The sequence below is a fragment of the Schistosoma haematobium genome, chromosome ZW (genome assembly GCF_000699445.3).
Source record: "Schistosoma haematobium chromosome ZW, whole genome shotgun sequence".
NCBI classification, from domain to species: domain Eukaryota; kingdom Metazoa; phylum Platyhelminthes; class Trematoda; order Strigeidida; family Schistosomatidae; genus Schistosoma; species Schistosoma haematobium.
In genome coordinates this window covers 35196271-35257218 of record NC_067195.1, presented here as the reverse complement: position 1 = coordinate 35257218, position 60948 = coordinate 35196271, and the positions used below count along the sequence as shown (strand labels likewise).

General features: G+C 35.3%; 2 protein-coding genes across 6 annotated transcripts; both read right to left on the bottom strand.

Moving 5' to 3' along the window:
* Positions 1 to 278: 278 nt before the first annotated feature.
* MS3_00003396 (uncharacterized protein) lies at positions 279 to 32653 on the bottom strand. 5 transcript variants are annotated; one of them, XM_051211178.1, is made up of 8 exons: positions 17120 to 17741; positions 16886 to 16958; positions 12631 to 12781; positions 11752 to 11900; positions 10596 to 10684; positions 6473 to 6621; positions 4685 to 5060; positions 279 to 1691 (listed from the first exon to the last, which is right to left on the bottom strand). In XM_051211178.1, the coding sequence occupies exons 3-8, from the start codon at positions 12732 to 12734 to the stop codon at positions 1548 to 1550; spliced, it is 1011 nt and encodes a 336-aa protein (XP_051071216.1). In that variant the 5' UTR covers positions 12735 to 12781; positions 16886 to 16958; positions 17120 to 17741; the 3' UTR covers positions 279 to 1547. The 5 variants fall into 5 exon arrangements, with proteins under 5 accessions (XP_051071216.1, XP_051071215.1, XP_051071214.1 ...); XM_051211177.1 differs by having other exon boundaries at positions 279 to 5060; positions 13947 to 18458; XM_051211176.1 differs by having other exon boundaries at positions 279 to 5060; positions 6473 to 10684; positions 17120 to 18458.
* Positions 32654 to 33342: 689 nt separating this feature from the next.
* Positions 33343 to 39328, bottom strand: MS3_00010368 (uncharacterized protein; the record flags this gene model as incomplete). The annotated part of the gene is made up of 4 exons (XM_051218730.1): positions 33343 to 33686; positions 37764 to 37895; positions 38730 to 38805; positions 39308 to 39328. The coding sequence occupies 4 exons, from the start codon at positions 39326 to 39328 to the stop codon at positions 33343 to 33345; spliced, it is 573 nt and encodes a 190-aa protein (XP_051071211.1).
* Positions 39329 to 60948: the final 21620 nt, after the last annotated feature.

The window sequence follows — 60948 nt, the reverse complement described above, 5'->3', positions numbered from 1 at the left end:
GAATCTAGAATTCTCGATCTCGCGCGCGAACGCTTAGCCTCTAGATCACTGAGCCGGCATCCAACAGTGTTAGTATCTAACTTCAATCGATCCATGATCTTACGCAACCCTTCATCCATTGTCTGTGCTTCCAGGTTTTCAATGGTGTTCTAGTTTAGATCATCTCATGAGTTCAACTATTAAAATTACTACAATCTACACAAATCCCTATTCTGATAAGAAACAAATTTCGTAATAGATCTAAACATTCTACGATTTATCACAAAATACATAAAACAGCTTACAATTAGAACAAAACGGACAGTAACTTACCTTGCAATGGGTGATTAAGATTATCTTTACCATCATTCAGATAAAAGAAACTGATTAACAAGTGTATTACTATTATGTCTATCGATGTTTAAGAGTGTGTTATTCATCTGCAGTCAAGTCAACCCATGAACATCTTTATTTGGAGATAGATGTACAAGAAACTTGACAATACTCACAGTTAATTATGCACTTCAAAAGGGAATAAATGAGTAAAAATACATGCAACAACTACGAAACCTAGTAGTACGGACAACATTATATGCACCAACTAAGAAAGTTTATTGAACAATGGGTACCAATAACACTATAGAAAGTAGGATTATAGTATCCAACGCAGAGTCAGTTATCATATCTATAAAATCATATTCTTTCACAAATGCATAAATTTTTTGCAGATTATTTCAAATTGATCATCGATGACATAGAACCTTAACAAACGGAAATTCCGCATTTCTGACTAATTCAAAATAGATATAAATGTTTACATGCATATATTATTTCAGTATCCACTTACCATTACGTTATTTCAGAACAAAGAAATAAGCTTCCATGTTGCACAGAATATTTGACAATGAAAGCTAATTACTTTAGTTTAGACGAGTTAAAAGAAACAAAAATGTGCTACACTTCTAATAAGCTGGCAAACCAGCAAGTTGTAACTGTATTGTGCCAAAATATTATCAATGAGTGAATAATCTATTGGAATAAGTTGTCATAAAAACACAAATAAACTGTTCACCTTTAAAGAACATTTCTTATGAAATTCTACAAAATATTCGTTGTAATACAATTAGCAATTTAGGTCAAGCTAACATTTTTAGATAGCAATGAAATACATTGTTTTTTTGGAAATAGTAAACATCGTTATTAATTTACCAAATATCATTTGCAAAATACGTTTTATGCTAACACTATCTGGGATTCTCGAAAAAAATACAGTATCGAAGTAAACATTTTGGCATTTAAAGAGAGCAAATAAATCAAAATATGTGCAGGTGACAAGGGGTAAAGTCATTCAGTATATTAAAAATCCAATATTACAACGAACATTGTATAAAAAGTACACAATCTTGGCATTTAAATATATCATAAGCAATTATGTTAACCTTGTAGAAAAATAAAAGGTTAATGACAGTGCAAATATAACTTGACTTTGGAAAAAGTGAAGCGAATTGTTACAGGAAAACACTTCAACTTCTATAATTAAAAAACCATATAATTCACCGACAGTTTTCTTATTCACGATTTTCTTCACCCTCATTTCTCAAATGTGAACTCATGCTTTCGATAACAGGAACCTGTAAAGCTGAAGGTGTACTTGACACTGAAGAATGATCAAATACATCTGGATCATAAACAGTGTGATGCTGTAGTGAGTCCTAATACAAGTCGAAAGTAGATGAATCAGGATTTTAATTTTGATACTATGTTAATTAAAAAGTCAAAATTATGAATTTTGAACAGCCGATAATATAAAAATTTCAAAAGTAAGATATTATTTTTCGTTTTTATATTGAACAACATTATAGAAAAGAAAAACAAACAATAGAAACGAAGATAATGATTGGAACAAAAACTTAAACGTGAGCCAAAGCTAATATAATGCGTGGAACAACTAAGGGTAGAATAACAATTACCACTGAACAAGATCAGACAGATGCTTACTAATAGATTCCATATGACCTCATGACTCGAACTACACTCTTGCTTGAAATAACTGGTAAAACTAGCCACTACCACTAACTGCTTTTGGTTATAAACTATACTTTCAATAACTTCAGTAGAGTAGTAAATGAACCTGTCATTCTGTTAAATAAACAACTTGGTTTTTGAATTATTATTAGCTCGTTCTTGGTGATTGTAAAGCAAAGTAATATTTTTATCAATAAAATGAAACTATAAAGTATCGGCTTTTGAAAACTATGGTGGCTTATTTAATTCAGATTGTAGATATGGGTAGTGTCTGGCTCTCCTGCAAGTGGGATTGAGCTGTACTGCTCGGGTTAAGCCTGGGCGGTGTTTGGCTCTCCTGTTAAACGGGATTGAGCCGTACTATTTAGGTTGTCACGTGAAGGTCTGGATGGTGTCTGGTTCTCCTGAAAACCAATGTAAAATTACCCTGACCCACAAGGGTATATTATATAATTGTATATATGGTACTGACAATATTGGTTGATATAAACGGTTTTCAGTACACGGGATTACATAAATATACATACATCCATTTACATCTATTTACTTCAAAAATCTTCCAAAATAATGACACATTGTAAAAATATTTATTCCGTTTTTGAGCAATTCAGTTTATTTGAATATGATGGCATTTTGGTTCATTAAAAACTCGACCTGTTCAAATAAATTATCCATATCTTGCCAATTAAAATTTGGGAACTTCATAACATTTTCTTTCCTAGAAGCACTCACAGGTTTGAATCATTTATTATTTACACGAACTGGTTGCTAGATGGAATCGATCAACGTACTTAATTCTAAAGCAGTAAAGGAAATTTCCTAAACAACAATAAAAATATGAGCACTAGGTTATGTGAGACAAAAACTCCTGGGAATGTTGTTTCGCTTTTAGGCGTTTGTTAAGAGGACCACTGATCATAATGAATATTGTTTTATGCTAATACACGTTTCGCTTCCTAACATTTTAATAAAAAATTGACTCAAATGAAAGAATACTATGCTTTTCGAAATTTCTGTACCAATCGAAGTGAATTAGCGTATACGCTTAGTTTGCCTTAGAATGTTAGACTGATTCTAACATATAAGAACGAAAATAAGTATTCAAAAAATACTTTGAGAAACCACTCATATGTTGAAGATATGATGAAGACGCAGTATTAACTTGGATCACTAATTCAAACAAATATACAGCAAAGTAATTAACTGTCAGTGTTCAATATTCATGTGAATCCCATTGAAGCGATATAGCAACTAAGAGATACACACTTGCGCCAGCTTATTCGGTGTCCAAAGCTGATCAAATCACAAGAAGTACAGATACAGAATTTCCATGAAGTCACTTTTAAAAAACATTTAATTTGGGAAAAATACATGGCAAAATATTGACTGGAACTATCACAGAGAATGATTTGATTATATAATTCTTCTGAGATATGTGATGTTAGGCTTCGTCATCACCCAGTTTGAAAATAATCTCATTTTGTGATTAATCGAAAGACTCATAAAACGACTGGACAACAAGCTTGAAGATTAAAGCAGTTTATTCTTCTCAAATAACCGAACACAAATGAAAAAGTGCCAGTCAATACTTTACCAATTAAATACAGAAATATAAACAGGTAGTGATCTCTGTGAGAATTACTTGAACCCTGATCAGATAAAAATGCGATTGTTTACCTATACTAAACTGAAAATAACCTTAACTACTTTCATGGATATTTTTGATAAAAACGACTACTTTTACACGGATTGACCAATCAGTAGTAACCAATTCATGTTTATCGAGTCCTTAGTACTGATCGAGTTCTATCCATCAATAAGAAACGTAGAAATAGTATAAATGAATTGAAATCAGTCACACTGTTTTGATGTTAATTAGTTGTAAGTAGTTGGCAGGAAACCCTTTGATGTGCAATAAATTTACACCATGAAAGAACAATATTCATGTAAAAAGTATGTAAAATAAGGATAATAAGATATTGACAAATCTCAAAAAGTAAAGTTTGTAAACACTATCATCTAGTGTCGAAGATGTTTTTCATGCTGTCGTCATATTAAGAGCTCACAAAATAAAAATTAAATAATCCAAATATTTGATAAAATATATTCAAAGTTTTTGGCATAAACCAGTCAATGGGAAAAAAAACATTTGAAGAGTTTTATGAAACGAACGACCAGAAATACAAAATATGATATACACCTTTCAAGACATTTTGTATCTTAAACTAAAATTAGATATTATCAAGACCTACATCCTGAACAAACGCTTTGATGAAGGTGAAGCAACAAGTGTTTAATACATATTCACTTTTTTTATCTCCAAAAGTTCCTATTTATATACAAAATATGTTTGTTATCAGGTTAAGACAAAACATTCTTTAAACTAATCAATACAACTTTCTTCAACAAGTACATTTTTGCTTTAAGGAAATGAACAATCCAGTCTTAACGCAATTTATCAAGGTAGTTGACTGTCCTACCTATAACCATTGATAAATCTTCCTGAAGGAATTTTATAGGAATTAAGTCCAGTAGTTAAATTATGCCCTTTTTCTTAGAAAATCAAGAATTTTCAATATGGTATATAAACTACTCAAATAATAGTATCTACACCAGGTTGTATACCATGTATAGTAAATATCACAATAGTTATGAAGTAATTACCAAATAAATTCCTTACCACTGAAAGATTGCGCTTCTTTAAAGAACCACCAAGAGTAAAAGTTTGATTTGGATTTTCATTTACACTCATTTGATTAGAAGAGGGTTTACTGACAACTTTATGCAGACCGATATCACCGTCTGTGCTGCTAAAGGGAAGCTGTCGTCTGTCAGTTATTTCACTTTGAATAGAAGCAACATCTACATCTGTGTCATTCGATACTGCAGAAGAGAGCCGTCCACCTCCAGGACAATCAGGCAAATCTACTTCATCATCTCCAAACAAACGCCGTGGTAATGCTTGTAGACTGGCATATCTTAATAGGGGAGGCCAAACACCGGCTGACCTGTCAATTTCTTCTCGAATTCGTTCATAAGCTTTGCGTTCCATACGTCTTGATTAGATCATAAAACAATACCGTGGTAAATATTTTGGACATTTTAAAAACACTCTACACGACAAGTGAACATTATAGAAAGTATTCAAAGCTTTACACGTTTTCAAAATTAAATGAAAATTGAGAGAAAAAATTACTTTACAGTTAGTATTTTATCATTGCTGTGCATTATTATATATATAGACTAACTGCAAACGGAATTCCCAGTTTCCAGAAGAAGAAAGTCAATGAATACAGACATTAAATCTAGTAATATCATGAAGTTATTTTGATCAACAAATTTCTTAGATGATCGACGAACTCCAGGGAATCCTTTACACTGTACCTAAAAATTTCTCTGTTTAACGCCTTGAGAATTTATACTAGCCAATTCGCTGTTGTAAAATAGTCTAAGTTATTCATATCTCTGACGGGTCGAAGGAAGGTTCATTTTTCTCAGACCATGTAGCTTCAGTGTTATTATTCCTACAGGTTTCGACATTTGGAATATGTTTCCGAAATAAAAACTTTGCAAGGAGTCTATTAGTTGTTTCCAGTCATTGAACAAGACGGCTAACCTGTAACTGTAAAATTGAAACTAGTCAATGTCACAGTATATTCATCTTATCGAAAATTAATTGGATTTAGAGGTTTATTACTTGTTTAAAATGAAGTATGAAACACTTTAATGAAGAGTATTTTAATAGATCTAAGCGACTTTTTAACCGAAATAAAATGACGGATACAAATGTTGAAGTCTTATCGACAAAATGACAACTGATTCAAAGATTCAAAACATTTTACATTCATTTGAGCCCGAGAAATTAGCATTTATAGTAGCATTTTATTTAATTTGAATTCAGTAGTTTGAGAGTTCTTTGATTCAGTTCGTTCAAATAGACTGTTATAAAAAATTATCTACGCCTTTTTGCAGTACATTAATTTTTCGCCAAAATGCTGAATTTATAAACTAGATTCTGATCTGTCAGTCAGCTTGTGTAGTGTTGATCGTATGAACGATAAATCTGTACAATATGCGTCAAGTTACTTTGAAGTATTTTCGATTCCAAATAAAAATTTCTCCTGTTATTCACGATGAACAAAAGTGTTTCACCTCGGTAAACCCTCGGCAACAATAGGAACAACAGGAACTATTAGAAGATTCTCAGATTCGTGAAATCAAAATTACGCTATTTCGCTGTTTATTGGTTTTTCAGAGAAAATAACACGCTTCATCGAAGACAGCCATAAATTCCGTAATGATAACTCATGTACATCATATAAATACTGTCCAGACATTTTGATTTCACACTAAGCATCTTTTAAAAAGTAAAAATAAATTAACGAATATGAAATACCCCTACTTCTTCTTGATGCATTTATCACATGAATCGAAGTCGTACAAAGCTACTATGTATGGTGTGACTAACCTTGGAAATAGCGCTCGACGAATGCGACGTATACGACGTCGAAAAGAGACTCCATCAACAATTGATTCAACAATATAACTAGCCATAAAATTCGCCAAAACCATGGAGTGTAAAATGAGTATGAACCAAATAGAAGGAATTCGGACTAACTATAATCGATAAAAACAATTTCAATATATGCGACTCTGAAAATATCCTCATATTTTATAAACGATTTTCATTGTAACTGAAAACATAGTGACTGAATATCTTAGTCTTCTTGTTTAATAGTTCTAATCTAACTTTGCAAATAATAAATCATTTCAGAGAATAGAATAAATACAGAAATACCATTGACTATGTGGCTATCAGTATAATGTCGATTGCCCTATAACAAAATCTGAATTGAATGAAAAGAGGACAAACTAAACTCTTCAAAACTGATTTATTAACGAAACTCACTAGAAAACACATTTCATTACCATTGATTTGAATAACAAATGGTTATACAACTATGATAACACTTGAACAGCATTCCATTATATCAGAAATACACTAGTGGATCACAAAACGGTTTATTACACATGGTTTGGAAAAAGCCTGTTCGGTCGAAAATCGAATAAAAATTACGTATTAATGATGACGTCTTACTGTCATGTTGTTACAGTGAAGTTTGAACCTTTGGTCACGCGAAGAAGAAAGTTTTTGTACAACGTGATAAATAATCAGAATGCCTATCTATTACGTTTCAGGAATTCACTCATAAAGAAATGTATATATATATAATTAAATTGACAAAGGCTTATGCACGTTACAAAGTGGAACTTTAATTAACATTCAAACTTCTTTGTTGGTAAAACAAAATTACATGTTTAACTGCTTTAGAATCATTTCAAAGGGTTACTTTAAGCAGCTAACATTACTATTTTCGAACACGAACAAAGGTATTGGGTGAGTTTTATCGGCATAAAAATACTTTCTTCTGAAAAACAGATGAAGCCACGTAAAAGGGAATTCTTCATGACAATTTAAATATTCACTGGTTCAAGATAAAAATTTTCACAAACAGAATTCACCAACATTTTGTTCGCTATCTAGTGATTAAATACATAAATTTATGCAACTTTCACTCATTATGTCAATTCAATGTAACCACAACAACAGTTTTCATTTTGAAGAAATGTAGTAAATCATTTTATAAGTAACATAAACGTCTTAATATATATTTAAAACAAAAAACAAACAAACAATAAAGTCCTTTAAACTAAGGTGTTTAAGTAACTTAAATGAGGTAATTTTGTCAAAAAGACGTTACATCAACTAGTGATGATTGTGCTAGATCACATTCTCTATGAATTAATTATTACGAAATTATACTTTCATTGTCAATAATGAATTGTAAGATTATTAGCAAAACGAAAATATAGAAGATACCAGGTTTAGACACGATTTGAGAATTCACAAAGTATACCATTAACGGTAATGACCTTTTTCGAATCGGTAATATTTAACAAACATTTCAATAAGGAAGCAGAACTGTAGATAACAAAATTTTTCGAGAACTAAACGCGATATTTTAAAATGGAGACTGGTATAACAATTCCTTTTTTTAGGTAGAAAGAATTGGTTGGAAGGATCAAAAATGTATACAACATAGGAAATCGTAGTCATATGACGTATGTGTTAACACATGCTGAATAGTATGGATTTAAGAAACAGAATGAATAATAATGTATGCTGAACATGACGTAATTACTGTAACTCATCATCCTAGAGATTAATGATCGAGTGCTCAGAGCTATGATTGTTGAGTACAAATACCAGCTGGAACAGTGACTATCCATCAAATATACCAACACTTAAAACATAACAGTTTAGCAAGAGGAAAAGAGATTGTTTTATTTTTTACTGCTAAATACAATTTAGTAATGACCGAAAGGCAAAGCTCACTCAAACAATGTTTGAGATTTCAGAGTGATATTCTTTATCGAAATTAAATATGAACAGTAAAACTTAGCATATTTTGAGCACAAAGCATTCTTCCATTTACAATAAAAGATGAATTTTATTGGTGACTGAGTACCAGTTGTGCATGAATATCAACATTTGTATGAGAAAATAATCATTTATTCATAAATTACAACAATATGAAATTTACCTACAAAAAACAAAAATTTATTTAAAAATGGTGCTCGTCAATGATTAAGAAACAGTATTAGAATTCAAAGCAAATGGTAATGCGCAAGTGATGATTCATAAGCCTATGCCCCTACCTAACACTACGGATTTCCATCACTGTCAGTAATATCTGGAATTTATGGAACATACACATCAATATCTGCCCATGAAAAGTGGGATCTGCTTCATCACTCTGTCTTGTGGGATTTGTGAACATACTTCTAGGTCATCAAAAGGAATATTGTTTGTGATTATGAGCAGTGGTGGGCAAAGAAAAAAATAGAAGAGAAAAGCAGAGAAGTTGAGAACTTATAGGAAACTGACCCGAGTCAACAAGGGAATGGGTACGAAAAGCTAGTTATTTGTCATAATATTTAGAAAAAGACAAAACTGAGAAGATCTGAAGGATTAGCAAAAGATTGTTAGGAACAGTTCAAATAGCCTCCAGCTATTCTTCAGTTACACACTTTTCATAAACAACGTAAATGAGAATAAGCAGAAGTCCCCCAGATCTTAGTGGGATTTAAAAAACCATTCCTAACTTGGAGTAGGAGAGACCAGAAGAAACTGATAAGTGAACTCCAGAATTTCATAAGCATGGTTGTTTAGTTTTAGCACTTAAGTACTAGCCAGCGACTTGGAGTTGGATGTAATCCCATGTAACCGGTTTTGATCTCAGATAAGAAGGGACTGAAATTATTTTGTGCAAAATTAAGAGGAATCGGATTGACTGGCATGGTGTCTTAAAATATTAACCCATATAATCACTCGGTTTTAATTTGCAACCTATGAACAGCAAACTGAATAAAATTAAACTAGTTTGAGAACTAATAATCAATGTATCGGTTAAATGTAGATAAATCACCACGGTATGGAAAGAAAAATGCCGAATTTAATTGTGTTTCTTTACTTCTGCTAACCATAGGGCCAGTTTACGGAGTGGCAGTCTTTTCTGAATTGCTCTATGGCTGTGATACATAGCCTATAAAAGTAGAAGACATGCATAGGCTACAGACTTGATTTTGGTTATCTTCGTTTCAGTGTCGCACTTTAATGGGACGATCGAGTGAGCAATAAAAAGGTTAGGCATAGAGTATAAGACAAAGATACCAATAGGTCGATAAAATTGTAGATCTTCATCGAATGAGGTGGCTGGTATGCATATTTCGTATGAACAGCTATCAACTACCTCGAACTCCAATGTTATCTGAAGTAGGAGTGAACCAGAAGAAAGCTAAAGGCTGCCAAACCTAGACAGGGTGTCAGAAAAAGAAATTATTGACTGTCGATATGAGCATTGTTTGCAGTAATGGTAAGAAACGTTGGATAAAATGGTTCAGAGTTAGTTACAATGGAAAGGATCCAATCACTTCAAATTCTCTAGGTTCTGAATCTCAGTATTCTCCCAAATATAGATTCCCACTCAGTCTTTACAAACCAAGTTCTCAATATTTAGTTCTACGCGTTACCATTGATACTACATTATCGTTATAACGGAATAAACATCAAGAAAAGCTGAACTTTCGGACTGATCCTATCTGAGGTTTCTGTTTACATTTCGGTCGCATGATTATTAAATACATAAACTGTTGTATTTTGGTATTCGCCGAATTACAAGCTTTGACGTGATGTATAAAACAATGTGTTGTGCGTTTGTTAAACTACTGTTACTTGATTAAGGACCAATCATTGAGATTATATTTTAATTTCTTAGTAGTGTTGATATGTGGTCAGGAAGCAACTATATATTATATGATTCGACGTTATCTGTTTGCTGCGTTGTGATCTATTCTGGCTATCAAGTGAGCGAGAGTGAGAATATGCATTCTGTGTCTATCTTCGTTAAGTTTTATTGTCCCAGGCTTTATGCTGATTATGACTGACCCAAATAAAAATTATAGCCGGTATTGAAACCAAGTTACTTGTATACTACTTCAGGTGAAACGCTAGTCTTCCGTAAACTTACTTGTAAAAGTTCAACTATCCAATTAGCAGGATAAGTTGTCAAGTAAAGACTTAACGCAAAACACACCAAAATATTCAGCACAAATGCATCTATTGAAATAAAACACAAGAGAAACAAAAGATTAGTGTATTGTAAATCTTTATAAATGTTTAGAGATCAAACAAGAACATATGTGTGTGAAGTAAGTCGTGGAATCATTCAAAAGTGGATACTATAGTCAAACACGGATTATATAACCGTAATTGGAAATTCAAATAACACGCTGATTAGTAAGAAGCAGCCAGTTTATATTCATCGAATAGTGTTTTAAAACTATTGACATAGTAATGAAATGAATATTTCATACAATTAACTAGTCCGAGTTACATATGTAAATTACTTGGTAAATGCTATAATAACTAAAGAACTACTAAGTCCCTATGAATATAATTCAAAGAAACGTTGTGCGATGGAAATAGTTTGAAAACGCATCAATTCAAATGGTGTGAATTTTCCCAATTCGTTTGATGAAATAATTTCTACCTGAACTAAGTAGTGTAGCAACATCTCTGCATAATAACCTAGAGATAAAAAGAAACCGAATCTAAGATAAAACCGGATAATTATATACTAATTAGTTCCATTGGATATGTTATGGCTTTAGGTTGCTGTCGATTTTTACCCTGTGTTATCGATCGATTACAGTGACACGTAAACACGTACGGACGGCCTAGAGTCTCGATTGGTCCCACTTCCCTGTCTAGCCCAGTCAGTTGAGTCCAGAACACAAGCCACAGCCTCGGAGATATGAATCATTATATTTCAAACATACTTTGTTTATATGCCAATCAAGCATACCACATCGTACCATAAAATAGAAAACAACATTTTGTACAATATTCAACAAGTGAACAGATATCGACCAATAGGAAATGTCCATTTAAAGTCCAAGGACGCCATTGGACTTAACATGATAATTATTGGTCTATTCCTCTGCATCCACAACAGGATAAAGAACAACAAACAAGTGTTAACATTATCATCACAAAGGGATCGTTGTATGTTAAATTATAAGTTGAAATCTCACTACCACATTGCTACATCCAGTAAATTCACGTTTTTAATACTTAACAATCTACGTCATTAATAAATACTTATGTAAACACAAACAACTTACAATTAGTTAAAATTGATTTACGATATGGTGCTCCTTTTGAAAAGGCGATGGCCAAAATTATATATTGATAAGTGGAGACTATAAATACAGCCGCATTTTCGTAGTTTTTATACTCAGCTGTATTAGAGTACGAATATAACGGCATATACCTATTAAAAGAATGATCAAAGAATGGTAAATTTCCTCAATGTTACAAACAGATCGAACAAAAATTTAAGAGTAAATGATCGAAGGTTTACGTCTGTGAAAAATAAATCGACCAATAATTCACTACATTCAAAACAATTGAAAAACATTTTTCTTACTTGGTTTACACATCACACCATAAATTTTAGGAAAAAGCATATCGCATAAAGGCAAAATGCATGCATAAAACAACTTCAATCAAACGTTAAACTCTGCTTCCGTTCAGTTTGTAAGCTAAGTTCCAAGTTTCCAATTAACTTTAATTTTGTTGCCTAGTCATGCAATCATGTTCACAAAAAGAGTGCTTTTCATGGTTTAAGAATTTTACTAACAAGTACAAAGCGACACCAAACCTAGATCTGAAGTATCTTATCTACTGCATGCAACCATCTTACATGGATTCAATATCTGTTTGCAAATACATCAAAATGTGTAAAAGTCAACTTGAATTTCTATTTAGTTCTTCAATATAGCTGGGATAAAAATGAATGTACAAAATGTTTCTCGTAATATGAATATTCATGAGCAAGGTATTGGACTGGTATTACATACATTTACAGTTAACTGGCATTTACATTTTCTTCTACAACTTATGTAAAAATATGAAAATGCAAGCAACTAACAAAAGAACAGTGACGAATGAAATTCGCTAACAACGTGCAGTCAGAAATAAAATTCAACGAAATCGCATACCAAGATTGAAAGCGAATCAATATGAATGCAGTTGCCTGAATAATAAAACCAATTATCACTTGACCAAATAATGAAATCATTGTTACCATGCTCAAAAGTCTCATTGTAGGCGGTTCAGCAGAAAGATATGGATAAGCATGTGTATATCCAACTAGTGAAGATCATTAACATAAAATGGAAAAAATTAAAGCAGTCAATATGTAGATTATTTTATAATGAAAGAATAAAAGTAGGTTTTTCTTGAAAATATAAATATACTTTCTATTTCCAATTAAGGTTTCATGGCGCAAACCATATTATTGAAATTCTTCATAAACAATGAATCAACCCTAAGGCTGATAATTAGTTCAAGTTTAACGTGAAGTTTAAAAGTATATTTGATACGAAGTTATTTCTGCTGTTTTGCCATTTAAGCAACTTGCTAAGTTAACCTCAACATTAGATCAAGCAAGAATTCATTTTAAGCTAATTGGTTAAAATATTTTGACTAGAGATCATTGTTTCAGCCAATGCATGAAGGATTCGACAGTTAGTATAGTGTGATACGAAATGTACATGTGACTTAGTCAACGCAAATCAACAGTTAATTCAAAAGAATGGTTTAGAAAACTTAAGCTTCATATCTAAAACTTCTGAATACAGTTAGAACTACTGAAATATGCAAGCCCATATGCAGCTGTGAGTTAAAGATGATATATTTAGTTTTTAAGAAAATGATGAAATGCCAGTAAGTAAATGTGAGTAGCTCCTTAAAAATATTTTCTGTTCACATGTATCAAACAAATACGTCTTGCGAAAGGTATGGTTCTTTTATGTATAACGACTCGTCAGTAATAATAATATCAAACCACTTTAAATTAGTCAAACTTCGCCTGGAGCCCGTCTAGGGTTACTGCCGGTCCAATTCCAGTTAAAGGAGGTTGGGTACACGACTGGTAATCCTAGTTTGTGAAGAAACGCTAAACAGAAAAATTCGTTTAAACCATTTTAGTTTCGCCCTGAGAGTTGAGGTTTCTTCATGCAGAAGAGTTATAACAGCTCATTAGTGAAGCCGAGATTTTTTAAAATGGCGAAGTCAATGCCTTTTTTGACAACTATCTATCATCACGAGGGAACTAAACCTCAAGGTCAGGGTGGAAAACATCGGGTACGAACGCATCATGAGGCGAAATGTACACGGAGAAAGGAACGAGAATGGTGACATACTAGTAAATCTATGTACTTTCAATAATTTTGAATTATTTTTCTCCACAAACATATATATATATATATAAAGTTTTATCGAACAACACTACAGAAAACCAACCCGATCACACCTGTATCAATAAAACATTAAAAAGATCCATGGAAGGCGTACAAACAAAGACAGGATCTGATGTAGTTTGAGATGGAACCTGGGGGTAGTCGGACAAATCTGAGGCTAAGAAGCGTTGGACAGTTGAAGAAGCAGTACAATAAAGGTTTAATGCAATCTCTCTTTACCATGACAGCAAGCTGAATCAGTCCAAGATGGATCTTAGTAATAAGCTTCAAAGTTTACAAGACCTACTAGACGAAGAGGAAAACACTATGCAGAGTAAATGGAAAAATTAAAAAGACAATAACTTCAACACGTCAATTATTGCTGAACCCTATCGAAAATTGGAGTAATGAATAGTTCCATGCAGGCAGTACAGAGAATATTGAAAAAAGAGAAAACAAGGAAACTTTAGTTAGTATTAGCAGAACAAAAACTGTGAATGCCAAGGTACAGGTTTGATATACATATTCAAAAAAATGAGAGAAAAAACAGCAGTAGTGATGACATGCAATATGGCAAACACACGGAAAAAACAGCAGAACAAGATAGGATTTACTTTAAAAAATTATCGAATTGCATAACAAGGCAAACCCTAAACAACTTATATAGGCAAACACAAAATGGTTTAAAGATCCCTGTCATATTAAAAGACTAATATTTGAACGAAGAATATTCTTTTCGATAAATTCTCTTCAGGTTCTACAATTATATATCCAAATTATTAATCCGAAAAGTGGCCAAGTTAAGGGTAAAGTACATCGTTTAGAGCATGGGAATTTAGGATTGTTATTTGACGTTATATACACAGTACATATGTAAACATAGAAAACGATGGTATTGATAGCGAACACATTGGTTATTAACAATCGTTTTGCTGTCAGGATCTTTTACTTTAGGACGAACAACATCAAGGTCATCGTGTGAGAGTATGCTTTCCAAACTTAGTGCAGTAAGAATTCCTTAGAACGTAAAAGTGAAAATTTCGTATTCAAAATTACCAATTGCAGTCAAAATGAAGCACGACTGAATACTGGAACAACAAATGTTTTGCTAACGACAACTTGAGACGCATGTGAAAAATAAATAAGTGATTGTAGAACATCGGTTGATTTATTGTCAATTATTGATTGAACTGTACAAAAAATCGCTCCTTCGTCAATATATTCGTTTGTGATCACATATTCTGTACTTTACTCAACACAACAAACATGATCAGTTTGAAAATCATTCGAAATTTTTGCATTATTTGAATGTGTCAATCAATTGAAAAGAATTAAATTATCGCAATCAGATATATTTATTTGACAAAATGATTGAGGGGGTTCATCCAAAAAGCTTTGTTTTTCTTATCCAACCAGGAATTAGAAAACATTAAGAAAACAGTCTGTTATGTGATTTTTTGTAAACATCACTAAAACTAATATTGTTAAAACCAAATTAGGTTGAACAACTAAAGCACAAAGGAATGGTGCCTGAAACGTTTAATAATAGTTTTATGCAAAGTCGATAAACCTATGATAAAGCCATTAACATCTAGAAGAAATTTACCACCATTTAGGTCATCGACTAATTATGGAGAGGATTGAAACGGTAATTTAAATGAATGATAAGCCTCATTATTACAAATTACATTGGGACAATATCCGAACTTTTTTAAAATGGATGTACTGTCTAACAGCTATAACGAATGTAGATGTTCTTCTAAAAACTTCACAAACTTTACTTTCGACATATGTGATATTAGTGTTCAGTGTATGCTGTAACATTTTTGTATTATTTTACACTGAGGTCATTCTCAATGACGTCGTGATTATTTACAAACTAATAAGTTGGAACAGCAACAAAATTCATGAAATTATCTTTCATCAGCATAAAAGTTAGGTTCCTCACACCACAACATAAAGTGTATGCGCATATGTACAAAAAAATATTACAAACTAAAGTAAAGAATATTGTGAATATAAAAGTTTGCTTAGGAATCTATTGATATTACTAACAACAAAATATAAGGCTATTCTGAAAGATTAAAATGACGATACCTTTCAGGTATTCTTGATGTAAACTTTGTATTTCGCTCCAAATCACTTAATTTTTATAAATATTTATTAAAAACATACTTTTAATTTGAAAACACAAAGTGTACATGCTGACTGGAGCTGAATCAAACTCCAGTAATAGAGAATAAAACAAATCTTTAGGCTGAAAAAGTCCATAACAATGATTAAACAACTCATCAACTGTACTTCCGGATTTAAATCGACCTCATAAATTTTGATAAGATTGGTATGTTTACTTCACTTCTCAATACCGCTTTAACGTTTCGCATCAGCTGAGTGTTTATTTGCATGTTTAAAGTCGTTTTAGAGTGTTTCCCATAACATGAGAAAGTAAATTGAAAGGGTTCACAGGATAACATTAACTAGAACGCATACATTATAGTTTCCGAAAATGACAAACGATATCGTGAACAGAAATGAAATCTCTTGATTTTCCTCTGAAGACATACTATCTTGAATATTTTGAATATGAATTTATTTAGTATTTTACTATGTTAAGTTAGATGTAAGGATGTTTTGTATTCTAGGATTTTTTGAATTGATATAATTGATGAGTGCAGTCACATCAATCATTTTAGAAACTTTTTAAAATCAAGTATCCCATTTATAAGTGTTCATATTTGAACTCGAATTGTGAATTTTGACGACCTAGTTCCATAATGCTGATATAGGCCACGGGTAAATACAAAAGTCATTTCTTTATTAAGATGGTGAGATCTTTTCATTGAATGATCGGTTTATAATCAATTTAATCACTTGAGTCAACGAGAACTTAACATAATTATCACTTCAGAATAATGGATACAAAATACTTAAGCCTACTAAGAATGTCTTAAGAAGCTAGGTAAAATGATAAAGAACTTCTACGGTACACTAAGTTTAATAAATAACAACTCACATGTTAAACCTAACGTTGTAATTATGACGAAATCACAATGTAAGTATTGTCACTGAGAAAAATTGCTACCGACCTGAAGCAAAAACGGAACATTATCAGAAAGCAATGAAAATAAAAGTTGTACTCCGGTCTATTTTGGATTATCTAAGGATAATCTAAACTGTGAAACAGTTTTATGGACTAGAGTACAAAGTAGGGGTTGAAATATAATATTTTATCTGTAAATGAACTTACCACAAAAAGTAACATTATGGGAAACGATTGAATGAGGGAGTAACCAGCCATAAATTTGAACATTCCAAAGCTTGTTACAAGAGCACAACGACCCTCTCTTATAAGCATAGGTACACAGCTTATATTTTGTTTCTTTGATGTAAAAGGACTAGCAATACTTGCTTCTGCTTCACTTAAGGAAATCCCAGCATGAGCTACTTTTAAAGCTCCACAATCATTTGCACCATCTCCACACATAGAAACAAAGTAACCAACTGACTGAAGAGCTTCAACCACTTGTGCTTTTTGTTCTGGAGAAAAGCGAGCAAACACCATACCTTTCACAACCAGCTAAAATTTAAAAAATATTACTAGTATTTTAGCATAGCACTCGGAGAAATAAACATAATTTCAGTTTGAATGACAGTTAATAAATTTGAGGAAATATTCTCCATTTAATTTAATGACCAAGTTTCAGTTTTGGTGGCTGGAAGAATGGTATCAAGAATACATAAATTTAAATCAGTCAAATGGTCAAGACAAGAAATTCATTCACTGAAGTGCGTGGATCATTTCTGTAATTTATTGTAAACTTAACATTATCAATGATAGGTTTATTCAACATTTCATGAACAATGCACACATTTTCATAGTGTTGTGCACTTGGTATTTATTACTCGGCTTTGAAATGAATGTCTTAGTCATTATGATAAATTGCAAAAACTTCAAAATCTGATTTTAAATAAAAAGAACACTTACATCATATGCATTTACTGTCTCAAGATTATATCGAAAAACGTGGGGGTAGCTGTCTATGGCTCACCCTGGATTGCGTGGTTGGCGTTTTTTTATAGTAAGGTACTATTTTGAGGAATGAATTTGGTAAACTCTTGCCAAATTCACCTCCTGTATGTTTAAGAGGACAACTAGTAGCTTAAGAGGGGCTCTAGGAGGAGTTTGAAATTTCCAACAACTAATATATCCTAAGACAGTATCCTCATCAGTTTATCAAGATTAGTTTGTATCTCGGTCAATACATCGATCCATAGTCTACTTGTGAGTTGTGTATACAGAGCCCAGACACTTCAGCCACTGTGGATGATCTTAGTGTTAATGCACTTATACATCATTGTATTTGAAATGTTGATGTGGAAGCCATGGAGGCGACTTTAGCTATCCTATTATAAACTGATTTACTGGTGACAAGTCCGTCAAGTAATGAGGAATTCTCAACAATACTAGATATCTACTGTTGGTTTTGATAGGTGCATACCTCAGGAAGGCATGCTAACATCCTCAAACTAATTCTATTTCAAGATACCATTCTCCCATCCGTACAAGTTAGGAATGAACTTGGAAGCAATGATCATAAAATGGTTGTCTGTATTCTTACCGTTAATATTAACCCTACTGATAACCTTTCCTTAAAAGAAAACGTCAATATCGGGACTATAAAGTGCAAAGTGGGCTTAATGCAAACCTTGTTGAAGTGTTCATTTTTGAATAACTTCTCGAGAAATAGTCTCGTACGTGTGCGAGACATTTTATCAAATCGATTCCATTGCACCGGTGAAAAGCTAATGCCTTATTCATAACAGTTAAGTAACGCAACTAACTAAGATTTTTCGAAAAGTTACTTTAAGTCGAATTGTTTTTCACCCGCACAATTAGCTGTAATTTCTAACCAAGTCTGAGAAATTCATAATTCAAAGGCCTATATTGAAGGGTAGTTAGCACTTAACGGTGGTTCAAAAGAAGTTAACCTTAGTTATTCTACTCAATAAACGTGTAGGATTATCGCAAACTTAAGATTTCCCTTGAATTTTCCATAATGGTTCTTTTATAAAGATTCGAAAACCGACACAAACATTTTCAGTGATATTGTTGTAATAAATAATAAGACTCTAGAAAACTTTGGACAAGAAATCACACATGAGATGTATCTCTTCCAATCCCTTAAGGTTTCGAGAAGTCACCAATTTGACGGAATTCTACATGTTTACTTCCACTGCTTCTTCTAAAACTGTTTATAGTTCCTCTGGATACGGGCACTAGTCCTAACTGTTGGAAACCACACACAATACTTCCTTACGAATCTACAAACAAGACTTACTAAGATGAGTATCGGCCTGTGAATATTACCCCGGTTATCCCAAGAATAATGTAAAATATTGCATGTGACGAAATTTCTGACTACTAATTCGCCGGAAAACACAACGCTCATTCACAACACGGCTTCCGTGGAACTGGATCTTGCATCACTAGTTATCCTAATTTGTTTAGCTCAGTTTTCACTGAATGTAGCATTGAGCAACTAGTTTTAATACTATGTTCTGACATTTCTAAAGCCTACAGCATAATTTACCACCAACGTTTTATAAATGAACTCACACTCACTCTTACTTGTGTGGCTCAATAATTTCCTCAGTCACAGACACCGTATAGTTAAATAAACTCGCTACAAGTGGTATAACACGAGGTAGTGTATCACGTTTTCTTCTCTTAAAAAATTTAAATAAGCGATATGTAAGAATACTTCACTATGGATAAACAATTTCTTTATGCAGACGATCTTATGGTAATGTGTTCATGTTCTTTTCCTGAGCTTAGCCATACGCCAAATTATCTGTATGGATCTCAAAAAGTTTCTCTGTGATCCTCGAAATGGAACCTAGAACCACTAAATGTAGATAGCTTTATTGTCGTGATTTATTTTTCAATTTTGACTTTACCGTAAACAATAAGGTCGTATCTAGGTTTAATACTGTGGTAGACTTAAGACTCAGATATTCCCACAATCTGTACTTTCAGAAGCAGGTCTCAATGACTTCCGAGTTGTATACTACGTAACCTCTATAACACTAACCCACGTATTTTAATGTACAAAGAATGTGTCCGACCAATAATAATAATACTTTGTCCTTATTATATGTCGTGTATTCGTTTAAGACAACCAGGTTGGATTATGTTCAGCGACGATTTCCACTCCGTATTCGTCACAGCCATTGTACTTTAAACCAAAAGTCCAGGTGCACTAAACTAAGACTTGATCCTTTATAATAAATCTATTTTTGTTATATCCCAATGAGTAGAAAAATTGTATTTCTGACGTTTTGTGACTTAATTTAAGCCACTTCTTCAGAGTAAATAATTAACCGAAATTATATTAACAAAAGTACTGATCCGTTATAGAAGCCGAGGCTTCAATGAAGTCAAATCTCTCTTTTCACGATACTGAACAAACTATACTTTTCATCCACTAATGGAATTCAGGATTCAGAATCACCGAGTTGCAGTGTCCGTAACTGGTTTTAAAAGGTAAAATTGTCTCATAATAAATCTACTCTCGATAGGGAATATTTTACAAGAATAATTATAAATATACATTTGGCAAGGTGATTCCTACGGAGTGGAGTTGTTGACGCCAAGCTCAAACCTCCTCGTTTACTCCGGCCTGGGACTGTCATTAACTTTAGAAGGTCTACTAGTGGTGTAAAACTACCGGATTACAGCTACTTAATTGACCAGTAATTTTTGTCACTAAAACATTATTTCGAACATCTGTTAACATGAGATCTGTGGTCACATGCGAAAAACTAAAACCAGACACTCAATAGTTTGGACATAAAAGACAATGATACATAATATTAGTTAGTTTTCAAAAAGAGCTTACTTTGGGTATCAGCCAAGGATAGTGCTCCTGAATAACGGACCATGTCTTGCCTGACACTGCCAGATGAAAATCAGGTCGATCAATCGTTTGAATGGACAGAGAATGGCGGGTTTCAGTGGAACTTTTGTACAAACCTTTCTCGAAATCTGCACGATTTCCTTTGTCCTTAGAATCAATATTGTTCATCACATCACCTACTGTTAATGATCTGCAAGCAATAACAATCATGAACTAGAAATTTATCACAGGAGTTTATACAGCAATCTTCGGGCTTAAATACTGCACTTAAATAACTAGCTAATATAAACAGCCAACTATCGTGCTCACTGTTATGAATAAGGAAATTCTTATAATCAAGCTGATTTCAAATTTTATTTATGAAGAAATAAACAACTTGTCAATTCACCATATATCAACTTATTTCTCCGACGTTACAGTCAGTACTATATAACACGAGGGCTATATATATGAATGTAAATGTTATCGAAGGACTACTGAGGTGATCCGGTGATGTTTAATTATTTCGAAACACTGATGTTTAAACTGGTATTTAGATACAAAACCCACATGATGAACAAACTAAAGTTTGTCATCAGAAAATCAGCTCATCAAATCCTTGTCAGAAGTGTATGATTTAGCGTAGTAATCACAACCAAAATCTCTACCAATCTAGAGACTGGTGAAATGATTGCAGTTTGACGACAACAATGCTAGCATGTTTACCACTTTTCATTCTGCAGATTATGAACAGCTCAACACTCAATGCGAATTAACTATGTTTTTCTCATCACTTTGTTCATTCCAAATGTTGATAACTAGTGTATTAATTTAGTCAGTGTTTTGGTACTTAACGCAACGTTATTTATCAGTCGAGTACTTTTGGGTTCTTGTCAAAACTTTTTCCTATTCATAGAACCACTCTATTTTAAATTGCCTTTGATCATTTATAGCGTTAGTGCTCGCAGTATTCCTGAATCTTGTCTAACTGTTTCAAACAGAAGTTATCAAGGCTCAGTGAAATGTTTTACAATAAAATACGGTTGTCAAGACGTAATTATGTGATAATTCAGTTTAAACATATAGATTTTAAAATTAGCTAGAAAATGGCTGACATAATCATATTTAATTTACATTATGAAGCGCCAATTCAAATATTTTTGTTAAGACGAATAGTGACGAAATATGGACAAACTGAACAATTAAAATTGAGTTACTAATTGTTAACTTCACTCGTTTCATTTACATAATATATTCTAAACTAGAGATAATTAAGATTCATATAAACAAAATTATATGAAATCATACAATTATGTACTTGATTTTGTCAAATTCGAACAAGGTTCAGTTGAAAAAAACGTTATCATGTTCAAAGCCTGTTTTTCGGTTTATGAAATGCATAAATATCAAAAGAACGGCCAAACGTATGAATCGCATTCAACCATAGATATTCCTATAAAGTACTAATTTTGTTGAAACTCATGTTAATGAAATGAAGCGAACTAAATTAATTCCAACTCATTTATAGACAGCTCCTGGAAGACTGTCAGTACCATTACAAGTATAAAAATATCACAATATGGTTTTTCTATTAGAAAGAAACTGTTTTCTGAATTGTCATAAGAAAACTCCTAGTGAACTGTAATCTCAAGAAAATTGTTGGTGATTCACGTTTCAAATCTACCTCGTATCTAAAAGAAGTACGTTGTTCGTTTACAGTTTCATTCATACCCTGTCATAATTTAACTTTGTTTTTCAAGATTCAGAATTCTACTCGGTTTCATTAATTATTTCTATTCGTCAAGTATCAGTCTAAATGATATTCAAACAATGAGAAACAACTGAGTTTCAATCCTTCACTACCTAATACGCGTTGCTAGAAAGATAAATGATGTTAGGCTTAAATAACTCGTCAGTTAATCATTCCTTTAATACATACGTTTTGTTGTAGCATTAATAGCGGGATATTTCAAATTTCCTAGAAGTCAAACATAATTTGAAATAAACTTATTTCAAACAAATAGACATGTCATAACATGTAACAATAGACTGTAGGGCATGGTCAAAAACTTTCAGTACTTCGCAACAAAACTTTAAAGCACAGTTACCAATATTTTTTAAAACAGGGTGTTGTAATCATTGTTGGATTTGAAGTTTCACAGTAGACACTGACTCCGGATAGACAATCATTCAAAAATAGAAAGGACTGGATAGCTCTTTCATCGTATTACGAGATTACAAAGGAGTAGTAGATGGGCACTGCTAGGATGAAACAACATATATCAGTATTCCATATACAAAATAAAAATGTCAACATAGTGTGGATGATAAATAGAATAGAAATCTAGTTCCACAATATACAACAGTAAGGAACCGCATCTTAAGTGAATTACTTATTTTACATCTAGTTTGATTAGTTAAATATGAATAATGTTTTCCCAAAAACATTTGGCAGATTAAGTCTTTATTTAACAGGGATGCAAGACTATGAATGCAGAATAACTATATTTAGAGCAATAATAGTACCAATGATGATTTATTCAACTCAACACTACTGACATACGCAAGTTTGAATGGTCAAAGCAAATATAAAACACTTATGTACCTAGTAAAAGCTTTTGACGGACTTTGTAATCGACCAAAATTAAATCTTGTTTTCAATCGCTTGGAAAATGACTGTTTCGATGTCTCTCTGTTGTCAGTTTTAGTTAGATTTCGCTTCATTTGAATGTTAGTTGTCGCAACTTCAGTAACCGGTCTGTGTAAGTCTTCTGCATAGTGAAACTGAACAAGGGAATTGATAAGATCATCTGAGAAATTTTTAATATTTCCTTCATTGGTAGCATCCTGAATGTTGTTTGGATTCTTTTCAGTAGAAAGTCCAATATTTGGTACAGGGATTGGTTGACTTTCATTTAACACATCTGAATCAAAATCATTACCAGGACAAGGTGGTGGACGAGCTGTCACAATGACAACTCGATCTAATTCATCAATCATTTCGCAGTCTCGTGCCACAGAAAGAGAGGTAAGCATATGATCACCTAAAAACAATATTTGACAGAACTAATAGAAATTATTGCTAAATATGTATCATTAAAATAAGTCTATATCGACAAACTATAAAAGCTTTGGATTATAACGAATATTCATAAAAGATACATGAGTACTTTTGTCGATTTTAAGCCAAAAAGCAATTATCAATTCATTGAAGTAAATAGACACAGACTGGCAGAAAACTTCACTTTTTACACTTACCACTACTTGGGTCGCAAAACCGGTTTATACTTCTGATTGAAGTGGCAAACATTTCACAGGAAACAATTTGTGAAATTAGTTTAAAGTATCGTCCACGTCAATTTTTAAAGGCAGTCAACAGTGTTATGTGTGAGTCGAAATTATATACAGATGACGCTACAAACTAACTTATAAACTCTTCACCTTAAAAATGATATACCTCGTTTAGACTATTATAAGTATATTAGTTGGCAATGTTTCAATCTTAAGTTATTATGCTATGATGATGGAAATTAACAAGACATGAGCCAATGCACTTTTACATCCTTTCACAAAGCTTCTATCTTTGTGACAACTTTATAAATATCTTTGATCTGTATCACTACTACTGTCTAGTTCTATAAGACAATTTATGCCAATTTATTTATAAATTCAGATCTATTCATACTGTTATATCAACACTTCTATCCCAAAAGGATCTAACAAAATACTCTGATGTTCAAAATGCCAAGAGTTAGGAAGGCAATTATGACCTGATGGTTATTTAGATTATTATTGTCATACTTACGGTACACGTACGTCTGCCTGAAGGTAAGTCAGAGCATATGAAAATAAAAAGAAATAACCTGATTAACCAATATCTCTTAAACTCCCTTTCCAAAAGAATTTGTGGATCGAAGCAGTGAAGTTTCAAGCATTTACCATTAGATTCAGAGACTAAATGATGTCTTGTTCACCAGGATGATCCGGAATAATGGTTAATTCTAAAATAGGGCGAAGTAATTATTTAGGTTTGTATTCCAATAATTCACCAGCCAATATCAGTTGGACACACTTGTCTTCTTTAAATAATAAGATTCTTCACGAATCTACTTGTTGTCATGTCGAGCAGTACAAACGAACTAGGTAAGAGTTTAACATTCCTCCAGAAATAACCTCACATAGCTGGCCATTCCAAAAGAGCCACAGAACATTCATATGTCTGGATAACTCCCAGAAAGTTTAACTAATTTGAATAACATCAACAGTATATCACTGTGTCACATGACACACGCATTTTGGTAGACCTGATTGACATATTTTAGTAATTACTGCTTCGTTGTTCCGTGCTCTCTGTTTTCATTTTAATTTCTCTAGTTGTAGATAATTATCATTAATTCGATCTGACACACGAAATGACTTTAATTACTCCGTTCATAAATCAACGGTCTGTCCATTTAAGAAATATTAAAAAATTCCCAGCTGATGCATTGGATAGCTGTAATACATGTACTACCTAAACAATCACTTAACTAGTATACCTAAAACTTTCTTCTATCACATTTTTGTTCTGTACATCTAATGCTACCATTTATATCAAATTGATCATGCCTGTAAACTGGCGTGAATTCTGTAACTATTATTTACAGAATATAAATTATTATTATTAAAGGAGGAATGAAGAGGAACGTTCACTATTTAAACCAGGTTGGTGGAGATAAATGGTCCAAAAAGATAAGTTGAAAACCTTTAAGACGATCGCCTGCTTCAGTTTGAGGCATTTAGCACTGCAAACGTTTTTCTATATACCGTCTTAAGAGGACCGTCTTTAGTAATGTCCTGACACCGGTTTCTCAGAAAAAGGTTTATACTCTAATTTTGTTCAGCCTAGTCTTTTTCAACTGACGATATTTGGCGATCTTCCGTATCCCATCATCATTATCTCCGATTGATTGCTTGCTTCCGGTGGTAAATACATACAAGTGATGATGAATTTTGGTAATGTATTCAGACCTAATCATTACAACTTATTTGGTATCGTTGCCTCGAGTTGACCGCTTGGATCTACTTTTACAAATATCGTTACAGCAACTTCAATACCGTCTATAATTCACAGACTTTTGTACTGAGTGAATAAAAAGAAAAGAAAGTTAATAAAGTGGTATCTTTCATAGTATAAAATTCACTGAGCCAAGACAGTCATATATAGCTCATAATAAAACCTAGTACTGATTTCCTCATGGTATTCAACTATATATCTCACAAAAGTAAAGTGCATCTTCCTAACTGAACATAATCGACCTCGGTTGTTTTCGTTATTGGACTGTATCTCTTGTTGATTTATCGATTGACTGTACGACCTCTCGCTATCTATTCCACCACAATGTTTATGTTTCCTATAGTGAGGTAGACTGTTGGTGTCCCACTCATACGTAGTTAAAATTTTATCAGCTATTTGCCTAAAATGATGCTTGGGAGCAAACACTACTGAACTCACCTGTCACCATAACCGGTCGTATATTCGCTTGGCGTAGAGTTTTAATAACCGGACCAGATTCAGGTTTCAGTCGATTTTCCATCACCAGTAGTCCCAGAAACAAAAGATTATGTTCAACTCGGTCACGCGATATGCGCATAATACGTAAATATGATGCCTTGATAGGTCGCCAAGCCAATGCCAGAACGCGAAAGCCTTCTCGAGTGAATTCCAACAAATTTGAGTGGAAATTAGAAGGTACTGCAACAGAAACGTTTATTCAACAATACTCATTATAATAAATTATAATACATGATTTTTAATAAACATTTACTGTTACATGTTGTATGTTCAATTCATGAATTATCATTATTTGCTGCTAATAAGTGTAGGTACAAGGCTACTGTAAAACAAATAATAAGTCAAATTAACTGTAATGATCATATTACAACAAGCAGATACATTTTCAAGAGATTTATTGCAATTTACTTTAGTACATGGAAAAATATTAAACGGAATTTTGAATAACCAATGCTATAAATACGCTATAATTCTCAAAACTCCAAATGAGTATATGACAGCGATTTTTAATCACACGAACCTAGAAACTACTGTAAAGTACAATAGTAAACTTATGACTTAAAAATGTAGGTATACTGAAGTGAATTTCATTGAAAGAATCAAATTATAATTCAACTTTTGTGTTATAAACATTAAAATATTCCGGTTTTAATAAAAAATAAGATCATTTAATCTATCAGAAGAATATAGTTTGGCTTAAACGTTTAGCTTACTTCCGATGGAAACAATTATTTCAATTAGACGATTATTGTGCCCTCGTAAACTGAATTACAGATTATCAGCAACAAAATACACAGCCTGATGATATTTCAGAAAAAACGTTTCATACATCGGCGGTTCAATGTGTTATCTCATGATAAGAATTTCATAAGCTGAGAACTTCCACATTTACACGTAACTCGTGTACACTTTCGAATGCGGTTAGCTTTACTTCTATATAGTTAGATTTGTCATGTGCACTTCCTTCTTAATATTTTCAAAATAAAGGAAATACAATTTGTAAAAATTATAAAATAACACAATATGTGTTCATACATCAAAGTGATTATTTACTTGTATCACGTCGACACAAAACTTCTATTGTCTCTGGAGCGCCCTTTGTATATACATGAAATTGAGATTCATTTAAAGTACGTGTTATCACAGACATCCGTTGTACAGACGAACTGAAAGGAAACTGACGTAATATACCGATCTCATACGGTATCTTCTAAAAACGAAATGCATATAAATTAGTCACTAAGTTTAGATTACAACCTATGAAAAATAACCTACAGTAAAAATGTACTTTAAGAACAAGCTACTTTCTGATTTATTTAAATCCTATATTCTGAAAAATTCTTTCTTCTTGAAGTCGGTCAGAAAGTCATCCTCACTGGTGAGCCCAGTCTAACTTTTCGTAGGAGGTAGAATAGTTGTTCATGCTTGCAAATTGAATATCCAATACCTGTGAATAAATAGCGATCCTTTTAAGGACGTATATCAGATTAGTCAAATATTTCAACTTAGCAGCATATTTTTTTAGTCATACGCTTCGTTAAAGATTAAAAGCACACATACTTTATTCTTATTTCATACACAGACACTTTGAATTTTTCACGGATAAATCGAGAGGAATTTTTAGTTATATATCGCTACGTAGAAAGCACATGTGAAAAACACGTTTTACAAAAGAATACCTAAGGGGAAGCTTCTACATGTTGATTGTTGAGTAGACAGTGAAAATTTACGTCATCATAACAAAACTCCTGACACAAAGTAGATAGACCAACTTTAGAAGGTCCTGGGAAATAAAAGGAGTGAGGGAAAGGCGCCAAATGGATAATATTAAAACCTTTTTATCAATGAATAAGGAATCGTTAATAGGAAAGACAAATTAACAATATGAGCTAAAATTTCTGCCTGAAACTGAGACTTACTTTAAATGTATCACCACATTCATCCTTCTTGGGACGTACGATTGCCGATATAACTAAATCAAAATTATGTTGATCTTCCGAAGTAACTTCGATAAATTCCTATCAATCAAAGATCGATAATGTGCCAGTAAATGAAGATAAAAATCGATTTACAGCTTTATGGACATGTAGATTAAGGTAATAATGCTTAGCTAACGAAGATATTTATTTAAAAGAAATAAAAGCAAACTAAACAATCTGTACACCTTCACAAGTACAAGACAATTTAAATATTACAGACAGTTCTTGACTCTGGAGCACGTTTTTGTGAAACGTATCCAGCTCGAATATATTCACAGCTAACCTTGTAAACACCATGCGTGGAGTATAGAATAGCTTATAGGTGGTAATAAATCGTACCTGACAATCATTGGTATTGCTGTACAGGCATAAATTTGTGAATAAATAGAGCCGAATAGCCCTCAACATCATCCCTTCATCTACGTAGAACATCGAGGTCACCGGCTTATATGCTTGTATTTAAACGTTGATCTTTTAAGACAAATTTCTGTGGAAACTATATATCACACATGTAAGCTGCATTCATCAAACGTAAACGCAACAAATGATTCTAAAGGCATTTATTCTAATTCTTGTAAAACCATTACATCCAACGACTGAAATACAGGGAACAAATGGAATCCAGTTATTGTGAGCTTATCCATAATTATGAAAGAAGTAAAAGACTTGCTTAGTATAATTGTAGTTCTCAATAAGGTGAAAACAATAGGGGCACTACAATAGCTAGATAACATCGAGTGAATAATTTCAGTAATGTTCTAAGTTCAGTTACGAGATCTCGAAATCAGATCACTAGTATAGATGCAGTGACTTCTGACATAAACATTTGTAAACGTGTATTACTCAACATTGAAATGAACGCAAATCACGTACGTATATTTGTCTCTTCAAAATATGAAGTTTATGTATAAATTAATCTAACCATTCGGAAATATAAAACCTACCCATTTGGTAGACTGGAACATTTTCACATCCAAGGGGTCACCTGATAAGACGCCATCAATTTGAGTCAGTGAATGACAAGTAGCCATGCATTCAACCAAAGGTCCATAATCTAACTTTGATGGTTCGAATTCAGGCTTCCCAAGAACTCCATCTCTGTTTGGGACGACACCCCACAGATCCAACCCATCTTCAGTGAGAGTACCAGTCTAATATCACAAAAAAAGATAATCAGGAGCATTAAACAACAAACTATTCGAAGATTTAACTATTTCCTTTGAAAAACAACAAACTTTGATGTTGCTTAGTTAATTAAAAATTCAGTTCGAAATGTATTGACAGATGCGGTAACCAAAATGTTGCGATATATAGTGGATCATTCATTCACTAATGTTCCACATTTATATTTTAAAACTTACTGTTTCAAATATAATTTTTATCGAAAGGAATAATTAGATTAAATAAATTTTTCTCCAAGAACCGTGTTTGACGCATTAATTCAAGATGAACAAAGCACTGTTTGTCATGTGATACAGTAGGATAATTATGAACAGTGACTTTAAATGAAACGCTAAGTGATATTTTCAAATCAATTTATCTGTATAATAAACTGTACGATATAATTTTAGCAGTGAAACAACCAACAGTACAAATATAGGGGTAATCGTTTTAAACTAAACGGATATAACAATACAGTCAATCACAATAAAACATTCACCACGTTATCCGTGGATTGAAACTTTTAGTAATCATGCCACCGACAGACAGCTAGCTAAACCATATTATGTCAACCAGTACACACGAGGTATATAAAATGCAATATTTTAAAAATAGTACAATCTCTGTAAGAAGAGATTAGTGTTCAGTGAATACATAACATTCAAATGAGAAAAAATATCAAATCATTGTACCAGATAAACTTAAGTTTATGGATTTAAGGGAAGAAAACGAACAAAATCTTGGTATTTCGAAAATTCTGAAGCAAAACTGGAAGTATTATAAAAGTACTATTAAAGAACAGTTTTATACTTTTTTAAAGGGTGTTGCATACAAATAACTTTATTGAAATTTATATCGCTTTATGCTTTATTCTCAAAATTCATAAGTTTCTATTTGTTTATTGAGTTTCCTAGAGAATTCAGAAGTTCCAAATTTTAATACGATTTACTAACTACCCTCTAATAGTTTAACAACGCGTTGATTTTTACTTTCTGCGTAATACATCAATCATCTATGAGGTTAATACTAGACTGAAACATCAGTTGTTCGACGAAAAATATCAAGCCACTGAAATGATCAGGATCACGCAACGTGATATTTACACATTGTACGTAAATAATTAAAATTAAATATTTATAATATTTGGAAACTTAGATAGTTAGGTATAAATTTGTGTTTTAAAACAATCGAGTTCTTTGCCATACAAACATGGGAGCAAAAAATAAGTTCACGTATTCTCACCAATTCGATCTACAACTTGATTTCTTTTCGAAAAGTCAAAGATATACACAGAGTAGAATTCATGTGCTTTATAGAAAAGTTTGATGTTTAAAACAAAACCAACGAGTGAACGAGTTTCGTTTGGTAAACACTGTTCATCAGAATTTTCCCCTATCAACATATCCAATTTCAACATTTCAACTTCAAGTACTCTTTTACACACATGATTTTCCAAATAAGGTCACTGTCCAGATGTTTTAAAATACACATCCTTTGTGACTTTCTGCATTCATGTCAAATGATCCTAGTAAAGGCGACAAATCAATCGATGGTGTTGTGATCTATCATTAACCAATGTTTGAACTGATAGTTGGATACAAAACCCACATGATGAACAAACTAAAGTTTGCCATCAGAAAATCAGCTCATCAAATCCTTGTCAGAAGTGTATGATTTAGCGTAGTAATCACAACCAAAATCTCTACCAATCTAGAGACTGGTGAAATGATTGCAGTTTGACGACAACAATGCTAGCATGTTTACCACTTTTCATTCTGCAGATTATGAACAGCTCAACATTCAATAACGTCATTATGGTTGGTTGTTGGTTGTTTCTCGTCATTTTGTTCATTCGAAATGTCAGTAAGAAATACGGATTATGAAATGTCAGCTAGCAAGGTTCAACTTTTATTAATTTTGTTGCTCGTTTACCACATTATACCAGAGTGCTGTTTAGATATATAATGAATTAAACTGAATCTCTGACGTGCGAAACTCTATTTCGTCCATTGTTTGACAGTTGAAGACTTCATGTTCCCACTTCTTTACAAAACAAGCCAGAAAAAGTAGACTTCTGTTGGGCTACAAATGCAGAACAATAACTCATCTCCAATTACCAACACGTATATTTTCTACTCAGTAGTTTGTTTTTGCTTCATCTTAATACAATATTCCGATAACTTCGCGAAAAGAATCGATCACACTCATCATTAAAACAAATAAACGGATAAACAAAATAAAAACATTATATCTAAGAAGAATACAAAATGTAATATACACCCACAAACCTTATCGAAACAGGTGAGATTAATCACACCACAAACATTCATAACGCTTGGATTTATACAATAAATACCGTGATTACGAAGTCGCCGTTGGGCGAAAACGATTCCAACACTCATCGCCACTGGCAGAACAGGTGGTATCACAATTGTTACTATGTCCAAAGGTCTCAAAATAATATAGTACAACTCCTTCTTATTCCAATACTAGTTGAAATCAACATTTAAAATTTAAAAAAGATTTGCAAAATGAACCTTATAAAAAGAGATAAATTATAATGAGTTACTAAGTAAATCCAGTGTTTAAATGACAATCCATTTACAATAAATCCAATAATGGTACATAGATTTAGCACAAAAAGAAATAAAAATATTAATACAACATTTCGCAACTGAGATTAATCGACTTTGGAAATATTTATCAGGTTAACTTTACGATGTTTGGTTACAGATTCAAGCCAATACCGGAGAAAAACAAATTTTCTCCATTTGAAGTCAAATGGCTACTTCAATACTAACTTCACTGCTAGCAACGAAGAAACCGCTATGAAACCTTTAATTTTTAAAAAGTTACTCATAACAAATTATTAGATGTAAAGTAATCCATTGTGTGACATACTACAGAGAAGCCAGACAAACATTGTACATGTAATCATTTGTATTTGCTCGTTGCTGATTTTCCGAACCGAATTCGATCGGAGTTCAATTCAGAGTGCAAACTATGGAATAAGTACATATTCAATTGACAATTTCCAAGTAAAAGAAAATATGATTTCTGTATTCCGCTTCTACACACAATCCAAAACACATCAAAATAATATGTGTGAAACAAGTTATAGGATCACATTACTTGATTTTGTAGAGTGCACTCAAAAGTACTGCGTAATATATTTCGACCATTCATAAAATCAATAGGATTTCTCCAATTTTATTCATTATTTATTTATTTGAACACATTAATATCGGTACAAAGGGTCACCAAATACATATGTGCCGTACAAAAACAAACAGAATGTGAAGAGATAGAGGATGTGAAGTGCGCGCAAGAAAAAAGAGAACAAAAACGAACAGAAATTAGTGTATGAGAGTGAAATAATAATAATAATCAGAGACGCAGTTTAGTTAGCAAAAGTACAACCAGAAAGAGTTCTTTCAGTTAAAGAGGTTACGTTCATTTTTCATGACGAAAGTAAAAGAAAGTTACAGCAGGATCACCACTGACTTCTATTCTGAGACATGTCTGATAATGTCTCAAGCCACTGTGTTGCACCATCTTTAGGACCCCGACCAACGAGTCATGAAGAACCAACAGAACCCAGTCCTGTTCAGCATTCTTTCTTATCACGACACCATAACATACACTGAACGATGGAGAGATTTGGTTGTATACCCTCATTCTATGTGAGGTGTTAGTATATAAGGCTTTCAAGATGTTAATAAATTTCTCAGGCACACCCTTCTCCAATAGACAATTCCAGAGAATAGTCCTGTTCAACGAAACGAAGACAGCTCTAATGTCAAGGAACACTACAAATCAAATGATAATTACTACTAAAAATATTATTTTCCAACTGACTTTATTGTTCTTATACTTTGAATTAAACTAGTAATAAAAGCGATGAGGGACTTACCATGAGATAAATGGTGACACACAAACTAACAAGTGCCACTCCACAAAGGGCTCCCAAAAACTGATAAACATCCTGAGTAAATTTAAATTTCATAGGTTTCGGAAACATGATAGATCGCACAAGTTCTCCTTTAGTGGTCATAAATCCCGTTCGGATAACTACATCCAAAACACGCTTATTTATATCACCACGTGTCTGAGTGACAGATGTGCCACTGAAGAGAATATGTCGTGGGCATGAACGAAAATCAAATGTGGTATTTTCATATTGTCCATTGGGCAGTGGGATTTTTGTAATCGGAAGACTTTCACCTAATATCCAATAAAACATTTACGATAACCATTTAGCACATATTTTAATTGATTACTTTAAAAGAACCTTCATGTAAGTGATTTATTTCCCTTGATGGAAAAACTAAAGCTTAAATTTCATGCATCTTTTGAGCGATAGAGAAGAGATTTAAAAATTAAATGAATCCATATTTCTAGTTTTGTATTGCCTTCAAATGACTAACAGAAAAAGAGTGTGAGCGAAATTTCGCTACCTTGGTAGTCAGTTGTATGTTTGTTAAACTGATTGGTTTTGCTTATTTGATGACTTCAAATCAGTGAATTATTCATCATATCAGATAAATTATTACTCATTTTTCCACGGTTTATTTCCAGATTACTTGTCTGGCTTTTATCCTTGCAACACAATCATGCATTTCAACTATGCCATGATTATTTACTCCCAATAACCCTTCTTGTTTCAAGCTAATAAAACACCATATGATTAGAATGAATCAATTTAGTTCTTTACATATATTTCTTGTTTCTTCGCTATAATACTCGATTATGGTAGACATTTAATGCGTTCTTATTATCTTCATTGATACGGATGGTGAGATAATAACGGAAATCTTTTATAAATACTCATGTGATTATTTCAAATAACTAAATTACTTGTACAAACAGCCGTTCATTCAATTGCACATACAGTCATATAAAGAGGATTCCAAACCCTGGAATTACAAACATTTCAACGTGCCCCCATATGAAAATTAATCAAACACAGTAGATTCTGCACAAATGTGTACAAGTGGCCACAATTTTAAAAAACACAAGGAGGCCACTTAAACTAATAAGAAGAAAATAGAACTAACAAAATTTATCAAGGTTATGAGTCTAATTTGATTAAATTTTTTATTAAAAATACCAGAAAATTAACCTGGAACACAATTCATATTTGACCGATTATTGTAAATGATTCCTCATTCTTTTGTATCAGGTATATTAGTAACAGTTTAAATACAACGTTGTTTCCCAAATTAAAGCTGTACAAATTTTATTATGATCGATGGTATGTATATAAAAAAATCACTGTAATAACCCTACCCTCATTGACGAACAATACGGCTTGATGTTCTCATACCGTACAAGTTGTGCCTATATTGTTAACGTTCATAAGAGCTTAGAAACGAGTTGATAATTTAAAAATAACCTAGAGTACAACAGTATAACTTAGATGGAAATACATGAATTTTGATTGGTTGCATTACCGACACCGAACAAAACAGCTACCTTAAATATATTATCATCTGGTAATGGTGAAAGTAATTTAAATGTACTCTTTTCTAAAAGTAAGCAACTGTGCTACTTACATTTCCAAGTTACTTCTGAGTCAGGTAAATATATAAGAACCTAATAATACGATAGTAATCACATGATGATCAGATTTGTCCACAAAGTTAAGTAGAAGTAGTAGTTGTTGTTGTAGCATTCAGTTGTTGTGTGTTCGCCATGAACCGTGACTCTATCAGTAGTGTTGTAATAAAAAACGTTAACAAGGTCTGTGTACCTCTTTGGTATGACTTTTAATGACAGCCATTCCGATAAAGTATATGTCAACAGGGTCAGACGCTGCCTTGGGGTCAATAAATATCATTACAATCAGATCTCGTCAGGTATTTCTGTGTTCCAGAGCCAGACGAAGGGTAAACATTTTGTATATGCACTCACGTCGATTTCTGAAACCAGCCCGGTGCTTCTCCCTGGTTTGCTCTATAAAAGCCCTAGGTAACTATTAGGTGATTGTTGAGTCTAGTATTTCAGATATTATATCAGTCAAACTGTGTTCTCTGTGATTATCAAAAGAGGATTTCTGTCCCTCTTGTAGACTTGAAAGATTCAGCCTCCAGATTCTGGTCGATATGTCTGTCAATCTAACTGCTAAAACTTGACCACTATCCTTAAGATTCTTCGAGGCTAATTCATCGAGCTTAAGACTAGCTATTGCTTTTTTGAATTTAATAACAGTCGGGTAGCTAATTTCAATCTCCCATCCTGGTTGTTTTGTAGTGGTAAGTAGAGAACAATTAGACTGTTCTTTAATATGTTTCGCACATCATTCTAATAATCTGGACTGAAAGAAGACGATGGTCCCATCTACGTTGGATGTAGTCTCACTGATACCTGACTTTCTGAATGCCAGTTTTTGATAAGTTTGAAAAGCTTCCTGCCGTTACCTTTCGCCGCAGTCTTTTTCGTTCTTTAAATTCGTTACCCTACACTACTCACAATCGAACATAAACCTCTTGTCAACCTAAATTTTAGTTGCTTTCGCTACTTATCGTGTTTAGATCCTAACGCGATGAGCTTTCGAGCATCTATGAGTTATATAAACGCCACCGAAACCCACTGATATCTCTTCGACTTTTGGTTTATATCGCTGGTAGATATCAACACGGCTTATACAACTGATCAGGTATCGAGCCAGCATACATAGGACTGAACATTACTTTGATGATCGACTAACTGCTTCTCCAGTCGTTACTGTAATACACTCTTTTTTTCATTATCGAGTGGTTTTTAGATGTGCGATTGCTTTTATTCTGTTTAAAGTTGGTTCCCACTAAAACCAGACAGTAGAAGCACCCGGTCCTCATTATCTGTTTGATGAGCTCAGACATTGTAGTACTCACTTAAATGTCTTTCAATGCGGTTAAGATCACACAAACAGGTACTAAATTCACCAGCTGCGACTATTACTATTGTGTTTTTGTTGTATCCCGAAGAGAATTATGAGTTGTAACTTTTGAAAACTATTTATGGACCAATACCATACATATATTTTTGTTGTATAACTTTTAAGCAGTTAAACTATGCATATTCATGTTACTCCTATTATAAGCTTTATTTGGACCCATAGACTATTATTATACGGTTTACCGCTCTTGAGTTATGCACAGTCTATTAATTACAGTCTCCCACATTCACAGCCACATTAGGCTAGATCTTTTACAAATTTTGTTTTCTATTTTGTGGTGAGATGTGGTCTGTTTGGCTTGTACATGAATTCATTAGGTTTGAAACACATGACTCATATTGCAGGAGCTGAGATTGGTGTTCTGGACTCAGCAGACAGGGCTAGACGGGAAGAAGAACCGATAAGGACTCCAGAATGTTCGTACGAGTTTACGTGTCATTGGTCCGGTCGATAAGTCATTGTTCTCTAGTCGGCGGTATCATTACGTCACATATTATTAGGGCACAAGGCCACAAGTCATAACAGTTTTTAAACCCGGGTGGTTATCGCATGATTTATTGACCAATCGAAATACAACTTATCCAATCTTAGTATTATGCTAAACCTGTGACATTCGACCGGTTTGAGAAGCCTAGCACCCTTATTGGTCCTTTGTTCGCCTAGCCCGTCCAGTTAAAACAAGAACACCAATAACAGCTTCCACTATGTGAATCATTTATTTCAAACGTGCTTGGCTTATATACCAGCCGAACAGACCCCATCACATCATAAAATAAGAAATAATAGTCATACAAGATCAAGCCAAAAAGTGGCTGTGAACGTGAGAGACTGAAATCAATAAACTGAACACAACTTAAGAACAGTAAAAAGTATAATAATAATAATCTATAGGTTAAAATGTAGCTTATAATTAGGGGAATACATATGTTTATAATCTAGATACTGAACGGCTATACAACTGAAATATACATATATATATATATATATATATATATATATATATAACAATAGTCCATCTGAGCGTCTAACTTTTAGAGGGTTAATAGCTTTCAATAAAACTCATATTCTACTCTGTCCGAAATTCAGCCAGTGGTGGCTTAGGTAGAGACTACGAAGAAGCACTGTCTACTGTATCTGTCCAAATAAATTGTGAAAACAGGCTCCTTAAAATGCCGGTCTGCTTCTATATTTTTTTGTAAACACTATAGTAACATTTTACCAACAAGGATGAAGCTACGTTTTCAGTTTAAGAATAAAAAAACTTGAACCCTAATGAATAAAACGATTTTAAACTTCTATGATGAACTTGAGATCAAATCAATTTTAAACAGATATGAAAATTACTATTTTTTAAGACCTACCTGTTAAGCTACTTTCATTCACGATACAGTTCCCCGTCAATAATACTGCATCACATTGCATCAAACATCCACTACTCGGAATGGCAATTAAATCTCCTGGTACCAATTCGGTTGAATCGACAAGCATAAAATCTATTCGTTAGAAAACAAAAATATACAAAAATCGTTTTCCCTAGACTTGTTGAATCAACACTTGTTGTTTTCTAGTATCAAAGTGAAGATAGCAAGTAGCATTTACTTGAGAAAATTAGCGCTTTTCAAGTAAGCTAATGTTATGAAGCTAGTAAATGAACATTCACTTCTATTCCTTCAGTGAAATTAATTCATTGTGTACCTTAAATAACCGGTCGCAAACACAGATGAGGACATATAAATAAAGAGTTAAATTTGGATGCACATTTTGTAAAACAAATCATTTGCTACTCTCTAAATCATGTAAGCTTTTAATTATGTATATTTTGTTGAACACAGACAGAAGCTTACAGTAGAACGATGTTTCCAGTCGTGAGGATAGTGAAATATTTTAATATATTAGCGCAATTATCTAAATTTACTTGACAGAATCAACATATAAAGTCAGGCGTCAACATATCTGATTTTTCCTGCCAAAATTTTCATCAGAAATGCCGCATACAATTATTTCAAAAGCAAATTCTTAAAAATAATTATAAAAACACTTTTTACAGCGGTGATGTTACGTTTCATAAATGAAGTCCCGTATGTGGATATTTTAACGGTCAAATAAAACCAACCTCTCTTCCTAATCAAATAGAAATATGGCACGTAAATTGTTTATTCCATTTTTTAAACATCTGTCAGTGTTTTGGAATGGCCACTTAAAGTGCGACAAAGGTAACGCTTATGTACTTCAAAAGTTTTGGTAAAGCTAAGCCAATTTTAGGCACATCAAAAATGCATTTAAACTTCAGTGTTAAAAATTAGCATTCGAAATTTTCTTGTACTTACCATCCTTCCCGTCATAACGTCTGCACACACCAACTTTAGATGAAACACATACAGTTCTCTTTAGAGCGCGTTCATTCTAATTCGTTGGATAAAGAATGGAGCGATATTATATCTTAATTAAACTCATTCAATGAGTTTAATCACAAAAACTTTTGTCGACATAAAAATATGTTAACCGTAAAAGTAGAAAGTTATTTTATAGTTAATTTATATAAACTGATAAACGTCCCTATCAAAAATGAGCATTCATCGGAGTATTTCCAACGTTAATAATAGATCATACATAAATACACTCCTGTGCTCTTAAAATAATCGGAGTAAATGCTTAATCCTTTTACAATGTACAAAAGACGCCAAGTAAATGACTGTAGCCTCCATTAATTCACGCTAGTTAATATAAAGACAGAACCTTGCTTCTTTCTGCACTTAGACATTATCGGGTAGTTTCGTATCGATTGATATAAAAACGAACAGAGACAACTTTATTCCAGTTAGTTAAATAGTAAACGTTGACTCGGGTTCGATGAATAGACAACATAACGAAGATTAATCTTACTGAAAATCATTTTCAATCTTACAGAGGTTGCAGTAAATATCATTCTCGTATTTGAATACACGAACTTAAAAGTTTACGTTTTGAACAAAGTTACCCTCAGCCTGATGATTCTCAAATAAAACTAAGTAAATTTATCATACAATCAACCTTCAACTCTACAGTTGACCTGGAATTATTTTGCTGTCTTATCAAATCACTCATGATTTGTCACACTATCTAACTGCTACACAAGTAGTAACAATTTTATTTCTAAAATGACTACTAAATTGGTGTATACATGACCTCCTAGATAAGTCAAGTCAAGTTAAGAATGTCACGCAATATACAATTATTATGTTAACGAGCTGTTGCTTGGCTACCTAAAAGAACGATGAAAAGCTTTATTCACATATTAACAAATATATTTAAAACTATTGACCTACACGCCCATGTCCTTTTAAGCAATCTACTAGGATTCTCCGGGCAAATCCTGAATTTTGTGTGTGGTGTAACTATAAAACAGGATCACTCTGTTAAACTCTTTCAAAAAATCGAACTAAAGATTAGAGTTCGTTTTTGTAACTCTCATGGACCAACATTCATAGGCAGAGATCGGATTTAACCATGGACTACGTTAGAAGGTTTATTAACAATTTCATTATCTTGAAATGAGTTGTCTAATATAAAGTCACATAAATCAGTTAGTATATTGACAACAGCCCGGATGACGGAGCTCACAAGTGCTCTGATTGTCATTCTTGCTTGGCTTTGACGACTGAGAACAGAAAAGGAGTAGCTGTGCCTACTAATGAAAATGATGTATAATAAAGTATTTTTAAACTACATTGCTGTAACGGGTGACTGCAGGTTATGCTAGGCAGCGTTTATATCGATCGCTTCTGTGACAGTGACACGTAAACACGTAAGGATGACCTAGTGCCCTGATTGGCCCTGCCCTGCTGTCTGTCCTAGCCAGTTGAGTCAAGAACACAAGTCACAGCCTCTGAGTTATGAATCATTGTATTTCAAACATACTCTATTTATATACCAAGCAAACAAACCACATCGTACCATAAAATAGGAAACAACATTTGTACAATATTTAACAAGTGAAGTAAACATCGACCAATAAGAAATGTACATTTAAGGTCCAAGGTCACCGTAGACTTAACACAATAATTATTGGTATATTTTTCCGACTATCCTAACACCTCCCCTTTTTTTTTTTGAATGATCAGGAGTTCATATCTGCATTTTAAAATTTTCTGGGTTCATCCTCCCCCACGAAATAATGTTGGGTCTTCATATCCTCAAGTTAAAATTAATTGGACTTTATTTAACACATAATTGTCACATGGAACAGAGAAGTCACTAAAAGTGATTAAGTAGTGTGGACCAACGTCGCTTGATATGAGGTCATCAACCTTTGATTCTTCTGGAACATTACCATAGAATTCCTTGAAAATCTCATTTGTGGATAGTCGATCAGTGGGATAATTAACATCTATCAAAATTGTATTAAACTTCTGACCATCATTTGGTGCATCTAACACATTTTCTGGTACAAGAGGATCTAGATAATAAGATTCATCAGAATCTCCTGTTGTTGACTGATGAGGACCGTTTGGAGCAGCTAGACTCAGTATACTGCACGATTTGTTTCCTGTTTCCTTGTGAGAGGGCACTGTAATTAATTTATGAGCATTTAATAAGAGATCTTCTTCCTGTGAGCTGGGTACATCACTGTCTGTACACGTTTCAGGAACAGTGGGATTTGAACCCACAACAGGGCATGCTTCTGGACTGGACATTCCCGAATCGCTGGACGGATCATGAGCGACTGCCTCGTTTGCATTACTGATCATAAGGGATTCATAGAGGCTTTTGTTTTCATCTTCATATGTCCTGCAGTCATTCTCGAGTTCAGTATGCAAGTGAGAAACCAATTCATCAATTTCTTTCACATCTCCAAAACATGGGAGATTTAGCAGTCGCGTGCGCATATAGTCCAAAACATTCAACTGGCTTTCTCTGAAACGCTGCTGCTGGCGATCTAGTAGTAGCTGCAATTGATCGGGAAGGATATTCATTTTCTGAGTCAGCAGGGTAATGAGAAATACTGTAATCAATTAACAACCAGTGACTCCCAAGGACGCCGATGACAAATCTGGATACTGATTGGTCAAAATAGATAGGCTGAATCTTGTCCAATTACAGGGTTCAAAATTTTCTCTACCCTGTCGCCAATTGTTGTAACGGGTGACTGCAGGTTATGCTAGGCAGCGTTTATATCGATCGCTTCTGTGACAGTGACACGTAAACACGTAAGGATGACCTAGTGCCCTGATTGGCCCTGCCCCGCTGTCTGTCCTAGCCAGTTGAGTCAAGAACACAAGTCACAGCCTCTGAGTTATGAATCATTGTATTTCAAACATACTCTATTTATATACCAAGCAAACAAACCACATCGTACCATAAAATAGGAAACAACATTTGTACAATATTTAACAAGTGAAGTAAACATCGACCAATAAGAAATGTACATTTAAGGTCCAAGGCCACCGTAGACTTAACACAATAATTATTGGTATATTTTTCCGACTATCCTAACACCTCCCCTTTTTTTTTTGAATGATCAGGAGTTCATATCTGCATTTTAAAATTTTCTGGGTTCATCCTCCCCCACGAAATAATGTTGGGTCTTCATATCCTCAAGTTAAAATTAATTGGACTTTATTTAACACATAATTGTCACATGGAACAGAGAAGTCACTAAAAGTGATTAAGTAGTGTGGACCAACGTCGCTTGATATGAGGTCATCAACCTTTGATTCTTCTGGAACATTACCATAGAATTCCTTGAAAATCTCATTTGTGGATAGTCGATCAGTGGGATAATTAACATCTATCAAAATTGTATTAAACTTCTGACCATCATTTGGTGCATCTAACACATTTTCTGGTACAAGAGGATCTAGATAATAAGATTAATCAGAATCTCCTGTTGTTGACTGATGAGGACCGTTTGGAGCAGCTAGACTCAGTATACTGCACGATTTGTTTCCTGTTTCCTTGTGAGAGGGCACTGTAATTAATTTATGAGCATTTAATAAGAGATCTTCTTCCTGTGAGCTGGGTACATCACTGTCTGTACACGTTTCAGGAACAGTGGGATTTGAACCCACAACAGGGCATGCTTCTGGACTGGACATTCCCGAATCGCTGGACGGATCATGAGCGACTGCCTCGTTTGCATTACTGATCATAAGGGATTCATAGAGGCTTTTGTTTTCATCTTCATATGTCCTGCAGTCATTCTCGAGTTCAGTATGCAAGTGAGAAACCAATTCATCAATTTCTTTCACATCTCCAAAACATGGGAGATTTAGCAGTCGCGTGCGCATATAGTCCAAAACATTCAACTGGCTTTCTCTGAAACGCTGCTGCTGGCGATCTAGTAGTAGCTGCAATTGATCGGGAAGGATATTCATTTTCTGAGTCAGCAGGGTAATGAGAAATACTGTAATCAATTAACAACCAATGACTCCCAAGGACGCCGATGACAAATCTGGATACTGATTGGTCAAAATAGATAGGCTGAATCTTGTCCAATTACAGGGTTCAAAATTTTCTCTACCCTGTCGCCAATTGTTGTAACGGGTGACTGCAGGTTATGCTAGGCAGCGTTTATATCGATCGCTTCTGTGACAGTGACACGTAAACACGTAAGGATGACCTAGTGCCCTGATTGGCCCTGCCCCGCTGTCTGTCCTAGCCAGTTGAGTCAAGAACACAAGTCACAGCCTCTGAGTTATGAATCATTGTATTTCAAACATACTCTATTTATATACCAAGCAAACAAACCACATCGTACCATAAAATAGGAAACAACATTTGTACAATATTTAACAAGTGAAGTAAACATCGACCAATAAGAAATGTACATTTAAGGTCCAAGGCCACCGTAGACTTAACACAATAATTATTGGTATATTTTTCCGACTATCCTAACACCTCCCCTTTTTTTTTTGAAAGATCAGGAGTTCATATCTGCATTTTAAAATTTTCTGGGTTCATCCTCCCCCACGAAATAATGTTGGGTCTTCATATCCTCAAGTTAAAATTAATTGGACTTTATTTAACACATAATTGTCACATGGAACAGAGAAGTCACTAAAAGTGATTAAGTAGTGTGGACCAACGTCGCTTGATATGAGGTCATCAACCTTTGATTCTTCTGGAACATTACCATAGAATTCCTTGAAAATCTCATTTGTGGATAGTCGATCAGTGGGATAATTAACATCTATCAAAATTGTATTAAACTTCTGACCATCATTTGGTGCATCTAACACATTTTCTGGTACAAGAGGATCTAGATAATAAGATTCATCAGAATCTCCTGTTGTTGACTGATGAGGACCGTTTGGAGCAGCTAGACTCAGTATACTGCACGATTTGTTTCCTGTTTCCTTGTGAGAGGGCACTGTAATTAATTTATGAGCATTTAATAAGAGATCTTCTTCCTGTGAGCTGGGTACATCACTGTCTGTACACGTTTCAGGAACAGTGGGATTTGAACCCACAACAGGGCATGCTTCTGGACTGGACATTCCCGAATCGCTGGACGGATCATGAGCGACTGCCTCGTTTGCATTACTGATCATAAGGGATTCATAGAGGCTTTTGTTTTCATCTTCATATGTCCTGCAGTCATTCTCGAGTTCAGTATGCAAGTGAGAAACCAATTCATCAATTTCTTTCACATCTCCAAAACATGGGAGATTTAGCAGTCGCGTGCGCATATAGTCCAAAACATTCAACTGGCTTTCTCTGAAACGCTGCTGCTGGCGATCTAGTAGTAGCTGCAATTGATCGGGAAGGATATTCATTTTCTGAGTCAGCAGGGTAATGAGAAATACTGTAATCAATTAACAACCAATGACTCCCAAGGACGCCGATGACAAATCTGGATACTGATTGGTCAAAATAGATAGGCTGAATCTTGTCCAATTACAGGGTTCAAAATTTTCTCTACCCCGTCGCCAATTGTTGTAACGGGTGACTGCAGGTTATGCTAGGCAGCGTTTATATCGATCGCTTCTGTGACAGTGACACGTAAACACGTAAGGATGACCTAGTGCCCTGATTGGCCCTGCCCCGCTGTCTGTCCTAGCCAGTTGAGTCAAGAACACAAGTCACAGCCTCTGAGTTATGAATCATTGTATTTCAAACATACTCTATTTATATACCAAGCAAACAAACCACATCGTACCATAAAATAGGAAACAACATTTGTACAATATTTAACAAGTGAAGTAAACATCGACCAATAAGAAATGTACATTTAAGGTCCAAGGCCACCGTAGACTTAACACAATAATTATTGGTATATTTTTCCGACTATCCTAACACCTCCCCTTTTTTTTTTGAAAGATCAGGAGTTCATATCTGCATTTTAAAATTTTCTGGGTTCATCCTCCCCCACGAAATAATGTTGGGTCTTCATATCCTCAAGTTAAAATTAATTGGACTTTATTTAACACATAATTGTCACATGGAACAGAGAAGTCACTAAAAGTGATTAAGTAGTGTGGACCAACGTCGCTTGATATGAGGTCATCAACCTTTGATTCTTCTGGAACATTACCATAGAATTCCTTGAAAATCTCATTTGTGGATAGTCGATCAGTGGGATAATTAACATCTATCAAAATTGTATTAAACTTCTGACCATCATTTGGTGCATCTAACACATTTTCTGGTACAAGAGGATCTAGATAATAAGATTCATCAGAATCTCCTGTTGTTGACTGATGAGGACCGTTTGGAGCAGCTAGACTCAGTATACTGCACGATTTGTTTCCTGTTTCCTTGTGAGAGGGCACTGTAATTAATTTATGAGCATTTAATAAGAGATCTTCTTCCTGTGAGCTGGGTACATCACTGTCTGTACACGTTTCAGGAACAGTGGGATTTGAACCCACAACAGGGCATGCTTCTGGACTGGACATTCCCGAATCGCTGGACGGATCATGAGCGACTGCCTCGTTTGCATTACTGATCATAAGGGATTCATAGAGGCTTTTGTTTTCATCTTCATATGTCCTGCAGTCATTCTCGAGTTCAGTATGCAAGTGAGAAACCAATTCATCAATTTCTTTCACATCTCCAAAACATGGGAGATTTAGCAGTCGCGTGCGCATATAGTCCAAAACATTCAACTGGCTTTCTCTGAAACGCTGCTGCTGGCGATCTAGTAGTAGCTGCAATTGATCGGGAAGGATATTCATTTTCTGAGTCAGCAGGGTAATGAGAAATACTGTAATCAATTAACAACCAATGACTCCCAAGGACGCCGATGACAAATCTGGATACTGATTGGTCAAAATAGATAGGCTGAATCTTGTCCAATTACAGGGTTCAAAATTTTCTCTACCCCGTCGCCAATTGTTGTAACGGGTGACTGCAGGTTATGCTAGGCAGCGTTTATATCGATCGCTTCTGTGACAGTGACACGTAAACACGTAAGGATGACCTAGTGCCCTGATTGGCCCTGCCCCGCTGTCTGTCCTAGCCAGTTGAGTCAAGAACACAAGTCACAGCCTCTGAGTTATGAATCATTGTATTTCAAACATACTCTATTTATATACCAAGCAAACAAACCACATCGTACCATAAAATAGGAAACAACATTTGTACAATATTTAACAAGTGAAGTAAACATCGACCAATAAGAAATGTACATTTAAGGTCCAAGGCCACCGTAGACTTAACACGATAATTATTGGTATATTTTTCCGACTATCCTAACACCTCCCCTTTTTTTTTTTGAAAGATCAGGAGTTCATATCTGCATTTTAAAATTTTCTGGGTTCATCCTCCCCCACGAAATAATGTTGGGTCTTCATATCCTCAAGTTAAAATTAATTGGACTTTATTTAACACATAATTGTCACATGGAACAGAGAAGTCACTAAAAGTGATTAAGTAGTGTGGACCAACGTCGCTTGATATGAGGTCATCAACCTTTGATTCTTCTGGAACATTACCATAGAATTCCTTGAAAATCTCATTTGTGGATAGTCGATCAGTGGGATAATTAACATCTATCAAAATTGTATTAAACTTCTGACCATCATTTGGTGCATCTAACACACTTTCTGGTACAAGAGGATCTAGATAATAAGATTCATCAGAATCTCCTGTTGTTGACTGATGAGGACCGTTTGGAGCAGCTAGACTCAGTATACTGCACGATTTGTTTCCTGTTTCCTTGTGAGAGGGCACTGTAATTAATTTATGAGCATTTAATAAGAGATCTTCTTCCTGTGAGCTGGGTACATCACTGTCTGTACACGTTTCAGGAACAGTGGGATTTGAACCCACAACAGGGCATGCTTCTGGACTGGACATTCCCGAATCGCTGGACGGATCATGAGCGACTGCCTCGTTTGCATTACTGATCATAAGGGATTCATAGAGGCTTTTGTTTTCATCTTCATATGTCCTGCAGTCATTCTCGAGTTCAGTATGCAAGTGAGAAACCAATTCATCAATTTCTTTCACATCTCCAAAACATGGGAGATTTAGCAGTCGCGTGCGCATATAGTCCAAAACATTCAACTGGCTTTCTCTGAAACGCTGCTGCTGGCGATCTAGTAGTAGCTGCAATTGATCGGGAAGGATATTCATTTTCTGAGTCAGCAGGGTAATGAGAAATACTGTAATCAATTAACAACCAATGACTCCCAAGGACGCCGATGACAAATCTGGATACTGATTGGTCAAAATAGATAGGCTGAATCTTGTCCAATTACAGGGTTCAAAATTTTCTCTACCCCGTCGCCAATTGTTGTAACGGGTGACTGCAGGTTATGCTAGGCAGCGTTTATATCGATCGCTTCTGTGACAGTGACACGTAAACACGTAAGGATGACCTAGTGCCCTGATTGGCCCTGCCCCGCTGTCTGTCCTAGCCAGTTGAGTCAAGAACACAAGTCACAGCCTCTGAGTTATGAATCATTGTATTTCAAACATACTCTATTTATATACCAAGCAAACAAACCACATCGTACCATAAAATAGGAAACAACATTTGTACAATATTTAACAAGTGAAGTAAACATCGACCAATAAGAAATGTACATTTAAGGTCCAAGGCCACCGTAGACTTAACACAATAATTATTGGTATATTTTTCCGACTATCCTAACACCTCCCCTTTTTTTTGAAAGATCAGGAGTTCATATCTGCATTTTAAAATTTTCTGGGTTCATCCTCCCCACGAAATAATGTTGGGTCTTCATATCCTCAAGTTAAAATTAATTGGACTTTATTTAACACATAATTGTCACATGGAACAGAGAAGTCACTAAAAGTGATTAAGTAGTGTGGACCAACGTCGCTTGATATGAGGTCATCAACCTTTGATTCTTCTGGAACATTACCATAGAATTCCTTGAAAATCTCATTTGTGGATAGTCGATCAGTGGGATAATTAACATCTATCAAAATTGTATTAAACTTCTGACCATCATTTGGTGCATCTAACACATTTTCTGGTACAAGAGGATCTAGATAATAAGATTCATCAGAATCTCCTGTTGTTGACTGATGAGGACCGTTTGGAGCAGCTAGACTCAGTATACTGCACGATTTGTTTCCTGTTTCCTTGTGAGAGGGCACTGTAATTAATTTATGAGCATTTAATAAGAGATCTTCTTCCTGTGAGCTGGGTACATCACTGTCTGTACACGTTTCAGGAACAGTGGGATTTGAACCCACAACAGGGCATGCTTCTGGACTGGACATTCCCGAATCGCTGGACGGATCATGAGCGACTGCCTCGTTTGCATTACTGATCATAAGGGATTCATAGAGGCTTTTGTTTTCATCTTCATATGTCCTGCAGTCATTCTCGAGTTCAGTATGCAAGTGAGAAACCAATTCATCAATTTCTTTCACATCTCCAAAACATGGGAGATTTAGCAGTCGCGTGCGCATATAGTCCAAAACATTCAACTGGCTTTCTCTGAAACGCTGCTGCTGGCGATCTAGTAGTAGCTGCAATTGATCGGGAAGGATATTCATTTTCTGAGTCAGCAGGGTAATGAGAAATACTGTAATCAATTAACAACCAATGACTCCCAAGGACGCCGATGACAAATCTGGATACTGATTGGTCAAAATAGATAGGCTGAATCTTGTCCAATTACAGGGTTCAAAATTTTCTCTACCCCGTCGCCAATTGTTGTAACGGGTGACTGCAGGTTATGCTAGGCAGCGTTTATATCGATCGCTTCTGTGACAGTGACACGTAAACACGTAAGGATGACCTAGTGCCCTGATTGGCCCTGCCCCGCTGTCTGTCCTAGCCAGTTGAGTCAAGAACACAAGTCACAGCCTCTGAGTTATGAATCATTGTATTTCAAACATACTCTATTTATATACCAAGCAAACAAACCACATCGTACCATAAAATAGGAAACAACATTTGTACAATATTTAACAAGTGAAGTAAACATCGACCAATAAGAAATGTACATTTAAGGTCCAAGGCCACCGTAGACTTAACACAATAATTATTGGTATATTTTTCCGACTATCCTAACACCTCCCCTTTTTTTTTTGAATGATCAGGAGTTCATATCTGCATTTTAAAATTTTCTGGGTTCATCCTCCCCCACGAAATAATGTTGGGTCTTCATATCCTCAAGTTAAAATTAATTGGACTTTATTTAACACATAATTGTCACATGGAACAGAGAAGTCACTAAAAGTGATTAAGTAGTGTGGACCAACGTCGCTTGATATGAGGTCATCAACCTTTGATTCTTCTGGAACATTACCATAGAATTCCTTGAAAATCTCATTTGTGGATAGTCGATCAGTGGGATAATTAACATCTATCAAAATTGTATTAAACTTCTGACCATCATTTGGTGCATCTAACACATTTTCTGGTACAAGAGGATCTAGATAATAAGATTCATCAGAATCTCCTGTTGTTGACTGATGAGGACCGTTTGGAGCAGCTAGACTCAGTATACTGCACGATTTGTTTCCTGTTTCCTTGTGAGAGGGCACTGTAATTAATTTATGAGCATTTAATAAGAGATCTTCTTCCTGTGAGCTGGGTACATCACTGTCTGTACACGTTTCAGGAACAGTGGGATTTGAACCCACAACAGGGCATGCTTCTGGACTGGACATTCCCGAATCGCTGGACGGATCATGAGCGACTGCCTCGTTTGCATTACTGATCATAAGGGATTCATAGAGGCTTTTGTTTTCATCTTCATATGTCCTGCAGTCATTCTCGAGTTCAGTATGCAAGTGAGAAACCAATTCATCAATTTCTTTCACATCTCCAAAACATGGGAGATTTAGCAGTCGCGTGCGCATATAGTCCAAAACATTCAACTGGCTTTCTCTGAAACGCTGCTGCTGGCGATCTAGTAGTAGCTGCAATTGATCGGGAAGGATATTCATTTTCTGAGTCAGCAGGGTAATGAGAAATACTGTAATCAATTAACAACCAATGACTCCCAAGGACGCCGATGACAAATCTGGATACTGATTGGTCAAAATAGATAGGCTGAATCTTGTCCAATTACAGGGTTCAAAATTTTCTCTACCCCGTCGCCAATTGTTGTAACGGGTGACTGCAGGTTATGCTAGGCAGCGTTTATATCGATCGCTTCTGTGACAGTGACACGTAAACACGTAAGGATGACCTAGTGCCCTGATTGGCCCTGCCCCGCTGTCTGTCCTAGCCAGTTGAGTCAAGAACACAAGTCACAGCCTCTGAGTTATGAATCATTGTATTTCAAACATACTCTATTTATATACCAAGCAAACAAACCACATCGTACCATAAAATAGGAAACAACATTTGTACAATATTTAACAAGTGAAGTAAACATCGACCAATAAGAAATGTACATTTAAGGTCCAAGGCCACCGTAGACTTAACACAATAATTATTGGTATATTTTTCCGACTATCCTAACACCTCCCCTTTTTTTTTGAATGATCAGGAGTTCATATCTGCATTTTAAAATTTTCTGGGTTCATCCTCCCCCACGAAATAATGTTGGGTCTTCATATCCTCAAGTTAAAATTAATTGGACTTTATTTAACACATAATTGTCACATGGAACAGAGAAGTCACTAAAAGTGATTAAGTAGTGTGGACCAACGTCGCTTGATATGAGGTCATCAACCTTTGATTCTTCTGGAACATTACCATAGAATTCCTTGAAAATCTCATTTGTGGATAGTCGATCAGTGGGATAATTAACATCTATCAAAATTGTATTAAACTTCTGACCATCATTTGGTGCATCTAACACATTTTCTGGTACAAGAGGATCTAGATAATAAGATTCATCAGAATCTCCTGTTGTTGACTGATGAGGACCGTTTGGAGCAGCTAGACTCAGTATACTGCACGATTTGTTTCCTGTTTCCTTGTGAGAGGGCACTGTAATTAATTTATGAGCATTTAATAAGAGATCTTCTTCCTGTGAGCTGGGTACATCACTGTCTGTACACGTTTCAGGAACAGTGGGATTTGAACCCACAACAGGGCATGCTTCTGGACTGGACATTCCCGAATCGCTGGACGGATCATGAGCGACTGCCTCGTTTGCATTACTGATCATAAGGGATTCATAGAGGCTTTTGTTTTCATCTTCATATGTCCTGCAGTCATTCTCGAGTTCAGTATGCAAGTGAGAAACCAATTCATCAATTTCTTTCACATCTCCAAAACATGGGAGATTTAGCAGTCGCGTGCGCATATAGTCCAAAACATTCAACTGGCTTTCTCTGAAACGCTGCTGCTGGCGATCTAGTAGTAGCTGCAATTGATCGGGAAGGATATTCATTTTCTGAGTCAGCAGGGTAATGAGAAATACTGTAATCAATTAACAACCAATGACTCCCAAGGACGCCGATGACAAATCTGGATACTGATTGGTCAAAATAGATAGGCTGAATCTTGTCCAATTACAGGGTTCAAAATTTTCTCTACCCCGTCGCCAATTGTTGTAACGGGTGACTGCAGGTTATGCTAGGCAGCGTTTATATCGATCGCTTCTGTGACAGTGACACGTAAACACGTAAGGATGACCTAGTGCCCTGATTGGCCCTGCCCCGCTGTCTGTCCTAGCCAGTTGAGTCAAGAACACAAGTCACAGCCTCTGAGTTATGAATCATTGTATTTCAAACATACTCTATTTATATACCAAGCAAACAAACCACATCGTACCATAAAATAGGAAACAACATTTGTACAATATTTAACAAGTGAAGTAAACATCGACCAATAAGAAATGTACATTTAAGGTCCAAGGCCACCGTAGACTTAACACAATAATTATTGGTATATTTTTCCGACTATCCTAACACCTCCCCTTTTTTTTTTGAATGATCAGGAGTTCATATCTGCATTTTAAAATTTTCTGGGTTCATCCTCCCCCACGAAATAATGTTGGGTCTTCATATCCTCAAGTTAAAATTAATTGGACTTTATTTAACACATAATTGTCACATGGAACAGAGAAGTCACTAAAAGTGATTAAGTAGTGTGGACCAACGTCGCTTGATATGAGGTCATCAACCTTTGATTCTTCTGGAACATTACCATAGAATTCCTTGAAAATCTCATTTGTGGATAGTCGATCAGTGGGATAATTAACATCTATCAAAATTGTATTAAACTTCTGACCATCATTTGGTGCATCTAACACATTTTCTGGTACAAGAGGATCTAGATAATAAGATTCATCAGAATCTCCTGTTGTTGACTGATGAGGACCGTTTGGAGCAGCTAGACTCAGTATACTGCACGATTTGTTTCCTGTTTCCTTGTGAGAGGGCACTGTAATTAATTTATGAGCATTTAATAAGAGATCTTCTTCCTGTGAGCTGGGTACATCACTGTCTGTACACGTTTCAGGAACAGTGGGATTTGAACCCACAACAGGGCATGCTTCTGGACTGGACATTCCCGAATCGCTGGACGGATCATGAGCGACTGCCTCGTTTGCATTACTGATCATAAGGGATTCATAGAGGCTTTTGTTTTCATCTTCATATGTCCTGCAGTCATTCTCGAGTTCAGTATGCAAGTGAGAAACCAATTCATCAATTTCTTTCACATCTCCAAAACATGGGAGATTTAGCAGTCGCGTGCGCATATAGTCCAAAACATTCAACTGGCTTTCTCTGAAACGCTGCTGCTGGCGATCTAGTAGTAGCTGCAATTGATCGGGAAGGATATTCATTTTCTGAGTCAGCAGGGTAATGAGAAATACTGTAATCAATTAACAACCAATGACTCCCAAGGACGCCGATGACAAATCTGGATACTGATTGGTCAAAATAGATAGGCTGAATCTTGTCCAATTACAGGGTTCAAAATTTTCTCTACCCCGTCGCCAATTGTTGTAACGGGTGACTGCAGGTTATGCTAGGCAGCGTTTATATCGATCGCTTCTGTGACAGTGACACGTAAACACGTAAGGATGACCTAGTGCCCTGATTGGCCCTGCCCCGCTGTCTGTCCTAGCCAGTTGAGTCAAGAACACAAGTCACAGCCTCTGAGTTATGAATCATTGTATTTCAAACATACTCTATTTATATACCAAGCAAACAAACCACATCGTACCATAAAATAGGAAACAACATTTGTACAATATTTAACAAGTGAAGTAAACATCGACCAATAAGAAATGTACATTTAAGGTCCAAGGCCACCGTAGACTTAACACAATAATTATTGGTATATTTTTCCGACTATCCTAACACCTCCCCTTTTTTTTTGAAAGATCAGGAGTTCATATCTGCATTTTAAAATTTTCTGGGTTCATCCTCCCCACGAAATAATGTTGGGTCTTCATATCCTCAAGTTAAAATTAATTGGACTTTATTTAACACATAATTGTCACATGGAACAGAGAAGTCACTAAAAGTGATTAAGTAGTGTGGACCAACGTCGCTTGATATGAGGTCATCAACCTTTGATTCTTCTGGAACATTACCATAGAATTCCTTGAAAATCTCATTTGTGGATAGTCGATCAGTGGGATAATTAACATCTATCAAAATTGTATTAAACTTCTGACCATCATTTGGTGCATCTAACACATTTTCTGGTACAAGAGGATCTAGATAATAAGATTCATCAGAATCTCCTGTTGTTGACTGATGAGGACCGTTTGGAGCAGCTAGACTCAGTATACTGCACGATTTGTTTCCTGTTTCCTTGTGAGAGGGCACTGTAATTAATTTATGAGCATTTAATAAGAGATCTTCTTCCTGTGAGCTGGGTACATCACTGTCTGTACACGTTTCAGGAACAGTGGGATTTGAACCCACAACAGGGCATGCTTCTGGACTGGACATTCCCGAATCGCTGGACGGATCATGAGCGACTGCCTCGTTTGCATTACTGATCATAAGGGATTCATAGAGGCTTTTGTTTTCATCTTCATATGTCCTGCAGTCATTCTCGAGTTCAGTATGCAAGTGAGAAACCAATTCATCAATTTCTTTCACATCTCCAAAACATGGGAGATTTAGCAGTCGCGTGCGCATATAGTCCAAAACATTCAACTGGCTTTCTCTGAAACGCTGCTGCTGGCGATCTAGTAGTAGCTGCAATTGATCGGGAAGGATATTCATTTTCTGAGTCAGCAGGGTAATGAGAAATACTGTAATCAATTAACAACCAATGACTCCCAAGGACGCCGATGACAAATCTGGATACTGATTGGTCAAAATAGATAGGCTGAATCTTGTCCAATTACAGGGTTCAAAATTTTCTCTACCCCGTCGCCAATTGTTGTAACGGGTGACTGCAGGTTATGCTAGGCAGCGTTTATATCGATCGCTTCTGTGACAGTGACACGTAAACACGTAAGGATGACCTAGTGCCCTGATTGGCCCTGCCCCGCTGTCTGTCCTAGCCAGTTGAGTCAAGAACACAAGTCACAGCCTCTGAGTTATGAATCATTGTATTTCAAACATACTCTATTTATATACCAAGCAAACAAACCACATCGTACCATAAAATAGGAAACAACATTTGTACAATATTTAACAAGTGAAGTAAACATCGACCAATAAGAAATGTACATTTAAGGTCCAAGGCCACCGTAGACTTAACACAATAATTATTGGTATATTTTTCCGACTATCCTAACACCTCCCCTTTTTAAAATTTTCTGGGTTCATCCTCCCCCACGAAATAATGTTGGGTCTTCATATCCCCAAGTTAAAATTAATTGGACTTTATTTAACACATAATTGTCACATGGAACAGAGAAGTCACTAAAAGTGATTAAGTAGTGTGGACCAACGTCGCTTGATATGAGGTCATCAACCTTTGATTCTTCTGGAACATTACCATAGAATTCCTTGAAAATCTCATTTGTGGATAGTCGATCACTGGGATAATTAACATCTATCAAAATTGTATTAAACTTCTGACCATCATTTGGTGCATCTAACACATTTTCTGGTACAAGAGGATCTAGATAATAAGATTCATCAGAATCTCCTGTTGTTGACTGATGAGGACCGTTTGGAGCAGCTAGACTCAGTATACTGCACGATTTGTTTCCTGTTTCCTTGTGAGAGGGCACTGTAATTAATTTATGAGCATTTAATAAGAGATCTTCTTCCTGTGAGCTGGGTACATCACTGTCTGTACACGTTTCAGGAACAGTGGGATTTGAACCCACAACAGGGCATGCTTCTGGACTGGACATTCCCGAATCGCTGGACGGATCATGAGCGACTGCCTCGTTTGCATTACTGATCATAAGGGATTCATAGAGGCTTTTGTTTTCATCTTCATATGTCCTGCAGTCATTCTCGAGTTCAGTATGCAAGTGAGAAACCAATTCATCAATTTCTTTCACATCTCCAAAACATGGGAGATTTAGCAGTCGCGTGCGCATATAGTCCAAAACATTCAACTGGCTTTCTCTGAAACGCTGCTGCTGGCGATCTAGTAGTAGCTGCAATTGATCGGGAAGGATATTCATTTTCTGAGTCAGCAGGGTAATGAGAAATACTGTAATCAATTAACAACCAATGACTCCCAAGGACGCCGATGACAAATCTGGATACTGATTGGTCAAAATAGATAGGCTGAATCTTGTCCAATTACAGGGTTCAAAATTTTCTCTACCCCGTCGCCAATTGTTGTAACGGGTGACTGCAGGTTATGCTAGGCAGCGTTTATATCGATCGCTTCTGTGACAGTGACACGTAAACACGTAAGGATGACCTAGTGCCCTGATTGGCCCTGCCCCGCTGTCTGTCCTAGCCAGTTGAGTCAAGAACACAAGTCACAGCCTCTGAGTTATGAATCATTGTATTTCAAACATACTCTATTTATATACCAAGCAAACAAACCACATCGTACCATAAAATAGGAAACAACATTTGTACAATATTTAACAAGTGAAGTAAACATCGACCAATAAGAAATGTACATTTAAGGTCCAAGGCCACCGTAGACTTAACACAATAATTATTGGTATATTTTTCCGACTATCCTAACACCTCCCCTTTTTTTTTGAAAGATCAGGAGTTCATATCTGCATTTTAAAATTTTCTGGGTTCATCCTCCCCACGAAATAATGTTGGGTCTTCATATCCTCAAGTTAAAATTAATTGGACTTTATTTAACACATAATTGTCACATGGAACAGAGAAGTCACTAAAAGTGATTAAGTAGTGTGGACCAACGTCGCTTGATATGAGGTCATCAACGTTTGATTCTTCTGGAACATTATCATAGAATTCCTTGAAAATCTCATTTGTGGATAGTCGATCAGTGGGATAATTAACATCTATCAAAATTGTATTAAACTTCTGACCATCATTTGGTGCATCTAACACATTTTCTGGTACAAGAGGATCTAGATAATAAGATTCATCAGAATCTCCTGTTGTTGACTGATGAGGACCGTTTGGAGCAGCTAGACTCAGTATACTGCACGATTTGTTTCCTGTTTCCTTGTGAGAGGGCACTGTAATTAATTTATGAGCATTTAATAAGAGATCTTCTTCCTGTGAGCTGGGTACATCACTGTCTGTACACGTTTCAGGAACAGTGGGATTTGAACCCACAACAGGGCATGCTTCTGGACTGGACATTCCCGAATCGCTGGACGGATCATGAGCGACTGCCTCGTTTGCATTACTGATCATAAGGGATTCATAGAGGCTTTTGTTTTCATCTTCATATGTCCTGCAGTCATTCTCGAGTTCAGTATGCAAGTGAGAAACCAATTCATCAATTTCTTTCACATCTCCAAAACATGGGAGATTTAGCAGTCGCGTGCGCATATAGTCCAAAACATTCAACTGGCTTTCTCTGAAACGCTGCTGCTGGCGATCTAGTAGTAGCTGCAATTGATCGGGAAGGATATTCATTTTCTGAGTCAGCAGGGTAATGAGAAATACTGTAATCAATTAACAACCAATGACTCCCAAGGACGCCGATGACAAATCTGGATACTGATTGGTCAAAATAGATAGGCTGAATCTTGTCCAATTACAGGGTTCAAAATTTTCTCTACCCCGTCGCCAATTGTTGTAACGGGTGACTGCAGGTTATGCTAGGCAGCGTTTATATCGATCGCTTCTGTGACAGTGACACGTAAACACGTAAGGATGACCTAGTGCCCTGATTGGCCCTGCCCCGCTGTCTGTCCTAGCCAGTTGAGTCAAGAACACAAGTCACAGCCTCTGAGTTATGAATCATTGTATTTCAAACATACTCTATTTATATACCAAGCAAACAAACCACATCGTACCATAAAATAGGAAACAACATTTGTACAATATTTAACAAGTGAAGTAAACATCGACCAATAAGAAATGTACATTTAAGGTCCAAGGCCACCGTAGACTTAACACAATAATTATTGGTATATTTTTCCGACTATCCTAACACCTCCCCTTTTTTTGAAAGATCAGGAGTTCATATCTGCATTTTAAAATTTTCTGGGTTCATCCTCCCCACGAAATAATGTTGGGTCTTCATATCCCCAAGTTAAAATTAATTGGACTTTATTTAACACATAATTGTCACATGGAACAGAGAAGTCACTAAAAGTGATTAAGTAGTGTGGACCAACGTCGCTTGATATGAGGTCATCAACGTTTGATTCTTCTGGAACATTATCATAGAATTCCTTGAAAAACTCATTTGTGGACAGTTGATCAGTGGGATAATTAACATCTATCAAAATTGTATTAAACTTCTGATCATCATTTGGTGCATCTAACACATTTTCTGGTACAAGAGGATCTAGATAATAAGATTCATCAGAATCTCCTGTTGTTGACTGATGAGGACCGTTTGGAGCAGCTAGACTCAGTATACTGCACGATTTGTTTCCTGTTTCCTTGTGAGAGGGCACTGTAATTAATTTATGAGCATTTAATAAGAGATCTTCTTTCTGTGAGTTGGGTACATCACTGTCTGTACACGTTTCAGGAACAGTGGGATTTGAACCCACGACAGGGCATGCTTCTGGACTGGACATTCCCGGATCGCTGGACGGATCATGAGCGACTGTCTCGTTTACATCACTGGTCATCAGGGATTCATAGAGACTTTTGTTTTCATCTTCATACGTCCTGCAGTCATTTTCGAGTTCAGTATGCAAGTGAGAAACCAATTCATCAATTTCTTTCACATCTCCAAAACATGGGAGATTTAGCAGTCGCGTGCGCATATAGTCCAAAACATTCAACTGGCTTTCTCTGAAACGCTGCTGCTGGCGATCTAGTAGTAGCTGCAATTGATCGGGAAGGATAGTCATTTTCTGAGTCAGCAGGGTAATGAGAAATACTGTAATCAATTAACAACCAATGACTCCCAAGGACGCCGATGACAAATCTGGATACTGATTGGTCAAAATAATTATGTTGAATCTCGTCCAATTAGAGGGTTCAAGATTTTCTCTACCCCGTCGCCAATTGTTGTAACGTGTGTGACTACAGGTTTTGATAAGCAGCGTTTTATTGATCGGCTCTGTGACAGTGGACACGTAAACACGTACGGACGACCTAGTGCCCCGATTGGCCCTGCTTCGCTGTCTGTACTAGCCAGTTGAGTCAAGAACACAAGTCACAGCCTCTGAGTTATGAATCATTATATTTCAAACATACTTTGTTTATATACCAATCAAGCATACCACATCGTACCATAAAAATAGGAAACAACATTTGTACAATATTTAACAAGTGAAGTAAACATCGACCAATAAGAAATGTACATTTAAGGTCCAAGGCCACCGTAGACTTAACACGATAATTACTGGTATATTTTTCCGACTATCCTAACACCTCCCCTTTTTTTTGAAGATCCGGAGTTGATATCTGGATTTTGAAATTTTCTGGGTTCATCCTCCCCCACGAAATAACGTTGGGTCCTCATATCCCTAAGTTAAAACTAATTTGACTTTATTTAACATATAATCGTCACATGGAACAGAGAAGTCACTAAAAGTGATTAAGTAGTGTGGACCAACGTCGCTTGATATGAGGTCATCAACGTTTGATTCTTCTGGAACATTATCATAGAATTCCTTGAAAAACTCATTTGTGGACAGTTGATCAGTGGGATAATTAACATCTATCAAAATTGTATTAAACTTCTGATCATCATTTGGTGCATCTAACACATTTTCTGGTACAAGAGGATCTAGATAATAAGATTCATCAGAATCTCCTGTTGTTGACTGATGAGGACCGTTTGGAGCAGCTAGACTCAGTATACTGCACGATTTGTTTCCTGTTTCCTTGTGAGAGGGTACTGTAATTAATTTATGAGCATTTAATAAGAGATCTTCTTCCTGTGAGCTGGGTACATCACTGTCTGTACACGTTTCAGGAACAGTGGGATTTGAACCCACAACAGGGCATGCTTCTGGACTGGACATTCCCGAATCGCTGGACGGATCATGAGCGACTGCCTCGTTTGCATTACTGATCATAAGGGATTCATAGAGGCTTTTGTTTTCATCTTCATATGTCCTGCAGTCATTCTCGAGTTCAGTATGCAAGTGAGAAACCAATTCATCAATTTCTTTCACATCTCCAAAACATGGGAGATTTAGCAGTCGCGTGCGCATATAGTCCAAAACATTCAACTGGCTTTCTCTGAAACGCTGCTGCTGGCGATCTAGTAGTAGCTGCAATTGATCGGGAAGGATATTCATTTTCTGAGTCAGCAGGGTAATGAGAAATACTGTAATCAATTAACAACCAATGACTCCCAAGGACGCCGATGACAAATCTGGATACTGATTGGTCAAAATAGATAGGCTGAATCTTGTCCAATTACAGGGTTCAAAATTTTCTCTACCCCGTCGCCAATTGTTGTAACGGGTGACTGCAGGTTATGCTAGGCAGCGTTTATATCGATCGCTTCTGTGACAGTGACACGTAAACACGTAAGGATGACCTAGTGCCCTGATTGGCCCTGCCCCGCTGTCTGTCCTAGCCAGTTGAGTCAAGAACACAAGTCACAGCCTCTGAGTTATGAATCATTGTATTTCAAACATACTCTATTTATATACCAAGCAAACAAACCACATCGTACCATAAAATAGGAAACAACATTTGTACAATATTTAACAAGTGAAGTAAACATCGACCAATAAGAAATGTACATTTAAGGTCCAAGGCCACCGTAGACTTAACACAATAATTATTGGTATATTTTTCCGACTATCCTAACACCTCCCCTTTTTTTTGAAAGATCAGGAGTTCATATCTGCATTTTAAAATTTTCTGGGTTCATCCTCCCCACGAAATAATGTTGGGTCTTCATATCCCAAGTTAAAATTAATTGGACTTTATTTAACACATAATTGTCACATGGAACAGAGAAGTCACTAAAAGTGATTAAGTAGTGTGGACCAACGTCGCTTGATATGAGGTCATCAACCTTTGATTCTTCTGGAACATTACCATAGAATTCCTTGAAAATCTCATTTGTGGATAGTCGATCAGTGGGATAATTAACATCTATCAAAATTGTATTAAACTTCTGACCATCATTTGGTGCATCTAACACATTTTCTGGTACAAGAGGATCTAGATAATAAGATTCATCAGAATCTCCTGTTGTTGACTGATGAGGACCGTTTGGAGCAGCTAGACTCAGTATACTGCACGATTTGTTTCCTGTTTCCTTGTGAGAGGGTACTGTAATTAATTTATGAGCATGTAATAAGAGATCTTCTTTCTGTGAGTTGGGTACATCACTGTCTGTACACGTTTCAGGAACAGTGGGATTTGAACCCACAACAGGGCATGCTTCTGGACTGGACATTCCCGAATCGCTGGACGGATCATGAGCGACTGCCTCGTTTGCATTACTGATCATAAGGGATTCATAGAGGCTTTTGTTTTCATCTTCATATGTCCTGCAGTCATTCTCGAGTTCAGTATGCAAGTGAGAAACCAATTCATCAATTTCTTTCACATCTCCAAAACATGGGAGATTTAGCAGTCGCGTGCGCATATAGTCCAAAACATTCAACTGGCTTTCTCTGAAACGCTGCTGCTGGCGATCTAGTAGTAGCTGCAATTGATCGGGAAGGATAGTCATTTTCTGAGTCAGCAGGGTAATGAGAAATA

Bases quoted from the DNA above. Each gene is read 5' to 3' on its own strand.
- MS3_00003396 (XM_051211174.1), bottom strand. From the start codon at position 31,864: ATGAGTGTTGGAATCGTTTTCGCCCAACGGCGACTTCGTAATCACGGT. The intron at 26,503-27,375 runs GTAAATAATCAC...TTTCTGTTGCAG, and splicing joins TTTGTGTCGACGTGATACAA to TACCTTCTAATTTCCACTCA. The intron at 23,813-26,262 runs GTGAGTTCAGTA...TATTGTTTTTAG, and splicing joins ACGACCGGTTATGGTGACAG to GTGATCATATGCTTACCTCT.